The 65,509-nt window shown below is 41.4% G+C and overlaps 1 protein-coding gene across 4 annotated transcripts; it reads left to right on the top strand.

The window, feature by feature from the left end:
* Positions 1–5,934: 5,934 nt before the first annotated feature.
* On the top strand, positions 5,935–58,337 carry pcdh19 (protocadherin 19). Of its 4 annotated transcripts, none has more exons than XM_005722881.1 (5): positions 5,935–9,252; positions 11,758–12,088; positions 33,416–33,474; positions 35,257–35,429; positions 56,474–58,337. In XM_005722881.1, the coding sequence occupies exons 1-5, from the start codon at positions 7,106–7,108 to the stop codon at positions 57,031–57,033; spliced, it is 3,270 nt and encodes a 1,089-aa protein (XP_005722938.1). In that variant the 5' UTR covers positions 5,935–7,105; the 3' UTR covers positions 57,034–58,337. The 4 variants fall into 4 exon arrangements, with proteins under 4 accessions (XP_005722938.1, XP_013763741.1, XP_013763740.1 ...); XM_013908287.1 differs by having other exon boundaries at positions 35,245–35,429; XM_013908286.1 differs by having other exon boundaries at positions 11,740–12,088.
* Positions 58,338–65,509: the final 7,172 nt, after the last annotated feature.

Here is a 65,509-nt window from a genome sequence, read left to right as displayed (position 1 = left end):
GATAGATAGATAGATAGATAGATAGATAGATAGATAGATAGATAGATAGATAGATAGATAGATAGATAGATAGATAGATAGATAGATAGATAGATGTGTGTGTATTTTGCTCCTTGAAAAGGCCTAGACCTAACAAAGACAACTGATTTTGCACGCTGTGGTAATCAGATCAAAAGGAAATCTTTTGGTATTGTGCCCATGATTGCACCTATTGTGCTTCATGCTATGGAAACAGGAAAGAGATGCTAAATATCATGATTCAAATGATCAAGGATTCAAAAACATGAAGCTCTAGAATTTTTAATCAATAAGGCAGATTTGGTCCAAAGCACACTGACGAAAGAGTATTTCTTTACCGGCTCAGGTTGCCTAAAGCATTCATAGCTCTAAAATACTTGATTTCCTAATACAGAAATGTTTTAAAGAATAGGTAGAGGTCAATGCTTGTCAAGGGAAAAAGAAAAATGTTAAAAAGAAGCATTTTGTTGATTTTGGAGGAATGCTACTATAATGGCAGATATGACTGATGTAAGGCTAAAAATGGTCGGTAAAGTATATCCTGCTTTTTTCTAAATGGATTTCCATCAGGCAGAAATGAGAAAATCAATAGATGGGGAAAAAAATAACTATATGCCCTGTACTTTATATTTTTCAGATTTTATCCTTCATCTCATTAACTGTTCTAAAGTTTACACAAGCATATTCCTTTATTAACCAACCTGTTGGGCTACATTCAAAATTTTAAAAGAGGAAAAAATGATCAAGTAAACTAGAATGACAACAAATTGTTTATATTTCACTTGATCGGACTATACAGTAATTTTACAATAAGTACAGACTCAAACATAATTTAATACAACGATTTGCTGATGTTCTAAAACTGTAATTCCACTTGAACAAAAAAGCATTTAAACTGTTATTTATCATACAGACGTTCAAATAGAAACCACGAGAGCACATTTGGCTCCAAACATGAGAGGATTCTACACAAAGTCTGTTAATTGCCATCTAACAGCATAAATAGCTAAACCAATTATGCATAAATAGAATAAGCTTCTCTTAAATATGTTTCATTCAGAAGCAAATGGGTCATTGGGTTACAAATTATTAATTGTTTAAACATCAACAAACTGCATATTAAAATGATGCCGCTTTTGATGATCCGGAGCCCCACCAACCAACCCTACAACTTCAAACAGCCACATTCAACAATCCTTTCATTCATTTGCATCTGTATATAACAAGGACCGTATCCATTCTAATGCACGGCCATCTGAGTCCATTTTCTGCTTGTATTGAGCAAAGCAAGGAAACAGCTGTATTTCCATTAAACCTGATGGAGGCTATTCAAGGAAGCCTTGGACATTCACAGGAAGGCATAAGATCAGATCTGTGAACACCAGCTCTTAAAGAATGAGATAATGTTTGTGCCTGAAATGTTTGTCAGCGAAAGTCACAAATCCAAGGTTTTTTTTTTCAGCTATATGCCAACACTCCAGCAAATAAGAGAGGAAAGTATGATGCCATAGAAATACTTGCATTTTATATCCACTCACTGATTTGCAGAGAAGTGACTGGGAGGGAGGGAAATGGTATCGAGTGGTAACAGGATGAATGACATAAAGCAAAGCTGCAGCCACTGTAATCTGCCACTTTTGGGTCCCATACCAATGCTTTGGTAAACTCCGGATTCAAAATGCGATTCAATTAAAAGTCTCACATCAGCCACCAGCATTTCAGACAAAACAAAGTTGCTGAAAAGCAGAAAACACGTCAATTTTGCCGTTGCATTGTGCACGCAGCCATGTTGGTGTGCCCAAGGGACTGTGTGAACACTCAGATGGATGGGGAGAGTTGATACTAATTGATGTATCATGGACAGGCAGTGTGGAATGGAGTGGAGGGCGTATCGTCATTGACGCGAGGTCCATAGATTAAGCTTGTCAGTTCCCCTTCCTTTTTATGCCTCTGGCAAGGGGTGCTCAGGAGGAATCAATTTTTTTGAGAAGCTGTATGGGTGAGGACCATAATAATAACATCATCCTCAGCTCCAGCCAAAATAAGCACGGCCATCTTGCCCAGTCTGAATCGATGTACCACTGTCTCTGCTGTCCTATGGTCGCTCCTGTAAGTCCATTGCTGTGCATGGGCCAAGATCCAATGCTGGGCAGGACATCGAGGTGATAATGCCAGCATCTGTCAGAGAAGCTTAGATATTCCTTTCCCAGCAAGCAGCAGGGACAGACTATAGATCTGTGCCATTCCTTGGCAGCAGAGGAGAAAAAAAGGTTATGAAATAAAATCAGTCATTCTCTGTGTGGACTGGTTCAAGCTTCCCACCACAAATGCTTCAAATAAACTCAAAAGTGATGTGAGGTTGTGAAATTCCCTTGGATTTAAGACTGCTCTGCCTTCAGACTTCAGGTTAAAGAATTAATCTCCACCCAGCTTTAATTCACACACAACACGGCGCTACATACATGTGAGGAAATAAATGTATGTTACATTTAAAAAAAAGAAAATGATATTTTGGTTAAAAAGACTGAATTTTCTTCCGAATCACAAACCTATTAATAGCCAGTATAAAATGAAACACTCAGTGCAGCTCGTGGTGAAAAGTTTCTATCAAGAATAAATGCTGCGTGAGTTTAAACTGTGACACAGATGTGTCACGACTCAAATAAGGGCATCGTTTTCTATCTTTTCTGTTAGGTGTTGAAATGTACTGATTATCACTTTCCTATTTTGATGTATAATATATATTTTTATGGTAAATGTATCATATGTTGTTTCAGAGTTAAAAAGACTGTAACGTGGTGTAAAAGAGAACTGAGGCTGGAATATTATGTGTGGTCCTGAGCCTGACTGACAGTTTAATGAATCGGTGGACAAGTAAACACATTACTTTACTTTCTCGCAATAAGTTCTCCTCTTTTTCTTTTTTTTTTTTACAGAACAAGTAATTGTTGTGGTTAAAGAAAAACCAAACACTAATGTTAAAGCAGACAATGCATCATCACTCACCCACAACAGAAAATTTAAGGATTTTAATGTAGCTGTAAAATCAATAAAAGACACAAAGGTACGTCAACAGCAGGAAGTATATTGAGGTAGATTGTAGCTCATAAATGAAACATGCCATCGCTTTCTGAGAGAAAGAAATACATTGTGGCTAAATTACTGCTGTAGTTTATGATCTACCCTGCTGCTCCAGGCAGTGCTGTTGCGTTTATTCACACAGCACTCAACTGAAGGGTGAGAAACATCTCCAACATTTTTAACCTCTTAGCCCTCGCCACATACTGCAGCTCTTAAATCAGAAAATGTTCATACTTAAGGTTTTCTCTTTAACCTTACTGTACTGGGTTGATGGCAGAACTCAAGCCCTTTTGCAATTAGTAAGTCAATCTCTTAACACCTAAAAAACACACAAGAAACAATAAGTCCATCTTCACTTATTGCAAACTGTTGCTCACCCACTTTCCACCATATATGAGAACAATCAAAGCAGCAGTTTTAAGTTGCTCATTACTTTAATTGACAGTTTTTGTGAAGAACTTTTCTCTCTTTTTTACTTACAATCAAGCAAACAATACAAGCCTCTGCATCATAACCTCAGACTGACAGAAATACAAAGCGTCCTCTCCACTGTTTTGCACATACAGTGATCAGAAAGCCCGGAGGAGAAAAGAAGTCCCTTGCCATTGCCTAAGGTTGTTTAACTCAACATTAACAATGTATGAGCTTAAAGATTCTACTGGCACCGTCTTTGTACAATTGCAACACGTCTTAAAGGTGTTGCAGCAAAGCAAACAAGTTGGTCACACTTGATTTTTTTGTCAAAATGTGATTTCTTTGTGCAAGAGAAGTTCGAACGTCCATTAAGACATTAGGGCATCTGAATCGCTTAAACATCAAGTGGTTCTTTATTTATTTTTTCTTAATCTCAACATTTAAAGAGTATGGAGCTGATAGTAATTCTAAACTTCTAAGGACAAAAATTTGTTCTGTTCTGGTGCGGGAGTACAGTAATGTACTCTTTCATATCCATGTATTCTGAAGGGTTTTTGGTCAAGAGAGTACACAAAATCAGGCTCAGTGAAGCTGCAGTAGCTTGAGTTTTTATTAAACGGACACAGCTTAAGCTTTTGTTGTGAATAGAAACATAAATGAATTTGGTAAATTACATCTTTACATTGCAAAACAACGACCGCATCCCCCTTTCCACATACAGTTCAACAACCCTATATTGATAACAATGATTGGATATGGCTCAGAACTAATTCTCCTCCTGGTCAGAATATTAATTGTGGTCAAACTCTAGACTTCTGTTCCAATAAAGACAGGGAATTGATTTGCCGATGTGCTTCATTGTTATTCTTGTGGCACGCTATTTGTTTTTCGTGGGGGTGAAACAGTCTGGGGGTAAAATGGACAAGCTGGAATAACAGAATCGAGCGGAGGCTGCGGACGCTAGGTGTCACCCTTGTGACTTTGAAATCTGCCAGCCTTAGACAGGATGTGATGGCGGCTGAGCGCCGGTTAGAGTCAGGCAAGCAGCCTGGCTGCATGGGAGGAGGTGTGCGTGCGTGTCTGCGTGCAAAGGGCCGGCTGTAAGCGAGTGTCGCTTCCATCTGAATGAAAAGAGTGAGATTTCAAGGAGGGCGATGACAGTCTGCAATATGTGCAGAACGACTAAACTTCATATTCAATCCTTTTTTTCTTGCCATAGTTTCCTGCTTGTGTTGGCTGAGATTTAATGGTGGTAAACTGGTCACATTAGATGGAGCCATAATGTCAATTAGCCATTGTGGAGATAGCACAACGGGCGCCTTGAATGTGTTGTTCCATTATGACCATTAGCTGTAGGTAGGATGAAGGTCACGGTGAACCCAACTCATTACTGACCTTATTAACAAAAGGTTTAATATTTACAGCCATTAAATGGCGTAATAAAAATCATTATCTCTATAATTAAAAACACTCTGTTGTAGGCTTTCTATGGTTCTCGTGTTCATTACAAAGTATTTAACGAAAGAATGAACTAATAGCGATAAAATAAAATAAAAATACAACAACGCTAGCATCAAGGAGGTATGAAACAGACAACTGGCTGTGACCGTTCGTGGGGTAAAAGCTTGAGAATTTCTTTTTATTTTATATAAATCTGAGTTACTATTGATTTGGCCCGTGGCAAGATTTCCCCCCAGCTTGTTGTTACATGGAAGCCATCATCTAGGCCTATAATATTTGTTCATTATTGGAAATTGCCTCACCGTGGTGCCCGGTGTTGCTGAAGTTCAGAACATTAGATGCATGACAGCCACGTCTAGGGTCTAAATGATGCAACACGATGCGTGCACTTGCAACGGTTGTGGGCTATAGATCAGCGGGCCGTGGCTGACTCTAAAATATGCAGCATAAGCCAACAGTAAACACTGTCGAGTAGTTTCGATGTCTGCTCTGGCACGGAGGTGACCACACCTTGACGTATCACCTCTTGTCTCTAACAAAAGTCAAAAAGAAGAGCGAGTATTCTCCTGTTGGAGATCTGTAAAATATGACTTGTTACATTTAATGGAGCACAACAGTAGAAAGGAACGCAGGGGCAAATCTGTGAAAACTTATCCGTGGGTTCGCTTCTCCGCTTCTGCTGGAAGAAATTAGTCTGTTACTCTTGTCTGTGGCATTCGTGGGAGTCTTTTCAAAGACCCCCATGGGTCCCCAGACCCTACATTTGGAACCGCATTCTAACGATCATCTAATACTCAGCTTCGTGTTTCGGCGTGTACGACGTAATTGCCCGTCGAGTCGTCCATCTGCAGGAGAACAGGTAGTTGGCCGCGTTTCATTGCTGTACTTTGCCCCACCCACCAGCAGCTCCAGCCCTCCTGTGTAACCCCTGATTGGCTGAGGGGATTGCGGGTCCTCAGACCGAGCGCTCGCCTCGGAGCTGAGAGTTCGCCAGTGTGCACCAGTGAAGCGAGAGGAGCGCTTGTTGGAGTCAACTAGACAGCCTTCTGGCAACGAGTAGTGATTTCTTTTTTTCTGCCTCAGCCAGGCTGGATATAGGCGACTGTGCTTCAGTTTGCTGCAGCTAAACATGAGATGCGTTTTGAACATACAGTAGTGCCCTGACAAGGTTTCCTCCCACAGGCTTTTGACTACATTTTCATCGGATTTTTTTTTTCTTTTTTTCTGTGTTGCATGGACTAATAATCGGGATACGTGAAGCCTTTTCCAACTGACACAGAAGGAAATCAATTAGTAAGTAAAAGCTTGAAGACTTACGGAGGGGACGAAAGACTAAATCTGCTGGAAATAAAAAGGTAATCGGGACTTGAGTGATGTGATGAGACATTCCTGCAATTGCACCCTCTTTTTTTAAGCAAAGCTATCCGGACTTAGGCTGTTGAATAATTTTGCGACTGCTGATTCTTTATTTTATTTTTATTTTTTTCATCAATTGTGCAGTTTAAAAGCCTATAGCTGTCTATCGATAAGGAAATTAGATCACTGCCTGTATTAAATTGCACAAAACAAGATGTTTATTCCAAATGCGACTTAAATGTTGACTGGGATAAAGGCTGAAAATCTAACACGGACTTTTAAGCTCCTTTACTTTATCAGCAAAGAAGATTTTTTTTAAATTGTGGACTTACTCAAAGGAATTTTGTGTCTATGCAGTCCGAACATTTATTTCTAGTTCCAGCCCACTTGAAAATGGACGATTCATCGCACGAGTTCTGTGTAAGACCACTTTGCCGCTTGATAAGAGCAGCACGGATTTATTCGACTAAATCAGTACTGTGAGAAGATTCAGCATGTTTTCACAGATCTGTCGTCCCCAGTGTTTCGTCCGCTGCAGTAGACCAGAGGATGTTCCCTGCCTGTGGAGAGTGAAATAGGCTAAGGCACTTGTTAGAATTTTAGCTTTCACACCTAGATATAATTTTCATACATACGAGATTTTCATCACTCAGATACTTTTTGGACATTTTAATGAGATGGTTAATTTGCATAATTTTTCCAGTTGTCTCTGACGTGTACCTCTGTGCGTAATTATCAAGGTCTTTGTTAGGCACAGGAAAAGTCAACAGGTACAATGCAAACGAAGGAGATGGAATTAATACAATTAACTGCTGTGTTCCTCCTTTTTTGGGTCGGGACTGAAGCTGTTATCAATTTAAAGTATGGAATAAACGAGGAAATGAGGGCCGGGTCAGTGATAGGAAACGTGACAAACGACGCACTAAAGCAAGGATTTCAGATTTCACCGCAGCCCCCGTACTTGAGGGTCATATCCAATTCACATCCTGGATATGTTGAACTGAGTCCAGCAGGAATTCTTACAGCCCAACAGAAAATAGATCGGGACGTATTTTGTCGACAAAACCCAAAGTGCATTATATCCCTAGAAGTGATGTCAAACTCTATGGAGATCTGTGTCATCAAAGTTGAAATTGAGGATTTGAACGATAACGCACCCAGATTCCCTACGAGCCACATTGACATAGAAATTTCTGAGAATGCTTCCCCTGGTACCAGGTTTCCCCTAGAGGGGGCAAGCGATCCGGACTCGGGGATCTTTGGAGTGCAATCGTATTCTATCACTCCAAATGAGCTTTTCGGACTAGAAATAAAGACCAGAGGGGATGGGTCGAAAATTGCTGAGCTTGTTGTGCAAAAATCGTTAGACAGGGAAACTCAGTCCCACTATACATATGAAATCAGCGCAGAAGATGGAGGAGACCCACCAAAGATAGGTGCGGTCCAGTTAAATATTAAAGTAATTGATTCTAATGATAACAACCCCGTTTTTGACGAGCCAGTGTATACAGTTAATGTGATGGAGAATTCCCCCCGTAATTCATTAGTCATAGACTTGAATGCAACGGATCCCGACGAAGGCACTAATGGAGAGGTCTTGTACTCGTTCAACAGTTACGTCACCGAGAAAACGAGGGATGCTTTCAAAATTGACCCCAGAACCGGGGTTATCACTGTCATTGGCGATTTGGATTATGAAACGACGCAAATATATGAAATCGACGTCCAAGCCAAAGATCTAGGTCCAAACTCTATCCCAGCTCACTGCAAAGTCACCGTGAATGTGATGGATACTAACGATAACCCACCTGTCATCAGTTTACTCTCACTGAACACAGAGATGGTGGAAGTTAGTGAAAACGCGCAGCGTGGATATGTCATTGCGCTGGTGAGGGTGTCAGATAAGGATTCTGGGGCAAACGGCAAAGTGCAGTGCAGGCTGCAGGGTAATGTTCCGTTCAGACTACAAGAATATGAGAGCTTTTCCACTATACTTGTTGATGGCAGGCTGGACAGAGAGCAAAAGGACACATACAACCTGACCATCCAAGCAGAGGACAGTGGCATCCCCCCTTTACGCGCCACAAAGTCGTTGGTAGTAAAAGTCACAGATGAAAACGACAACCCTCCCCACTTTCTTAAGCCACACTATCAAGAGATGGTGATGGAAAACAACCTCCCTGGCTCATGCCTGCTAACAGTATCAGCTGAAGACCCTGATCTGGGGATGAATGGCACCGTTTCATACTCAATAGTCCCTGGTGAGATTAAGCACATGGATGTAAACACATATGTCAGCATAAACCCATCAGGCCGCATTTATTCAATGAGGTCGTTTGATCATGAATACACTAGGACTTTTGATTTCAAAGTGCTGGCCAGAGACAACGGCAATCCGTCTTTATCAAGTAACGCAACAGTGCGCATCGTCGTGTTGGATGTCAACGACAACACACCTGTTATGACAAACCCTCCACTGGTTAATGGCACAGCGGAAGTTTCTATCCCAAGAAACGCTGCGAAGGGTTACATGGTGACCCAAATTAAAGCCGACGACTATGATGAGGGGGAGAACGGGCGGCTGACCTACACTATCTCAGAGGGAGACAGGACTTTCTTTGAAATCGACCAGGTGAACGGAGAGATACGCTCCACCAAAATGTTTGGGGAAAACGCCAAATCCACCTACGAAATCACAGTTGTGGCGAGGGATCACGGCAAGCCCTCCCTGTCCTCTTCGGCCTATATAGTGGTGTACCTCTCTCCAGACCTCAGCGCGCAGGAGTCTATAGGACCTGTCAACTTGTCTCTCATCTTCATCATCGCCTTGGGCTCTATCGCAGCTATCCTGTTTATCACCATGATTTTTGTGGCGGTCAAGTGCAAGAGGGATAACAAGGAGATCCGGACGTACAACTGCAGGTACTGACTAAAGCCCGTGCGTGCTTGTGTGTATGGATGTATAGATTTGTGTATGCAAGAGGGAGAGACAGAGAGACATTTTGTGTGTTCGCAGTCACGCTTGAACCTGTCAGTTGTCAGTGCATTGCTTTTGTTATGCAGCATGTAAAGGCTTCTAATCTGAGGACAGCAGATTTCTTTCCACAGCTGAAATTGAGTTACATCTAAATAATCTCTACTGCATTAAATCAGAAACATTCGCTGAGGCCCACTGTTCCGTGTTAGCGGAACATGATTGATGGATTTAATTCTTTCATTGTAACCAATTGACTCATAAATATGACGGTTCAACTGTCATGTTCAATTTGCGGATGTGTTGCCGGACAATTAACGCCCCACTGGCTCAATAGCAGAACCAGACGTTTATTATTTAACCTCCACCGTGGCTGATTGGCTGTTATCAGCTTTAATCTAGTGTGATTATGGATAGTCCTCAAGGATCATTCAGGCTCCCCTCTGCCTTTCTCTACAAAAAGTATAATAATGTAAATATAAGTATAACATAAAAAGAAAAAGAGTTTAGATTCTATGAGAGTATGTAAGTCATATCCCACTCATTAACTATGAAGACTGCTTCATGGAAAGGAGCAGATTATTGTGTTCCTGAACTTGCATAGCGGATATTCTGTTGTGTTCATCAGTCTGAACATCAGTTCTGGCTTTGATTTCCCCGTGCCACATTACCACTAAATTTACATATAGATTGGATTTGAGAATTTAACCTGAAGCTATAATCATATTTTGCTCCAAACATTATTTTGTTGATTTAAAGTTACTTAATTTTTTTTAAGCAGTGGTGGTCATGAAAACGTGAGAACTGACTTAAGAATAATTGTTGTTGTTTTTTTCACCATTAATTACAAATGATGTACATATATGTATAAAAAATGTTCACAGGCGTGTTTCAACACTCTTAATTGCAAAGATTGGACTTGGACTAGAGAGTTCTAAGAGGAAAACATAATCACAAACTATGTCTCCATCACAGTCGACCCCTTTTTTTAATTGTTAACAAGAGACACTAATATCTCCTGGAAAAATGTTATAAACGTGTTTTTATTGGAGCCTGTTTGGAAATACAGGGAAATCTATTTATTGACATCTCGACAGAAACATTTCTCACATTTTTTTTAATGTCAGTTGTGCATTTTCTTCAGAGAAAAAAACCCCCAATGATAGACAACAACAAATTCAAAATTCAGAACTGCTCCCAGTACTTTGCTCTCCGAGTGTGCGACACTATCCCTGCTGGGTGCTTTAATCAGCACTGATGTGCTCTGCTTCTCAGTCGCCACCTCGAATATGAGGAGCAGTTGTCTCCAATTTATTGCTTGTCCTCTGTCAGTCTTTCTGACTCTGAAGATTTTCCCTCCCAGATTTCATTGTGGGCACAAAGTAGAAAGAAAACATGTTAAAATGATAAATGAAACAGCGATGAAGCATTTTCTACCCTTGCAGCTGCCCATTTTCTTTCCTCTGAATCAAGGAGGAGCAGAATGGGGGTTGTTTCAAGATGCAATCTGAAAGGAAAAAAGGAAAAAGACAAACTACAGTGGTGCACCTTCTTAGTCAGTGTGATTTTAGGAATGATAGAGGATAAGCGCTGCCTTTCAGAGAAGAACAGAGGTCAGTGAGGCCTAGTAAAGCAGAGACATGTTTGACATCAGAAAGGATCGGATACATTCAGGTAATTCAATTTCCTTGGCAGCTATAGTTTTGTTATCAAATTATTGTGGGAAACAAACCATATCCCCCATGCCATAAGGTTAAAAATGACCCTTTCCAGTCTTTGAGGTAATGCAGGTGGTAAAAAGGATCACATATTTTCTTGAATATGTCTAGTGAGGGTTGCACTGATCACTGCAGAGTATTTAGCATCTGTTCTCCTGTGGAAAACTGCAGGGCTGTGTGAAGAATGGATATTTCCCCCAGTCTGAGAATCCTTTGATAAAACATGGCTGTGTTGCTCATTTGCTCTCGTTAAAGTCAAAATACTCAGTTCAAGTTTGCAGCAGCCACTGAGAGCAGCTAAATGAATTTGAATCTGCAGTTCTCCTGCACTCCGTGTTGCTAGTGGGCTCCCTTGATAATGAAAGAAAAAATGGAATTAGTGTGGGATGTGTGCTTTGAATGTGATTGCATATACTGCCGATGCTGCTCGGTATCAGTGTGCTCTTTTTGCTGTGCTTCTGTGGTTTTGGCATGTTTGCATATTGTCTGCCTGTTTGTGACATGTCAATTGTTGAGCATGCAAATGCAAACAAACAAGGGATAACAGCTCCACTGCAAGCTTCGAGTGGAAGGTCACTTACGTGCGCTGCTCCACCTTTGGAAAAGGGCAATTATCCCATGGTTGAACAGTGTCCTAGCTGGCATGGTGGGGAAACTTTTTGACCATATGGGCAGGGGAGGGGGAAGGCAGAACACTGCTTTATTGAGTCTGTTCAGTTTCTTCTACTTGCGCAGGGTCGCGGAGTACTCATACGGCAACCAGAAGAAGTCCAGCAAAAAGAAGAAGCTGAGCAAGAACGACATCCGCCTGGTGCCCCGAGACGTTGAAGAGACAGACAAGATGAATGTGGTGAGTTGCTCATCTCTCACCTCCTCGCTCAACTACTTCGACTACCACCAGCAGACCCTGCCGCTGGGCTGCAGGCGCTCTGAGAGCACCTTCCTCAACGTGGAGAACCAGAACTCACGCAATGCAGCTCCCAACCATGGCTATCAGCACCCGTTCACAGGGCAGGGTCACCAGCAGCAGCCAGACCTCATCATCAACGGCATGCCACTGCCAGAGGTGAGATAAAATCCACTGTGCTCTGTCCTTGATCCTTGGCTGGGCTGCTTTGGCTTTAGAATACATTTTAAATTTGAAACTGATTCCTGTGATTAAATGCAATGGTTTAGGAGAAACAAAGAAATTGTTACTTTTGTAATTTTAGCATTTAGTTTGCTTGATAATAAATAACAGGTATATGTGGGCAAAAATATCTAAAAAAAAAAAAAAAGGGTCCAGGGATATGTAGCATTCCACTGTACCAAAGAACACAGTGCCAGTGAAATGTTGGTCTATTATTGATGGAAAAGCTGAGCCACTGAAATGGCAATATGTCAGTCGATCTGAGAGGAATCCTTCAAGGCATTTTAAGGTGCTGAGGCACTGAAGCTGTCCTTTGATGAGAGTGCTTTGCCAAGCAGAAGTTGGAGGCCTAACAAAGTGGATTATTTGGCATCTCTTACTCCACTTGTTTTTTTATTTCTATGTGCTGAGCAATTGCAAAAAAAAACAGGAGTTTGTCCACCTGCCAGATGTATTGACCTGGCTAATCACCTCTACCTCACAGCATTTCAGGTGCTAACAGAAAGAATAATCATTGCTTAAATCAGTATGTCGTCCATTTGGCTACAGCATTACCGCATGGCTGCTCTGCACAGCCAGCCATTGAATTACCCTGACACACCATGCATGGCTCCAGCAGAGCAGTGAAGGTCTGACTTGAAAGGCTATTCAAGCTGACAGGTGTATGCCGACCAGCTGATCCTTCGTTTATAGATCTTTTTGTATGTATGAACTCATCTATTGGATTCTTTCGTCAACCTTTCTTTTTTTCTCCATGACCCACTTCTCCTCAATCCCATGGGAGAGGGGGACATTTAGATTTGTATGTGTGTGTACTTGTATCAGAGTATTTACCACACCCACTCATATTAGTGGCAAGCTCCACACATACACACACACACCCTTGTAAAGGATGGTTACAGTCTCCATTTGACATTCCAGTGAGGAGAAGGTGGGGGTAGGGGGTCTTAAAACAAGGAACACAAGATGGATATTGATATATTGACTGGATGATCCTGAAAGATCCAGGCACCAATGGATTGTGAGAGGTCAATGAGACCTACTTCCAGGCATGCTGATTTACTGAGCCTGTCTGAGCTGGTTCCAAGTGACTGTGTGTGAATAACACAGGTGGAAAAAATGAAAAATGTAGTTGTGTCAGTGGAAGCAGAGGTGTGGGATTCAGCAGGTACATGAAGTGACCAGTTTTCTGTGATTGTGGCAGCTGGTAGGCAGTGCTATGCAGGTCAACACAACCCTCTCTCTCTCTCTCTCCAAAAAAAATCTACAACAAGATATCCACTAACCTGGTAAAAAAACAAAAACTTGAACAGCATCCTGTCTCTTTGGCTGAAGCATCCAATAAAAGCCCGTTTGCCGCAGGATCAGGACACCCTTTATTTGTTTCACCTAATGAAAAAGGGGGAGAGGGAGCAAGTAAGGAGAAAGATTGATTTTGATGATTCCATATGCAAAGCTTAGAGTTGTCTTGATAGAGCTGTGTGAGGCCAGATAAAGAGATAAGGAGTGAGCCAGGGTGAATATTGAGTCTTAGTGCCAGGTGTCTGAGCCTCGACCACGTTTTCTCATTTTCTTGGAGGCAGTTGGTTGGCCTAATAGAGGCTGGGGCTGTTTAGCATGCAGCTTCCCTCTCTCTCCTTCTTCCACTAGATGTTGACAAACATCTCTTTGACCCGACATTTGCACATTTTCTGGACCGAGAAAAGAGAGTGTGTGTGTGAGATTCACTAAGTAAAGAAAACAGTATCAAGAGCATGCCTTGTCCCCCAGCAGATAACCCAGCACAATGACAGTTGTCACTGTTTTCTTGGCTCCCCATTGTGACACTTTCAAGAGACAGAGGCTATACAGGATGTACAAATGTTACTCTTAAATTAAAAAAAGAATGTTTTGGTATAATTACAATGCCATTTATAGCACAAACAAACAGCAGTGGGATGACTGTTAATTGCTTTGTTACAATGAGAAAGCTTGGGCTTGAAACCACTTGACTCCACAAGTCCTCAACCCATATCCCATTGACTGGCTAGGACACACGAGTGGCTGCACTGTTGTGATTACTAAGGCTGCTTTGTCCCCAAAAATTGTTTTCATCCTGAGGGCAACCTCGTAATTATCCATGATTCATTTATCCTTGGCAGAAGAGCCTTTTGTTTTTACACCACGGCACAGTGATGTCGCTGCATTTGTTTATTTTCCAAACGTGTAGTTTAAAATTATCAGCCATCAGAACCTTGTCAGATTTGGTTTGTTAACGGAGGGAAACAGGATATGGGCTTGTATCTGTTTGTAATTTATGCTTTTGATCAATAGAAAGTTCTCATCTATTGTTAGTTCATGTGGGGCAGCGAGAATCCTGCTTATGTCAGAGCAGCTGGAGTCGAGCTTTTCCTGCGTTAGACAAAGCATGCTGGCACACACACACACACACACACACACCTACAGCAGACTTTGCCAAGATAACAGTGACAGGTCTCCCCAAAGGCCTCATACCTGTAGTTGCATTGTGTATATTGCATTCTCCCTCGTGAGAATGTGGACCAGTATATCATCCATATACATCCCTAAACATTACTGTCCATTGTTTGGAAAAGCATCAGCTGTGAGATGTTTGTTAGACCTGCCTGTAGTAGCACTAATATGAACGCTCACAGGAGAATAGAGCTGTCTTCCATGGCTTAATTATAGTGAATCACTTGGTGGGGGAGACAATTATACAGTAAAGAAATAGCCTTTGGCTAGAATGTGTTTTTGAATTTGTAATGTGTACTAAGGCTCCTCACACCTGTGATTCCAGATAATGAGTATAGCAGGAAAATGAGTTGTCTTACTTCATCGATTAGCCTTATTCAGGTAAGAGATCTTTTTTTTGTAGGGAGGATTTATCAGAACAAGGTGATGTGTAAAATTGAAGAAACAAGCGATTTGACATTGTGTTACACAGTGTAAAATGCATTCGGTCAAAAGTATGTTTTACAGGATAAATTGATTGATAACAGAAGCAGTCATCCAACAACCCAGCAATCCATATGCCCACCACACCCCTTCAAATACACTGTCCAAGTTTTAGTTATATAACAAGAAAAAAAAGTACCTTTTGTGTTTGCACTCAATCAAAGTATGCTAAATAAGAAAAAAAAAAAGAAAGAGATCTGCGTATCCGTCTTGCTGTTTTTCCCGTTAGTAACGAAGACATTTTGATATTGATGTAGGAAAGACAACAGGGAGTGGTTCCAGCGAGGATGCACATCCCTTGCTATCACTTCACATCGGGACAATATGCATGGGAGCATTCAGACGTGTCATATTGAGCATGCAAAATAGATGTCATGCTGTCAGTGCATACTACACATCTGTTGAAACTGCCAATCTCCCCCCACACATGTACTCGTGAATACACAGGCACACACAATATTTCTTATGGAGTGTCACATTTATTTGAAATATGGGCTGTGACATTATCATTTACATCATTATGACTGACTCAGAAATCTCAGAGAAGGAGGAGTGAGAAGCATATTTCATATTTTCAATAATCAAACAATGCTGTGAATTTTGCATTTAAAGTACACTTTTAGTGTCGTGTACTGCCGGCGCGTGGAAATGTTGCTAAAATGTTTTTATTTTAGTGTCATGTTTAGTGTTTGATCTCACAGGACAGTTCTGGTGTCACAAATTTACTGGTGTCTAGTTCTGGTCACAGATATACCTCTGCAACTCTGAATAGTTTGTCAAAGACTAATCGTGTTAGGAAAGAGAAAATGACAGTTATACAGATGTCGTGCAATAAGGGGAGGGATACATAACACCTTGATCTTGCCTTTTATTTCATTTATTTATTTATTTTTTGATGCGTTGGAAGACTTGGGTGGGGTATGTTACATTCTTTAACGTCTCCTATTTTCAGACCGTTTGAAAAAGAATCGTTTCATCTACAAAAGCCTCAGAAGCTCACTGATTGAGTGGCAGTTGAACCTGTTAATTATTTAGAGAGGTTATTTGTAAGGTAGAGACTTCAGAAATCTTGTGCTTTTCAAGTGTCAGTGTTTATAAAGTGAAATAAAGCAGCATCTGTCAAAGAAAATTAAAAGTGTGATGTGATGTGCTTAGTGGCCTCTTATGTCTGATTGTAATTAATTCGCCAAACTGGTCAAGCTGTAGCTGACAGAGCAGCGTTACTCAGCAAGATGGTTTTCAGTTCATGTACAACTAGTGCTAGTTTTACGCTTGGTTAGGTTTTTATAGCCTTGACCCTAACCTGCAACACCCCATCACCGCGTGTCATTCTCGATGTCGCAAAGCTACAATGAAATGACATAACAACCCCAGGCAGCCAGTCAGAAGCATCCAGCCCCGCCGGGTTGCCGCCCTATCGTCAGGATCAGAGCATCCAGCCAAAAGAGTTTAAGAGTCAAAACACACAAGTGACAGCATCTGATGTACACATGTCACTGCATGTATCCTTAACCACATGTGACTTGCAAAGATTGTACAGAGGGAGTTGTGCTGCAGAAAAATGGCAAGGCCTGAAAAATCGAGTCGAGACAGAGTGGGAGGGAAAAGGGGGGTGATATCTATTTATAGGATGTCAATGATTTTCTTCAACCTGTACTGCTGCAGCCTGAAACATGTTATTTTTCTGTCTAAAATACTGCATTAGGATGAGGAAGAGATTTTATTGCCCAAATCGTATTAACCGCGATACAGATAGCAATCATGTCGCTTCTTTATTGCATGTACAAGATGCTCTTCCCCCTTGAAAACACAAATATTATGATTACATTTGTGGACTCGTGAATGTGCTCCGTGGCACAGACGAACGACGGTGTTTTGAGTTTTGCACCACTCGATATCGTTCCTTTAAATCTCGACGGTCTTTTAAAATCAATCCTTTGAGGCGTGTCAGATTCGTTCAGCAGTTAAAAATCTCGAGTCAAATAACCGCGTACCGCAAGAGGCACGTGTCAGAAGATTGCACGCACACAGTTACTCTGAGCTAGAAAAGTAAAAGCATATCTACGTGATTGTTCCTCAATCTTTTGAGATGATTTTACTTAATTTGAGGAAGATACACTTTAATTTAGCTTTTTCCCCTAAATCCTTTAACCAAAGGGGTTTTTGTGAAACAAAAATATTTAGGTAATGGTTGTAGTCATATGCTAATTTCAGTCAGCTAAAAGAGGTATGACAGCACTGATGGGTCCACCCCTAAATGAGAAATGGCAAAGTGAAGAAAATGGACACGGCGATGACGTTTATCGCTGGGGAAGGGGACCCTCATTACGCACCTTGTTAAGTCCTGCAAGCGATGCTTCGTGGACGTAATTACCCATTTAAATGAGTTTCCTCTGGTGTTGTTGTTTTTTTGTATTTTTCAAATTATGCTCTCTGACACAAATATGCCACATTTTGTTTTCTCAAGTGGAAATCCTGCAACACGAGGAGGACAACAGAGGTGTGCAAATGTACCATCACCAGTGATTTACTGAGACGTTTAAAGTGGTCATTCCAGCAGGTCACACTTTAAAAATCTTTTTTTTAGCAAAGTTTATGTGCCAAGTCTGGCTGTTCTCGAGTGTGAAACAAAGCGGGGGTGAGGTTTTTCAGAAATAAACATGGAAATCAAGTAATACAAGTCTGAGGTAACTTTTCACACAGCTTCAGGAGCACAAGAATAATAAAAAAATATTATTAAAAAAAAAAAACTATCTCTCGTTAATTCAGATTTTGCTGCCTTTGGTGGAAATGTCTGTATTTACATTAATATAGGATAGGAAAGGTCAGCTTACATATTTAAAAAAATACAAACCCTAAGACTTGTTATGGCCAGAAGTGAAATCTATTTGCTCACAATATTATTTTCTTTGTTGCATTCAGTGTGTGTCAAGAGGAATGTGCCGACTGCCATCCCTGTAGCTTAAGAATATTAAAACAGAAGCATATTTACAATGTCTACTGGCATGCACTGGAAGAAAACATAGACACTGCTTCAATATATTTGTTCCCTCTTGCAGATAAGAATAGCAAAAGGGCTTGCCATCCATATTTGAAAAAATAATTGTTTTCTTTCCAGATGTGTTATTGAACAACAAAAGCACAATGTTTTTGGGAAAGTAAACGAAGTGAGAAAAAAGTAATTACAATTCTCCTGTAATGACCGTTACGTGTGCCAAAAACTAATTTTATCCAAATGCACAGAGAAAAGGTATTAATTAAAATTCATAGATATCGGGCTTCTAATTTTCCCCTTGTCCTGTTTTAGTTGAACTGTGGGTTGTCCGACTTGTTACCACATTGTTAAAAGAGTTCCCAGGGCTTTGTCTTGAGTGCTGATGTTGTGCCTTTTGAATGACAGGGAAATGGGGGAGGGATTCTGTGAAACATAACAATAGTCGCTGTGAACAGAAACTTTTCCAAGCAGCCAGCTCTGACACCAGGGAAGAATGACCTTTCCAAGTGTCCTGTTTTTTGCCTAAAACAAAGAGGGAGCAGGAGGATCTTATGTAGCATTTCCCCCATCAGATTAAATGTCAACTTCTGCATGCATAATTGTAGAGTGGAAAGGAGCGAGACTTGAAGTGAACCAATTTGCTGGTGGATAGATGAATCCTGGGCTCACTTATTCACTGCATTGCAGATATTGTCACAGCAGTTTCAGGGACTCTAGTTTTCTTACACTTGGATCTATATTTTCAGACTGCACCTGGATTCGCGATAAGTCTTACACTTTGTGAAACTTAATTCGGCAGAAAAGAAAAGAATTATCCATTTGTCGCTTGTCTGGCATTTAATACAATTTAAGGAAGGTGGATTAGACATTAGTCATTATATTACTCACACAAATGCTGCATTGTGCCATTGTTTTGTGCACACCGATGGTGAGTAGACCTTCCTGCTTCTCCCCTTTTTATTTTAGCACATTCAAACAGCACTTTTGTTTCTACACATAAACCTGAATTTGCGTTAGGGAGTCCATGTATGGGATGTTTGATGAGCACGGGGGCTGTTGGCAAGCGAGCCGCTGTAGCAGCAATATCAGCCGCCTCAGAGGCATGCAGCAGTATGGCTAGAGAAGCAGCAGGGTAGCGTAATTGTGCATTGTTCATCCACACAACAGAGGCAGAGCATGTAATGAGCTGTAGCATTTTCACCCAACCGGGCTAATGGGCTATGACCGAGTGTAGGCCTCTCAAAGCCCCCCATTCCCTCATGCCCTGTGTGGCCAGTGTCTTGGGCCTCCTCTTTTCTTTTCTCCCACTCTGCCCTTCTTCTCTGCCTGATCAACGTCAGCAATTCATTCACCCCTGTTATCCCCTTCCTTTATCTCGCCTCCCTTACCCATTGTACCTCTGTCTAAGGCGATGGTAGGACCCCTAATGTGTTCAGTGTGTGGGTCCTTTTCTCATTCATGATGTCTGCAGACCTCGAAGCAGTTAGTGTGATTCAGCCTGACGCAAATCAGAATAGCTCATTGATGGAGCCCCGAATGCACTGTGATTACATTAAAAACCCAAACACTGAATACAAATAAAAGTTCAGGAGGCGAATATGCTGATGTTGTTTGTAGGGGATTTGATGTTAGAACTTGGCTAATTTTTCTATCAAAGGCTGTTTTGCATTTTGATTATCTAGTTTTCCTGAACGCAAATCAGGTGGGCCTGCTTCAATCAGGTTTGTTTTCTTGGGATTAAGGCTTTTCAGAAAGTGTCCAGGCATATTATTTACACCCATATCCATTTTCTAGAGAAGATGGGAATCCATTTCTTTGCTTGAGTGAGATTAGGTCAAGTTATAAAGGCAAAAATGCTTGGGAATAAATTAGATATCTACTCTGGGCTGAGTGTGGAAGATGAAAACAGTACCACTGATATTTATTATTGTCTTCCATGGGAATTGGTAACAACTTTACCCCCATCTCGGGTCTCTCTTTTGGCATTATAAAACAATGTTCGGGGTTCAGCCGTCTGGCCGTGGAGCACAATAGGACAACAGATTTGACTTTCCCCTCACGTCCATGATTTGACATACCACAGCACAGGCAGCCAAGTAGATGAATGAAAAGCACTTGGCCTCTGTCAGACTGCTCCGAGAGCAGCGCGTTCCCCAGTAACCTCCTTAGTTCAAGATTAGCTGTTCCTAGTTCAGTTTTATGGGAAGCTAGTGAACGGAGAAGCCAGCATGTCTGCACTTGTTAAATTAAAGATTGTTTATAATTTCTGTGCTTTAATGACAGACTGACTCCTCCTTGGGGGAATAAAGCAGGAAGGTCACCGTGGAGGTAAATTCAAGTGCTCTTATCAAGTTTGGGGACTATTACATCAAAGCAGACTCTGATGTATCAACACAATGCATGTACGTGCATGCACAGAGATGAACACATGTTCCCTCTGTAAACAGAGGGAAGCATTTGTCCTCCCAGTTTGGTGAAATAGTCTCCTTAAAAGAATCAGTTTGCAAAATCTTTTGACAAAATTGACTGTTGGGTCTTTGAAAATAAAGAAAAACTACTCTAATATATATTTGCTCCATGTTAAGATTTAGCCCGACTGTCATTTTACCACTGCTTGCATTTTTTCCTTCAGTAAATGGACCTAACAAGATATAACACATTGCTTTCTGAGGTTTGTCATTGGTGGCATACACATTTTATTACATTTGCATAGAACTAGCCTCCCTGTTTCCAGGTAGCATATCAGTTGCTTGCTTTAACTTCATCTGGGAAGCACTAGCATGAGAATGGTATCGATGATCTTGAGTCCCAGTAAAAAAAACATATGAGCATATTTCCCAACATGTTAAAACATCCTATAAATTACTGCAGCATAAATTTGTATATCTGAGAAAAATCAATCCAAAAGAATGTCAGAGGGAGGCAGACATGGGAGTAGCGTTCTGACTTTTCATTTGTTTGCAACCCAGTAATGATTATTTTAGCCTCTAAGCCTCAGATTTGGCCTTGTTTTGCTGTGGGGAGCGGCATCAATGGGGACGTAACAGCCCTGCCCTGGTTGAGAAGCTTGTCTGTAGTTAAGCTGGCCGGCAACCAGAGTCAGGTACGAGTCAAATCACAGGAGGTCAGAGACAGAAAGGTGGAATAGTCACTTTAGTGGGGAATGGGTCAGGCTTTGTTGCTGTGCTACTTTTGTTAGTTTATCTGGTGGCTAAGTGAGAAAATGTTCTAATTATAGACCTTCATCATTTGCCATGTTTGTAGAGCTGGTAACAAGCCAGTTGCCAGCTTGCATGAGCAACTGCAGAAAGCTGACTTTTGGTTTAATTTGGAGGACTAGCTATAATCCAGACTAAGTCCCTTAAAGCTGAAGCCCCCCCCCCTCCTCCCACCGCTGATGGATTACGGGAGTGTCTTTAAAAGGATAAGGCCCCGCTTATCGCTGCTTTCCTCAACACTTTTTTTTTGGACTTCAGATGTGGGGGTGGACAGTTCATCGTCACCCAGTGGGGCCAGTGTGGATGTGAGTCATAGAGATTAGGCATCTGATGAATGAGATCAATGATAATCACAATTTACAGTTTTTAAATCCCTGCTGTCACAAAGACATATGGATCCTGGTGTATGCCTCTTCTTCCACTGCATGAATTCCATTAATTAAAAAAAATATAAAAAACTAAAAATAATAATAATAATAAATTCGACATCCACCAACAGTTGATGAGTGCAGTTTGTATTGCAGTCAAGTACTTTTACACACACATTTATTAACTATATGACACAATGGCTTCAGTCGCTGTTGCTGAAAAATGTGGATTCAAGACTGCCTCAGAAATCATCCGAACGTATATCAGGATAAAATGATCGAGGATTGTGTGAGTTTTCCTGTAGTTTCACTATTAATTTAAAATAGTACTTGATTGCAGAAAGCTTTAATTCTCCCACCTGATGTATAGTGTTTAATATTTGCTCCTGTAATAATATTTATTGATGGATTAGTTTTTTTCTGCATTTATTATTAATTAAATTATTTGTTTTGATATCACTATATATCTGATTGGCATACATAGAGGAAAGCTAGGAAGTAAGGCAATGTGTGAAGGAAAAATATGAGCTCACAACTTCCTGTAGAAGCAAACAGTAAGATGTTGATTTGTATGTTTTCGAAGCGTGTGTGGCTTCCCTTTGGACAGATCCTATTGTTTGCAGTCTTAATGGCCAGCTTAGCTACCTGTCTTCTACTTGAGCTTCATGCTTATCGAGCGAGTGTAGTTTTCAAATCATCTAATTTATCTAGAAAGCAAATTAGGGTAATTTTCAAAATTCTGAACTATTAGCTAAGTGCTGTGTGCAAATTAATGCAAATCACGAGCTCTTAAAAAGCTAGGTAAAGCATGCCAAAATTTAAAAACATCCCAGTTTTGTCGACAGTAATGTGAGGCACTTTGCTGTAATAAATCAACTTCAACATGCAAAACAGTGATAGTTCAGGTGACAGACAGTAGCTGCAGCAAAAGTCTTATACTACCACTTTAGGGCTGTTTTGCATCCCTCTTTGCTAAAGAAGTGTTGTTGAGACTTGTGGGAGTACGAGGAGGTGCGTGTTTTGCAGCAGGGGATGGAGACCAATCTAGCACACATAAGCATATGTGTTGTTTGAGATGCTATTTTTGAGTACGAGGCTGTTACTTATCTCATCGGGGTGTGATGGTGGCGAGGTGAGGGAGCAGAGTGAATTCCTGATGGATCAAGACTGAGAACCCTGAGCTCTCAGCTTAGGAGCAATCTGGGAATTGCAGAGAGAGCCAAGCCACATGGGGGGAGCATAGAAATAGAAGAACCTTCGGTGTGAGTACTTGTTTACCTCTGTGTCAACATTTTTGACTCAGCTCATTAACCTGTGCACTTGGGTAGATCAGAACATCTCTCGCCGTCTCCCTCTCTTCCACAATTAATAGTGATAACTAAGGGTAAGCATAAACACATTAAACTCAAACTAATGAACAGATGCAACAACAGTGCGATGGGGCGGCTATCACACCTCTAAGGCAGCGAATCGATTTCCGCTGATACCAGTTAACAGATACACCCTGTAGCACTTTCCTCGAATCTAATCATGGATCCATTTAAACTGTGTTAGCTGGAAGTCTACTTGCCATTAAAATGGGGTTTCAATTTTTATTATTTTGAGAGCATTGGTTAAAAACGGAGCAAATGCAGAGGTAAAGTAACAGCTATACGTTTTCGATCTCTGAAAGACAGAATAGGAGCTCCGCCTTCCTCCTCCCATTACACAAGCAGCCAGCATCCTCTCTAAATTGTTTTGCATGACCTTTGCTACAGTAGCTCTAATTATTACCATCACACAGGCCCTGTAAGGCACACAGCTAATTATACTGGATTTATCTGAAGGGGCATTGGTGCCATTCTTCATAGGCATGTCTTGGCTAGCGTCAGCGCGGGTGATCTAAACCCAGAATAAGGTTAATTTGGGTAATACAGTAATAGTAATTAGAGTCACGATAATTACAAGCATAGTTGTAATAACAATGAAGACCAGCCTATCAGTTATAGGGATACATATGGAATAACTTATGTAATTGAGAAGAACAGCACTGCCAAAAAAAAAGGGTAATGGTGAGAAGTGCTGTGCAATATGCATAATGACATTATTACAGAGCCAGATTGTTGCTGTTTCCCTCCCATTGCTCAGAATTGATGTTTGACAGTAGAAGTTGAAAGATATATTTTCAAAGGCATTGTGGGATTATTCGTTAATGTAGGTACCAGGACCTCTAGTCATTGCATCTCATAAAGAGTTGTTACTAGAGGAAGCAATATTTTTCAAAGCTCTAACATGAATGAAGAGGGGCAGTTGGAGCCGTCTTTTGGCTGGCGGGCAACTCTTGTAATGAGCCTAAGAGGGTTCCAATTATTCCACTTGCGATCAAAAAGGAGAAGGAGATTACTTCTCTTGCTTCTTTTTTCTTTGACATTTTACACAGTAACATCTTTTGATAGGAGCTGGGGGAGAGAGGAAAACGAGTGCCTGATAGTCTTGAACAGGCTCCAGCAGTACAGTCCTTTCTGTCTCACACAGACAAGGCGATATACTTTCTTTCTTTCTTTTGACGGTGTTTGTAATAAAATTTCTTCTCCCAGTGCATGGTACATTAGCTTTTTCTCTGACTACATCACCTGCGCAAGACTGAGAGGAAGCTTTTGCATGACCGCAGGCTTTGGCTACAGCAGACTTGATAGCTGATCGGTGCCATATTTTTCCACAGAGCTAGTGTAAATTGTAAGGAGGAATGTTGGGGACTCACTCACTTACTGGATTTGTTTTCCTCTTCTACTTTGCATTGTAAGTCATGTTGCACTGAATACAAAAGGGAGTTAAATTATTTGATTGTGCACAGATTTTCCCCCTCAGCCTTTCCCAGATTACAAGTAAAAGCACATTAGATGCCTGGGGGTAACTAAAAGGATTTCTCCACTATAGGACATCAAACTATATCAGCCTTGGAGAAATAAACGATGAAAAAACAAAAGACAAATAATATTATGTACCACTGCACTGAGACAAAGAGAACTCCTCCAATCTGCATCAGCACAGATAAACATCCACCCCTAAGATATGTTCTTGGTAGATAACAGCTTAGTGTTTGCAACACACACAAACACAAGCACAGAACTGCACAGAGCGGAGCTTTGATAAGCAACGAAAATTACTACATGTTGTTCATGGTGGCAGAACAAAAGGATTAAAGGCCTTCATTTCAAGAAATTGAGCTATGGAAAGGTTGATGCAAGGTTTAAGATGCATGTCAGTTTGAGAGATTTGACTTGATAATATAGTCATAATTTGAGGGAAACAAGTCATTTGCTCAGGTGTATTTATTTGTGCATGTGTGTGTAATCGTGTGTACGTGTGTGTGTCTGTACGTCTGAGAATACAGTGCGTCCCGTTCCCCTGTTGATGCACTGCGGGGGTAGGAGGCAGAGATCCACCGTCTGTTGCTGTTTTCCATGACCCCGTATGTCCCCTCGCAGTTAAAAACGATGTTTGCCCCCAAAGACGGCCCTAATACAAATTAAATTAAATGAAGTCACTGTGGCTAATCCCTGTGTGTTTCAGCTGCTGAAATACCCCCCATCCTAACTCTACCCCTCCCTTACAAATGAGTGGGTCAAGGCTGCTACATCTGGACTCCTATCCACTGGCCCTGCTCTCAAGCTGCTGCGCTCCCAGTCCCCGGTGGAGCAGACATCAGGCCCCGCTCAGACTTTCTGCCCCACTGCGGCTCTGTGTGCGTGTGAGTGTGTGTGTTTCTGCATGAAAAACAAAGTGTTTTAATGTAAATCCGTGTCGTGCAATTCTCTTTCTGACTCACATAGTATTTGTTCCCCTTTGCCTGCTTTCCCTGTGCGCCTGTGTGTTTCTTCAAAAAAAGGTTTATTTTAGTTACTAGCTTATGCGTTTCACACGCGCTCCTTGTTTACTCCTTTTTAAACTTTTTTTCATCAATTTATATTCAAATATAAAAGACAAAGAATTCACATTTAGACATTGTACTGAACATTAGTGGTGAAATGGAAAACAAGCACTGGTGTCGTCACAAAGCATTAGTTGTTGTTTTTGTTCCGTCTCCGTCCTGATGGCAGTCTGTCACAGTCCTGTTAACAAGCTGGATTTACAGATGCAGCGGAGATGTGCGTGCGGCTAATACTCTGCTGTCAATCCCAGCACCGATAGCTGTCTAGAAGGATTCATCCCAAATATTATCACCAGATGTGAGTCACACTGGAGCACCAGCAAATAGGATCAAAATGCTAACTAGGCCTCCGTGGCCGAATCGCTGATAGGAGTGGCCCATCTCTGACAAAAGCTAAAAGATCCGTTAAATAAAAGCCCCTTTTTGCTCTACATACTTTGGCATCAAGCCCAATCAGTAACCCCTGATCTGAGCGCCAGCTCTGATGTGCGAGACAAAGTGCATCAAGTGAGTTTTAGCAGCTGGTCTACACAGATAATGTGTTTGGGGGCTTGTGGGTTATGAGGGCGGGAACGTTTTTCATGAGCTTGAGGCTAGAGTACCTGTTTGTACGTGTGTTTGTGCACATGTGTACGTGTAGCAACAGTATGCGCATTTGTGTGTGCAGTTCTCAGCACCTGCACACATGCCCTTTGAAAAGCTCCATCACCCCTCCATCCAGCCAACATGCAGTGTAAACATGGTTTGTTTGAGCGAGTGGCCTGGGGTTGTTGGATTAATGAGCACTGATGAAGTTCCACTTGTATCCTAGGTGCTGCCTCCCTATTTGCTGGAGTGGCTGTGATGTGGTAGTGTGTCTGGAGGCGGTGACTCATTCCCTTTACCCAGTGTCAGATTAAGGCATGTCAATAAACAGACCCACTCAATCCATCTCCGAGTGACTGCATCCGCTCACAGAGCCTCCCAGTCTGTAATGAGCTGCTGCAAATCTCCATCCAACTAAAATGTCTGCAAAGATGCCTTGTCACAGTGAGCAAGACAAAAAAAAGAGAGAGCGAGAACACGAACAAGAGAGGCTACAGCAGCACCGATGTGACTGGCAGCCGCCTTTATGCCGCTAAGTGAGATTGTACAAGAGTTCAAGTTGATCCGCTCGCCACGCACATTGATAGACTTCTGTCGTCATGTGCATCAAGTTATTCAAAAATGAATTCCAAGTTTACTGATTTTGAAAGTGACTGAAAGTTATGCTGTTTATTCAGTCACTGCTCTCACGTAAGCATTTAAGCAGAATGTGTTTACATAATCTGCAGTGTTTCTGAGTGTTTATTTTTAAGGCCCAGCCCAGGGGAGGTGGGGAGAACCTTTGGGGATATCTTGTGCTCTAATTCAGCCGCCCCCTTCCACCCAAACTAACTCAACACTGGCTAATGTAGGCCACAACTGAGCAGTGAAATTGCTATCTAGTAATTCTCTCAGAGAAACTAAATGACTGCTTAAAACATGTGTTTGTAATGCTTATTCCTAGAGGGCCGGAAACCATAAAGTCTACCTGGATTAGATGTTCTCATTGATGTTCGCGGAGTCTATTCAGAAAATCACCACCTACCTTTCTCATGCGGCGCCATACACACATTAACGGATTTTGGGATGAGAGGAGTGAGAAAACTTTTCAGTCTGACATCCAAATTAAAGAAAATCCCTCAAGACTTGCCTAAAGGGGAAGTTCCTGCCATTTGAGTTTGATTGGGCTCCACAGGCTTTAAGAAAAGTAAGCCGATTTCTTTGAGGAAACAGCATTGATAGTCGAGGCTTTTTCTTTCCTCCCCCTTATTTACTATGTAAAACCATGGATCCTAATGTCATGGAGAAGCACAGGTTTTCTTTGTGACATGCACGTAGCTTGAACAGCCCTGAACGCTGAACAGGTGTTGAATGAAACCTTATCCACTTTTATGTGGCTGGTTGAGGCAGTAGACACCTATTCGCTCTAATTGGAAGCTATAATTCCATCGGAAAGCCTTAAAAGCAGCAGACAAAAGCAAAACAAAAACACCCCCCAGGAAACCAAACAGCCACCAACAGTTTGAAACATGTTGGGCCCAAGCAGTGATTCCCTGTAAGACAACAGCTCTGACTTAAGCCTCTTTAGCGTCAGCCGACTCCGCTGGAATGCAGACATCTGCAAATGGGGGCTATTATTTAAAATCTTTTCATCATGCTGAAAGGGAGGGAAATATCTTTGACGTTGAGCAGCTCATGAATAATGAATGCTGTTTCTATCAATGTATGTATAATTAATCACATCTCTACTAACTGGACTTGTGTGGAGCCTGTAGTCCTGAGTGACATGGAGACTGGTCTGGGCTATTGTCTCTGTTTCAGAATAGAAGACGGCCACGCGGTCTGCAGTTTTCTTTAGATGTTATATACACAGGTGGAGGAAGCAATAGAATTGGACTCTGGCCGTTTTCCCCGTCCTTTACGCGGACGGGTTGACGGGGATTGTGTTGTTTTGAATGGGCAAATATTTGCTCAGTTTCACACGGGAAGACGAGGAAACACAGGCAGGAAGGGCTGTCGTAGTTACGTATCTGTGTCATTGTTTTTCAGAAAAGCTGTTATTTAGTTTGCTGTGACAATAATGAACACTTAACAAATGTGTTGATGGATACAAGTGACCTCGCAACAGCATTTATTTCACCCTTTTTTTTCCAGTTACGGAGAGTGTAGACATGCACGGACTACAGCTTGGCGAGAGGAAGTCTTAAAAACCTTTCTCCACAGAATCACTCAGTTTCGTGACATGATTGATTTTCAAATGGGCTTCTGGGTTTGGGGTGAATTGATGGCTGATGAAGTGAAATGATGCAGACAATGTGGCAGGTTATTTGTCACACGTGCTCCCCTCTATCACAACTGATTGTGTATAATTTGAGTTTACAGGAGAGTCAGTTAATATTAAATAGTAACAGCTCTCTGTATTCATCACAGCAGACCCCTTTAAGCAGGCAGAAATAGAAAACGTAATCTCATCCAGGACCACGGCTGTGCCTCAGGCACTCTTTCACCCTTTTTACCGCTGATCCTCCCTCAGGGGCCGGGGCCTCTCTAAAGGAAGAGGGAAATCTATAATCTAGCAGATGGCAGAGGGTCTATGGGAAATTTTATAATCAGGAAGAAAGTGGTGATGGTGGTCACTGGGTTAGAGGGCAAAGGTTTGGAAGCTAGTGAGGGTTATTGCATCTCAGGAGCCGAAAAACTTTCCTTTTTTTTCTTACACGGTAAACAATATAAGAAGCAGACTGAGTCTGAGCTGCTTAGAGACGTTCCTGGGTGCAGACCTAAAGACGAGGACAGCGGGCGCCAGCACAGACCTGCAAGTCAGGGATTGCTGGAGCAGTGCTTTTGTAGGGAAGTGCAGATAGAGGGTGTGTATGTGCGAGAGGATGAAAGCTCATATTCGCAGTGTACATTTAGAAAAGAGTATTAAGAAATAAAAAAGGAATATGAAACTGTCGGTGTCAATATGAAATATATTGGGTTTTATAAATAAACTTAAAAAACCCCAAATTTATATATGTGTTAACAGTCACTTTCATAAACTTTTATTCTTTTCTTTAATTTCCTCGCTTTCTTACTTTTTTCAACTCTTTTAGTTGAACCTAGAGGGATAATGAACCCATTCTTTCTTCCCTAATTGCAGCTGGTTTTTCCTTTAACCTGCCCGGATTGCTTCCCTCTCATCCCTTGCTTTAGCAATGGGATATCAATAACAGGGAACATTATGTTTAACATTTCCTTGTGAGGCCAAAGGGAGTCCTTGATAAACAAAGACTGAGGCACAACCACAGACTGCTCAAACACAAAGTGGAGGTCTGCTCAAATGCAAAATTTAATCTGACAGTTGTAATAGATTCTCTCTGGTCTGTTTTTCTTTATCTTTAAACTGTGCATTTCAGTGTGGCAGTAAGAGCATTTTGTGTCCACGTGGAGTACGGCTGGATGTTTTTTGTCTGCTAAATTGATGACATTTTAGAGTTGCATCCATGACAGATGCGAATCGCTCATATCTGTAACCATGTTGTCTTACTTTTAGATGCGTAGCCTTTTTAAAGCCCCCGTCACCCAAATGTCTTCAAGGACATGTGTCATTCTTGCTGTATTTCAGAAAAAGGTTGATTGTTCTGGTATTAAAGTGAAACTTTAATCTTTTGCATTTTTAATTTTTAACACACACACATATATATATGATATGTATATATATATGATATATATCATGTTTCATTCCACTTGTTTTCTTTAGATTGTAATGGAAAACCAATTTAAGTATAAAGCAAATAGCTGTTAGCAGCATCTTTTTAAAATAGCATGTCATTAGTGCATGATGTTTTTTCCTTGTTTAAATGTTACTCTGTGCCATATCAGCCTCAATAATACATACAGTAGGGCAGCTGTGTGACATTTTTTTCTCTCTTTTTCTCTCCTATCTGTGTGACATCTGCTGAACTTGTCGGGTGTTTACTGGTGTAACAACTGGTGTCTTCACTCCCCCACTCCTCCTCTTCTCTCTGGTGCTTCCCATGCCCCCACACAATGAATACACTTGCATCCAGACTGCAGAACCAATTGTCACGCTGGGAGGAAGGCAAATCAAATCTTACGGCAGCAACTAGGCGAGGAGATTGCTTTTCCTCTCAGCTGCAGAGAAGCAAGTCCACCGTCCCTGTGCTTCGGGTTTTGCTGGAGAGAAAGAAGCAAGGGGTGAAAAGGGGAAAGCTATTGGGCTGCAGCAACTGGACAGCAAGTCTCCCAGAGGTCAAGTCTCACCCATTTCCTCCCATCTTCACCGTCTCTCGCTCCTCTCTACTCTCTTTTCACTCCGCGCCCCACTCATGCTGACACTACCTATCAGTCACCCGGCGACACCAGGGACTACATTCCTGCCTCCAGCCCTCCAGATGAAACGGAACAATAATTATGGGGATAGAGTGGCTCTGGCCGCCAAACTGGGGCCGCTCAAATCACAACAACACATTGTCCAACCTGATTAAGTAGCCATTTGTGGCATCCTCGCTGTAGTTAAGCAGTCCTCATCCTCTTGCCTGAAACCTGACCTCCCAGCAAGATATATTGACATGTCCTCCAATTTGAGGTTGGTTAGAAATGTGGGGGAAGACATTACATTTCTTTACAGGAAGTTCAAGCTATTATTCCTCAGAATAGGCACTACCGACTGACTCATCAGTGGACAAGAATAAGCCTTCACATGATAGGCGTTCGCCTAATTCCACTAACAATTTGATAAGTGGAGAAAATAAACCACATTCTTGGTTAATGGGGAGCTGTAAAGTGGACAAAGAGCTGATGTGGAAGAGATGGTGATGCAACACTATCGACTAGAATATTATGAGGAATCTCTTTGCGTTGTACACTCTTCGAAGATGTAAAATCATTATCTGATATTTGCATTATCAAAAATACAGTTCATTTTCAGTACAGGGACAGCTTGAGAGCAGCGGCATACACTCCTCTCTAAGGCATGCTCACATAGAACATGTTAACCACACCAATTACAGGCGGCAGCCAGGGTGACATTTACAAGAAAATTTTCTATCTTGTCGTTTAAATTAAGTTTTCTCCTTGTTACTCACGCCTTGCATTTTCATTTCTGTTTTCCTGGATGCACAGCCGCTATAGCAGATGAAGCAGTTTAATGCGTGTACACTGCGATCAAAATGCAGCGTAGGTAATAATGTAACGCAGTAGCAGATCAAGTATCTGCACTGGAATTGTTACAGCAATGCGCAGAGACAATCTGATAGAGCACTACGCAGGTATCCGTGAAAAATAGCATACTTTAAAATCTTTAATTAATAATTTATTTGGTTTACAGGTTACCTTTGATATTTAAAAGACTCAAGCTGATCGGGAACAAAAGGAGTCAGGGGTAATACAAAGGAACAAACACTGTGTGCTTCAAATTATGGGATAATAATAAAATGTTAATTAAATTCCTTTTTTAATGAATTATCTTCCCCATTTTAATGAGTTAAAGTTTAATTAGGGGTAAATGGTAAAAGGGAAAAGGAATGATGTTAACCTTCAGTGCATAAATATATTGCATCATAATTTAACAAACCCCAATCAGAAGCCCACGTTGCACTGTTGCTTATTATCATGCATTTTTCCTGCAAAAAAAAAATAATGAGGCATAAAGGAGGTGAGAAGGCAAGCAGGAGCTCTTGTGCTTATTTAAGACAGACGTAGTGCACGTCAGACTATTTAAAGATAAACAGGCTTGTGCTATAGAAAAGTTTTTCGCCACTGTAGGGACACGACGTGTGTCAGACTGACAAATAACGACGGCACACTTTGTGATTAAAGCCAGGTGAGAATGGCATCAATCTGAGCAAATTAACATAAACTGCAAACAGGTCACAGGAGCCGTTCGCCAGGGGTAAACGCTGTGATCTTCCAGCATCGCTTTTATTTACTTATTTTTATTTATTTATTGGGAGAAAAAAAAATCCAAGAATACTGGGACTGATGTTTGACATTTCCTCGGCCCCCCCCCCCAACCTCACCGCACAGACTCATCTGCATTGGGGTTTCACTTCCACTCAGACGTTGAAAAAGTTCAAAATGTTCAACCCCATTAACATCTAATAAGGAGAGTGTTCGCACAGTTGCACACTGAGTTTTAATCCAAATCTGTCTGGTCACCACGTATGACAGCTGCAGGGCCACTGCTACCTCAACAGCAGGCTTCTGTCAAATGTGCAGCTCACTTGATAATAAGCAACTGCGCTCCGGTGTCAGCATTAACCTTTCTTACCATCAGGGTGACTTTTTTCAACGGGGCTTTGATATCGGTACACTGTAGACTTTCCTCGGAAGCCAGCCATGGACTCAGCTGTTATCAGGATACAGTATCTGCACAATGGAATTTTAAGTGAAGGGCCTCGCTTTCTTTTAGGAGAAAATACCTGCATCTTATCAAACCTTGTCAAAAGGGTCACGTCCCGGCTTTTTGCAGGACTGAGCGTGTCCTTTGAGAGGATTTGATATCCTATGGCCTTCTGGCATCTTACCTTGTGTAAGTAGGAGGGTCTACTTGCTTAGTTTACACTAGTTTCTCTGCCCGTGTGCTCTTCTCGTCAGACATTATCCTTGCTAAATAAATGTTGGGAAGAAAAAAAATGAATGTAAGATCTCTTTGAACTGCGTTCTCTAATGTGGGTCAGAGATCTATCGCATGCATATTCTGAAAGCCTTTTCATCTGCAATTGCAAAGTTAAGATTCCCCTGGTACATTCTTAATTTCATCTACTTCTCTCGCAGTTATTTATTTAATATATCCACATTAATGTCTTCTCAAACATGGTAAAAGTGAAGAGTTCAGAGAAGAAAAAAGGGAAACTTTTCTTCTCCCTCTGTCTGCATGATAGTCTGTCCTCCCTTATGACTCCATTTTAAAGACAGTGGGCTGACCGGCAGTGGAGGGAGGGAGCAAGGGATCGAGAGCAGGGAGGGTGAACAGGAGAAGAGAGGCTGCGCTCACTGCAGCACTCTCCTCAGCTCTCAACTCCCAGTCAGCCCCTCTGTGTGTGTGCTTTGAAAGAGAATAGGATTCAGCCCTTTGAAAGCCGAGGCTGCTCACCAGGGCCTTTGTGTAAAATAACATCTCTACTGAAAGCCAATTACTGGTAACATTATTTTGGTTGCTTCCATTATTAAAAGTACCTCTCTCTGTTGCCCCCATCATCCCTCCACCACAACCCCCACCCCACCTGCTCCGCCATCACTCTCTTACAGACGGAGAATTATTCCATTGACTCCAGTTACGTGAACAGCAGAGCCCACCTCATTAAAAGGTATGTCTTGATTAGGAATTGTTACCAGCACCTCATTACCATTGTTATCTGTAATTGTTTTATCTAATGAGTGCACAGCTACTGTTGCAGTAGTTTTCATGTGTTCCTGCATGTTCTTCATTCTGTATAATTGCAAGGGGAGGATAAGATTTTAGGATAAATAGTATTACTCTAAAATAATGCGTTTAGTAGACACTTGTTGGGATGAGGCACAAAGTCATACTTTCGGATTATTAAATTACACAGGGCAACAGAATCTGCAAGTAATGATTTTCATATTTGCAGATAAGTGTGATACACTTATGCACTTTGCTTCATTAATTACACATAAACTTGAATTTGATCAGGTAAACGGAAAAAAGAAACAACTACCTAATCGTCATATTATGTTTAAAATATTTATTTTAAAGAAAACAGTCATGAATGGACCATAATTGCCTCCTTTTTTCCCGTTTGTCAGGGAAAGAAGGATACATGTTTTCATTGTGCATTGTTATTCAGCTCACCCAAACCAAGATCTTGGATAGGGTTTGAGGAATTCAGGACTGGAGACTGGGATGGGTTTCATTTAATAATTCCCTCAAGCCAAAGAGGGTTTTGTAAGCAGTCTCACTTTGTAAACTGTAGTTCTCCCTTCTTACCTGCAGCTATAGAACATTCCAGGCTTCCTTTTGTTTGAGGCCATCCCAGCCTTTTGAAAACCCATTATGGCAATTTCTCCCCAAAAGAATCCCTGCATTAATGTAAACAAAGAGCATTCAAGTGTGGGCCTCTGCAGCATACTACAAAGAAATCCCCTCAGGAGCCAGGGAGCCTCTGGTCTGGGACAGGTGCAATTACAGTGATAACATCAGAGAGCCAGCATTACCTCCACTGCAGTCCTCTCTCCCACACTGGAGAATGTGAGGCTCGCACTATGGAATGCAGCTACCTTGCACTGTCCTTTGCTTCCTTTACACTTTTTGTGCACATTAGTTTACTTTCGTTTTCTCCTCAGTCTGTCTTCTTCCTCGCCTCTAACCTCTAACACCCTCGTCTGTCTTTACATAAACCCATTCATGTTTTTTCCCCTCTGTCTCTCTCTCGTGCATGAACACGTGTTCATATATTCACCCCTATTTAGTGTTGTTTGTAAAGCAGAATTTGTTCCAGTGGGATGGAAATCAAGTGAAGGGAAATCACGCTGTTACTGTGCAGCTGTTGATTGTGCCCCCACACCCCACCCTCTTTATTGACTGTGAGCCCCAAACAAGGCAGATGCTCAGTTTGTATGCTTCCAGCATTTTCTACATCCATCTTCCTTCCAGGAATTCCTGATTACTGCAGTATTTGTTTGATTGTAGTGAGTGAGTGCCTCCTGTTTGTTCAATGCGATGTCCTTGAAGTCAGTGCATCCATCCAAAATGTCCCTGGCTGAAACATCCTGTGGCTGGTTTGCTATCTATGAAGTTGAAAAATGTCCACTTAATCCAAGAAGGCTGTCGGGAGATTTAAACGCCCTTCTTATTACATGGAAGTGCAAACAGAAGCTGGAAAGAGGTTTTGTTCTTTGAAAAGGTGTGGTGCTTAACTTAGACTTAGAGCCAGTGTAAATTAGTATTCATCCACTTTAAATTGATGGAAATGCACCAGGTTAAAGAAAGCAACAAAAAGGGACACGAAGCGAAAGATAGACAAGTCGTCACAAACCATCACATTAGAGATGGATGAAAAAGAGCATGTTTTTAGGTGAGGTGACAGTTAATCAACATTTCCCTTTCCTCCCTCCTGGCCCCCATGTAGCACATCGACATTCAAGGACCTGGAGGGGAACAGTCTGAAGGACAGCGGCCATGAGGAGAGCGACCAGACCGACAGCGAACATGATGTCCAGAGGGGACACTATGTTGACACGGCTGTCAATGACGTGCTGAACATGACTGTTCCTCCTAATGTTTGCCAGCTGCCAGACCAAGGTAAGAAAATCTGTGTCTGTTTGTGTTTATGTGTGTGCGCACTGTGTGTGTTTAGAGGATCGCTACATCGTTTGGGATGTGTTTCAAGTTTCAAGATAAGACCAATGTGTATTTTTGTGTGCCACTGAGACTGTTTTTATGCTACCGGAGCATCTTTTAAGATGCATTTACCCATTGGAAGTCCCAAATGTGCAAGTATATGAATAACATCACAGGTTTTTTTTGTCTTTGATGTTAGTACAGCTAATATGAGGGATCTGTGACGGCAAAGGCTACCCTTTGATACAGGCTTAGCCAACGTTATTGACTGATAGTAGCCATGTCTGCTGTTGAGGATGAGCTGACTTCAGATGTGCTTGAATGGCAGCAATTAGGCTCATAAAGGTAGAAGGTGGAAATCTACATATCTCCATGTGCCCTCATCCATTATTCAATTGGATCATTTAGCAGGGAATTAATGTTGATGTTTCATTTCTGACTCCCCATTTAAAAAGACATCCGCTTGGTTGGCAGAAGTCAGTGTAAGGGTCATGTTCATTCTTAACTACTGCCAGTCAGACTGAAGTAGAGAGTGGGTCAGTTAGAGGGAGATAGAGGGGAAAAAAGCAGGATATAGCTGTCTGGGAGTCCAGGATGTTACTATATGCACCTGAGGGTATTTAAGTCCTAAAGGAAGCACTACACGCACAGGTGCAATGGCAGCGCAAGAGTCAGTGTGTGAAACGCTGCAGATATTTTAGGATAGCCCCATTAGGAATTTCATTCATAGTGAGGAGGAAAGAGTGGACGTTTGAGGACACTCTTATGGATATCCTTTGCATTGGAACTTTACGTTTGCCCCAATTTGGAAACTGATGCCAAATTTAGGTTTTCCTTCCTCATTTAACGTTGACATATTTTTAGTTCCTTTTTTTCTAACACTGTCCTACTAAGGCTCACTACTCTACTTTCTTCTTTCGTAGCTTCATATAGTGAAAAAATTTTAATGAGCAAGAGATAACGAAAAGGAATATAAAAAAAAAAAAGCGCAAAGAAATGAAGATTATGTGATTTTTTTAATAAATTATTTATCTATTCTGTCTATTTTTGTCAGTGGACTGTGAAGTGTGTGGGTGTGGTTGAAAAGGCGGCAATGGATATCTGTAGGCTCTTTCCTGTCGCTTCCTGGCATATCTAACTAACGAGTTTCACTGTTGATATTGTTCGACTGGGTAATGATAACATTAGTCAGCCCACATTTTACGTTGTTCAAGAATGGAGTCGTGCACGTGGATATGCCTTCCTGGCTGGTAGTTCACACCTTGTAATGACTTAGCTGAGAAATACATAGGGTCAGGAAGTCTGACGACCAGAGAATCAGCTTGTGCTGGGTGTTACCCTGGTGGCATCAGACGATAATGAACAGTGAAAAGCGAATCTGCTGACTAGTGGTTGTCAGCTGTAATTACTTCAGAACCTGCAGAAAATTCCTGGGTCTCTAAAAAATGCTTCTAGTAGTGGGATCTCATTATTGGAGACAATTAGAAGTAATGTACATGAAGAATATTACGAGTGGGGAGAGCTCTCTGAGGCAGATCTTTTTTCATTAACACCACCAATGATTGTATCTGTTTCAGCCAAATGGATGCATGCCTCCTGAATTTGTAATGCGGCACCACATAGCCGGTAAACAGAACAACAGGCTATTTCACAGTGTCTGTCCTTTCCTTTGACCAGAACAAATAGATGATAATGAGGTTGCTGTTTGGAATTACAATTTGATGGTTTGGTTTTTCTTTATTTTATTATTAATTTAATCGCTTTTAGCTCCAGACTCACGTTTGGCCTCTGATTTTTCTTTAGCGACAACAAAATACCTCAGTGGAATCTATTTTCCCATTGCTTTTGGTAGTCATTCTGCAGCAGTGGTCACACCACAAAGTAATGAGAGGGCGGTTATAACTATTAAATAAATTGGGCAAAGATCGCATGCGGAAATGTAATGACATTCCAAATGAAATCATCTTTCTATTGCAATCTCAACGGTCTAATTACACGGGTAAAGGGCATGGTAGGATGACATTATGGTTCGCCATGATGCATGGTCCTGTCTCTCCTGGTGTATCAGGATTTGACAATATCCTCTTCTTTTTTGTTGTTGTTGTTTCTCAGGAGAAGGCCAGCTTTTTCGTTTTCACGCTTTTTTTCTCCCCTTCTGCTTAAAGTGTCTTGAGTACAAAGGCAGAAAGGTTTCTACAATATAGAAGTAGTTGAGCTCATCTGTTTTAATTGACAAAAATGGACACTATCTGCCAGTTCTGGTGAGTGAGTGGAGGGAATTTTCAGAAAACAAATAGGCATGTTCACTAAACACCCCGCTGTTTAGATGTCTTCTGGGAGTAACTGTGTTGTATAGTGCACCTCTCCTGCCAGCAAAAGCACAAAACAAGTTGAGAGACTACAATTGCCAAAGGACAACAACACGCACAAGCTGAGGAGAGAAGAAGCTTGTTTTTTGTGTGTTTTTTATTGTTCTGTTTTCTTGTGTTGATAAGCGCTGAGAACAAAGGGAAGCCGAAACGGGAAGGGAGGTAGGGTTAAACTCTCGGGCTTTTACAGTGCAAATGTTTACTATTCCCAGTGTCATGTAAAGATGTTGTTTGCCCAGGAGACAATCTGTTACGGTTACACAACGGCCCTGCATCCATGTCATCTTGTTGACTTTCATGCGGGAATCCATTCGCGTGATGAGATTCAGCTGCTAACTAGCCCGGCACCATATCAACGCGGGCATTTTCCCCACCTAAAGCAATTTAGGAGTTTCATATTTGGCTTTTGTCCATCTGTTGTATGCCTTTTTTGTCAGTAATGCCTTTTCAACAACATTATTCATTGTTCCTGCACGAGCCAGTATCAAGGTAACTTTGAGCGAAGTGCTTGTGAAGAGACTTTCGACTTAAATCTGAGTGAATTTGCTGAATCGCTGCCAAGAATCTAAAAAGACGTGTGTATGTACTCTTTTTGAAAACCTGACCTTAACTATCCTCACCCAGTGGATTAGATTAAGGAAGTATCTGAAGAACAAATTACATTAAATCTCTTAAAATCTATAAAGGAAGAGATATCTTTAACATGTAATGGCTCCCCTCGTATCTGCCAACAGAATAGAAATGAATGATATCGCTGCAACTATAAATTGAGAAGAGCAGCTATATAAAATGACTTCTTCGTTATCTTTATAGGCATGTCTGTGAAGTTGGGGGGATTTGGTTGAAATGTGCGACATGCTAGCTTTAGCTCTGTAGAGCTATTAGTGTCAAGGGAGAAGCAAAGGAGACGACTCTAAAGGAGCTGTGACAAAGGGGGCTTAATCTATTTTTTTGACATCCTTTGATTGTCATAGCTCACATTTTAATTCACATGGATATGGATGAGCCGTGGATTTCAAGGATTAAGATTCATGTAACGCTAAATCGCTCGAGTTATCTCTGCGGGGGGGAATGGTGGGGGCACGATGTCATTTTCCAGTGTCCGATCTGTGGCTTTAGATTTTTGTGATCTCACTTTTGGAATTGTATCCAGGTCAACGTGGAAGTGTTCTTCAAATAAAATCACTTTCTCTTGGCTTATTAGACTCAAAGGGATCTAAGACTGCTCAATTAGCCAGAGCAGGGAACAGGCCTCTTTTATTTCTGACATATTCCTTGGCCTCCACCTCCAGAGAATATCTCTCATCTATCTGTTAGCTCCCTGTGGGGGTGTGCCTGAAGCTGGAACCCAGGAATGGAAGCCCCCTCCGTGGGCTGCAAAATTCTCCGTATTCCCTTCTTCCATCAGCAGATCCACAGGGTTTCACTGTTCCTAATTGATTTTCTTTCGCTTTTTCTCTCTCCCTCCATATGTCTCTCCATCTTTATTTTCTCTTCTGTTTCCATCTACTGACTGCAAACATCTCCAGCCCACATCTCCCAACTTTGTGCCAGTCAAGCAGTTCCCTTTCCCTGTTGAATTAAAGAAAGAGTAAAGGCATCTCACATGTTCCTGCTGCAAACTTGCCCTAAATTCACCACGGGAACATTTCTAGTTTGCAGTTCTCTGATCTACTAACGAAAATGCTGACAGGTGTCAGAATCAGGAAGGCAACAGGAACAGGGCTGTGCTGACAACACGAGAAGGGGAGAGCGAGCCAGAGTCTGTGTGTGAGGGAGACAGAGATTGAGAGATGAGCTGAGAGTCTAGTAAGCAGTCTGAGCGAGAGAAAATAAAAAGAGGAAAAGAAGAAACAATCTCTGTGACAGGTGGGAATGATTTTCTTCCCTTGCTCTCACTCAGAGGTAACGTGCTGGAGGATTTGACTGATTCTCAAACAACATTTGATTGAATTAAGCATCAAAATCCTTGTTGTAATTCAGGCTGGCAATGACACGTGTTGCGTTATGATACTTTAGGATCAGATTAACATATAAACTCTATACTGGGACCATCCATTTTGATTTGGATTTGTCTAATCTAATGTGGAACCAGTGGAGGTAAAATGGCTGACAGTGACAAAGAGCTCAGAGCATTACAAGCATTAAGGAAGATAGAGTGCAAACACACTGCATGCTCAAGCACACCAGAGAGTGCTTGCAAGCAGGTGTAGTGAACTCTGTAATGAACAACCTGGATGTAGATTTTTGCCTCCGAGCTGCGGAGAATTAAAGAAAAAAGATGTCATTTCATGCTGTGTCCGTCTGGGCTTAAATTTCTTTCTAGTTTTTTTTATCTTGTTTACGTCGCTGAATAAAATTCGGTGACTGTGAAGTCTTGGCTCTGTCGCATCGAAATTACACCTAATAATGTAAAACAGCTGCCTAATTTTTGTGTGTTGTTCAAAAAAGCTCTGAGGATTTACACTGTGAAGAAGAGTCTAAATCTGTACTGAAAACACTGCTCTTATTTGTGCTCTAATATAAAAGAAATCCTGAGGCCTAAACCACTCCAACAATTTATATACAAACAGCAAAGACACCCAAAGAGGAATTTAAGAAAACGTGGTGCTTTTTGTTAAATTTCTGCGAGCAACATTACCTCTAGCTGCTCTTTCTCAGCTACTGCAGACACACACAAAGGGCATGCCAATGATCTTAATTTCCACCATCAACTGCAAACATATAGTAATGTTATAATTCTATAATGGCATCCCCTGAACCTACACTCTGCCAAAGCTCTGCTGAATATACCCAGTGTATTTAATCAGCTCAAGAGGGGACTGCTTATCTCTTTGCACTTGTCATGGATAGCGTATTGAACATATCAGAGAGAGAAATGGGAATAGTTCATTATTTTCTAGGGCTCACAATGAGCCTGATGTATCTCATTGCAGGCCCTCCACTGACAGCTCATTTTCTAGACAATCCTGGCATTCAGTTCACAACGCGGCAGGGCAAGAGAGAGAGGGGGGAGAGAGAGGGAGGAAACACAGAGGCAGAGAGAAAATAGGGCTCCGGATCTCCATTGCTTATTCATGATGCTGTGGCATGCTAGGTGTGTTAATAATCTCCGCAGAAACCAAGTGAATCACCGTTGTTTGTTGAACACCTAGCAAAGCTGGGCCCCGATCGACAGCAGATGGGAAAACAGGGGGATCAGGATGATCCCAGACAGAGGGAGGGAGATTAAGAACAGGTAATGTGCAGAAGTTGATGGGGGCCGAGTGTGTAATAAAGAGAGAGGAGAGAGTACCTGAATTTTAAACCTGTTCGAGAGTGTGTGCACAGCGTGTTCAGTGTGTGTGAGGCTGCAAGTGTGTGTCTTGAAAGGTTAATCAGGGAAAGAATGGGAACGAGAGAGAGGGAGAGGAGGGAGAAAGATAAAGAGATGGCACAAGAGTGAAATACTAGAAGTTTGGGGGAAATAGAGTGAATTGCAAGATGCCGAGCTGTGGTGTGTGTGTCTCCAGTCTACCTGCTTTTTTGTGGCTCTGACTGATTCTGGTCCTCGTTTGAGGAACCGAGGCAGCAGCCATTTTTACAGCCGCGATATTGTCCTTGTAATTCTCTGAGATCACCACATGCCATAACCTCTCCCTCACTGCAAGCGGTGTTAAAACAGGGGCTGTATGACTAAACAACTGCAGTCTCATTTGTGCTAAAATGAAATTGTAAAAAATCAATTGCCAATTGATCGATTTGATGTTATTAAGTACGATGAATCATTTTGTAATTATGTAACTAGAATTAAAACATTTTACACCTTCGATCTTTCTGGAGGGTGACATCAGCACGCCGCTCATTACTTCACTTTTTGTTGTTTCTACGATGTAATAATGATATTCAAAATTAAGATAACACCCTTTTTTTCATTTATCTTTTTCAGTATCTTCAGAATTGAATTGAATCCTTCCTGGATTTAAAAACATCCATTTGTGGTGCTGTTTGTAAGAGGCACATGAGCTAAAATAAAAAACCCTCTAAGGCCTTGAGAATAAAGGCATTTAATTTGCTTTGGAGCTTTTTTGATGTTTTATCTTATTGTTGTATCTTTATTTTGACACGTTTTTGTGATTTTCTCCCGAGGGGTTGGGAGATCACTATCTCACCTTATTTTCATGTAAAGTCGACTCAGCAAAACAAAGAGCCCTATTTGCACGTTTCACCCACAACCCCCGCCACAGTATAATGCAGCAAATGCAAAATGTAATTTCTCCTTGAAATGCACTCATTTACATCTCCTTTAAATGTACTCAGTTTCCAATTTCCATGGTTGCTGCGTGTTTTTGTTACCTGCAAAGTAAAAGTTATTGTCACTTCTTCACAAGGGCGACGGTGACATTTCAACAACTGACCGCTGACAAAGCTCTCGAGATGTTATGGAAATTTGTCAGGAAAATAAGCGATTTTACTTTAGAGCAGCAAATTCTGTAGAGAGTAGAGCTGTTAATATCAATATTTAACAAAGAGGCCTTTTTTTTTTTTAATTTCCAAGTGATTGTTGTGGTAGACGTAAAGACATTACGACAAAGTGCCCCCCAGGGATTTGATGACTAAACCTCCCCTAGTAAAGTAAAGTAAAAGTTTATTTCTACCTTTCAAGACAAAGATCACAAAGAAATACCAAGGCATTTGTCACAAGTCACATTTTTGATTAACCAAGTCTTAATCAGGGCGCTGTCATGTCATAAAATAGAAGTGGACCTCTGTTTACACCACTCATAGTATTACAGAGTATGTTTTATACTTAAGGGACTTTAAGCATTTTTAGTCTTTTGTTGTGATCACTGATGTTTTTTTCATTTACTTAAATGTAAGGACCTGTTGCGCCGTGCTGTCCCACCTGCAACGATAAATTAATGGGTCTAGCATACCATGTTTTAACACTTGATGCCCAGCACTGCGGTAAATATCCTGATTGTGAAATTTAGTGGAAATAAGGGCGGGGGATTACTGTGTTAACCCTACTGGCTGCTGGTCAGCTGAAAGGTTTATGTTGGGGGTGGTGCATTCCCAGCTGATTAGCCATTGTTGTGTGTTGTGTCGGGAATGCAGTTTGTTTGAGTAAGTTCGCCACCAGAAGCATTCTACACTTTGTTTAGAAAACAGCTGATACTATAATTCTGCAGCAGAGCCTGATCCTCTGTTGACAACATGAGGTCCTATCATGAGCCCACAAAAGTCCTTTGAAAGCATGACTTACCACAGCTTTGCTGCTGAAATTGTACGACTCCAGTCTGATACTTTGTTGAGTAAACAGCCTGATGAGGACATACTATACACATAGACAAACTCAAAGGAGCCTTGATGTGTGGCTGGAAGTGGGCAGGATAGTCACAGAGTGACTGCCAAAGCAAGGCTTGTATTACAGGGATCCCAGGATATCAGACACCAGGCGGCCTGTGCTCCCTCCAGGCAGGGCAGAGTCTGGCAGCTGGCCCACAGCCCAGATAGCTATAATCAGCTCCATTACCTGTAGCACTGACTTCCATTTAGGAGGCCTCATAGTGGAACTATGGCTTCACTGCGGGGATTAAGGATGCTGAGAAATTTAGGAAAAGTACAAACAGCATGCAGTTGCACATGCTATATCTACACCTGCTGCTGCAAACACGTACAGTGGGGCAAAAAAGTATTTAGTCAGCCACCGATTGTGCAAGTTCCCCCACCTAAAATGATGACAGAGGTCAGTAATTTGCACCAGAGGTACACTTCAACTGTGAGAGACAGAATGTGAAAAAAAAATCCATGAATCCACATGGTAGGATTTGTAATGAATTTATTCGTAAATTAGGGTGGAAAATAAGTATTTGGTCACCTCAAACAAGGAAAATCTCTGGCTCTCACAGACCTGTAACGTCTCCTGTAAGAAGCTTTTCTGTCCCCCACTCGTTACCTGTATGAATGGCACCTGTTTGAACTCATCATCTGTATAAAAGACACCTGTCCACAGCCTCAAACAGTCAGACTCCAAACTCCGCCATGGCCAAGACCAAAGAGCTTTGGAAGGACACCAGGAAAAGTATTGTAGACCTGCACCAGACTGGGAAGAGTGAATCTACAATAGGCAAGCAGCTTGGTGTGAAAAAATCAACTGTGGGAGCAATCATCAGAAAATGGAAGACATACAAGACCACTGATAATCTCCCTCGATCTGGGGCTCCACGCAAGATCTCATCCCGTGGGGTCAAAATGATCATGAGAACGGTGAGCAAAGATCCCAGAACCACACGGGGGGACCTGGTGAATGACCTGCAGAGAGCTGGGACCAAAGTAACAAAGGTCACCATCAGTAACACACTACAACGGCAGGGAATCAAATCCCGCAGTGCCAGACGTGTTCCGCTGCTGAAGCCAGTGCATGTCCAGGCCCGTCTGAAGTTTGCCAGAGAGCACATGGATGATACAGCAGAGGATTGGGAGAATGTCATGTGGTCAGATGAAACCAAAGTAGAACTTTTTGGTATAAACTCAACTCGTCGTGTTTGGAGGAAGAAGAATACTGAGTTGCATCCCAAGAACACCATACCTACTGTGAAGCATGGGGGTGGAAACATCATGCTATGGGGCTGTTTTTCTGCCAAGGGGACAGGACGACTGATCCGTGTTAAGGACAGAATGAATGGGGCCATGTATCGTGAGATTTTGAGCCAAAACCTCCTTCCATCAGTGAGAACTTTGAAGATGAAACGAGGCTGGGTCTTCCAACATGACAATGATCCAAAACACACCGCCCGGGCAACAAAGGAGTGGCTCCGTAAGAAGCATTTGAAAGTCCTGGAGTGGCCTAGCCAGTCTCCAGACCTCAACCCCATAGAAAATCTGTGGCGGGAGTTGAAAGTCCGTGTTGCTCGGCGACAGCCCCAAAACATCACTGCTCTCGAGAAGATCTGCATGGAGGAATGGGCCAAAATACCAGCTACTGTGTGTGCAAACCTGGTAAAGACCTAGTAAACGTTTGACCTCTGTTATTGCCAACAAAGGTTATGTTACAAAGTATTGAGTTGTATTTTTGTTATTGACCAAATACTTATTTTCCACCCTGATTTACGAATAAATTCTTTACAAATCCTACCATGTGGATTCATGGATTTTTTTTACACATTCTGTCTCTCACAGTTGAAGTGTACCTCTGGTGCAAATTACTGACCTCTGTCATCATTTTAGGTGGGGGAACTTGCACAATCGGTGGCTGACTAAATACTTTTTTGCCCCACTGTATATTGTACACACAGGAACACATTCATAACTGCGCGCCACACAAACGTGTAGTGAATGGAGGGAGATTTCCTGGGCTTTAAGTGTCTTGGCACGAGGCCTTTCTTTTATCTTCTCCCTGTGTGAAAGGAAAGATTAAGAATATATTCTGCTCTGTTTAAGGGGAAAATCAGCTGTCTTTTGACAAGTACATTGTAGCCTGCAGTTTTCTGTCCAGAATACAAAGAGACATTTATCACTGCAGCTGGGGTAAGGGAGGAAGAGAGAGAGGGGGGGGTCTCCTGTGCTGCAGCGATGTGCATTTCTTTTTTTAACCCCTATTACTTCCTTTCTGTGGGAAAAAAACACAGCACTCCCATCCTCCTTAATCCATTTGAGATTTCATCTGTTTTATTTTTCCTTTCATTTCACTGTCTACCCCCGATGCCTTTGTCTTCTCCATCCTGATTTTTATCTTAGTTCTCATCACCTTCTTTCTCCTGACAACATTATAGCTCAGATGGAATATGTAGCGGTAATATGTAAAGTTATGTCGTCCTTCTCCGTCGTGGCAACAAAAAGGTTACTACCTCAGGCAGAGTGCCATAATATTTCCATAGTTTGCTCTCCTCATGTATATTCAGCGAGAATGATTTATTCTGTAACATTTTACTTTTAGAAATGCAGGATTTCTCTTCACGAGACTTTGCATGTGCTGTAAAACAACACGGAAGATTGTGCGCACTGGATTTGTACTCTAAAAGTAGTTAAGCAGAGGTTAAAGGGAAGTCATAGAAAACCAGCACTATCATTACTATCTTTCATTTACCAATTAGTGTCAGTGTTCCCCTCTCTGTCCCCGAGATGACCTTGCAGAGATGAGCTCAGTGTGTTGTAATTGAACATTTTGAGTCAGCCTCAACAGTGGTAGGTACTGTGCGGCTGCTAGTAGCCCAGAATATAAACTATTGATGAAAGAGGGAGATCAGAGTAATGGAGAGGGGGAAGCTGCTGAGATATGTGTGGATGCAGATAGCATCCCCCAGCCCCTTCTTGGCCACCAGGTTCCACAATGCCTTGCAGGCATTTTGTCTTTCGACACGTCTTCATAATCCTCTGTGCTCTGTTTATTTCTGACTTAGTGAATTAACGCGCACCTTAGTAATTTTAGTCGTTCAGATTAAAAAAGCATATATTACTGCTTATCTTAAAGGGGTCTTCTGCGCTGAGTGAGGATCAGATTTTAGAGCGCATAACCTGAACATCACATTGAATTTAATCTGAGCTACTCTGGCATGCACACCCTGGATTCACTCTGCTTGGACTTAGTTCACTGGTGAGAAAGGTCAAGAACTGAACTGACTCAGGGCGGTGCTTCTCCGTTGTGGTGTATCTGGCGGTGGTGGATGATCAAATTAAGTAAATTTATCAGCATTAAAAAAATAATATTCACAAAGGCCCTCTATTTTTGTATTGTGCCGCTAATAAGATATTTGCTTAAGGCTACCACATATCTTTCTGGGCATTAACCTAATTATCATTTCACATTAGTATATTATGTAAAATCAGGTTAGCGCGAAACATGTAAATACTGGAGTAACTGTTAACATTAATCTGCTTAGTTTCAGAGATAGGGTTTATAATATAAAGAAAAATGCTTGTGATAAATTCCAGGAGGTTTTTTTGTGTTGTTCCTTTTATGTATAATTGAACGAGAGAGAGAGAATTCGCTGCATCTTGGCAGCCAAATCTGAGTTTTTATACCACTCTGTACCCCACCTCTTTAAAGGGGAGGATAAAAGGTAATGAGAGAGGTCGGTTGTTACGTTTAATGGCGGACAGGAATGTCCCAGAATGGCTTTTTTTTAATGATGTGCTTCTTCTCGTGCAGTCCTCGTTAAGGATGAGTTCCAAATGCACGGAGAGGACAGCGAGGGGACCGCGGCCGTATCCTGCACGACCCCCCGAGATGCAGCGGGGGGTCTCAGGCTCCTTTGTGTGTTCTCCAGCTCATCTTAGAAATCCAGTGCTCGTCTGTATTCAGCTCACATCAGCATCAGAAAATAAATAAAGCAAGCAATCAGGCCATGACCTCTTATACCCACAGTGCTTAGAGACCCCCCACTAATACCACCCTTCCTCCCCCTCCTCCCCCTCTGTTCCACTTTACATAGGTTTAACTACCTTGGATTTGCAACTGAATGTCAAGCTTGTGTTTGGCTTCACCACAGGGCAAGTTGTTCCTCAGCCGTCTCTGGAGAAAAGGAACTCAAAGATGGAGAGGAGCAGGGGAATTGGATCTTTGACACCTGTCACTTCCACTCTGCTGCACCTTGCTCTCTTGCCACACATAAGGACTTTTCATGTCACAGCTCAGCATGTTATCACGAGTGGGCACAGGGGCTGAGAAATCCAATTACTAGCACTGTGTCAGGCCCCTGCTATCATCCTTATGTATGCTATAGTCATGTTCCTTAAATCAGAAAAGATGTGCTTATTAGCTCTTTCTCTTTTCTTCAGGCCAGTCTTCCACCTCCATTTCGATCTGTGTCTTAGATACAAGCTGTAGCCTCACCAGTGTCACTCCTCTATACAGTGTAGCACTGGGTGGGTGGCTAATGCTACAGACATTGGTTCTGACTGTCTTATATTAAGTGGTATCGTGGTGCAAAGCTCACTGCGGTGGATAATGGAGAACCTGGGAGAGGATCAGAATGCCTCCCAGATGCCAAACAGATTGGCCTTTGTGACAGAGAAATGGACGAGCATTAGAAAGTGTTGGAAGGCCTCCTTCGTGCGTTTCCTCTGCCCAGTAGGTGGAAATCTAATGCATCTCAACACAGTGGAGACCTTGCTGTGTTTGTCTGATTTCTTTTATTTGCTGCTAAGTGATGTTGACTATTCAGGTGGAGAAAACTGTGTAATTATTTTTTTCATTTGTTTTTTTTCCCAAGCCGTGACCCGCTTTTCTCCGTGGTGACCCACCTCCTCTTACTGTATTAATAACCTGCCCATAACACTACATACTGTCCTATTTTACAAAATGTGTTTCTTTTCTTTCTTCCTTTTTTTTTTAAGGAAGGAAAAATTTGAAAACACAAGAACACGAGAGAGCAGGAGTCATGCTGGTACTTCTATGACAAGATAAAATGGAATATAAAACAGTCCTGGCTAGCATAATGTGGCTTCACATTCAGTCAAGTTCACTTTATATTAATTATGTAAGGCCAGTCTTTTGAGGCAAAGCAGAAGCTCACAGAGGGAGAGGAAATCCAAGATATTGGTTTTCTGCCCGGTGTGCCATCCCCAGTTGTTTGGATACAAGTGTTGAAGGATAGTGGGCATTTCAGATGGCTAAAAGAAATAACACTTAAGAGGTGAAAAAGTAATCTTTTCTCACTGTGAGAAATGTTTGCACCAAGAATAAGAATAATAAATAAATAAAAATAGAGTTAGAATCCTTGATATTTGTGAATAAAGCAATGAATTGGACTTCCTATTCACTAAAAGCCCCATAGCACACAAAGCAATGTTTTCTGTGTTGCAGTGTGCTATTACCTTGACATTAGCGCTTCATCTTTTCTCTTATGTGGAACCATTACTTTTTTATTAGACTTATATTTTGGTTTCCTTGAAGAATATTTAATTGTCAGCCATAGATCGCAGTGACATCTGTTTTTACCTTACAGATTGGACAAAATATAACAATAGTCCATAGTGCTTCTATCCTTAAGCCGACTCTCCGGTTCTTTTTCTCTCCATCCCCGCTCACCACGTACAGTAGCTTTCATCTATGCTCCAACCCCATTCATTGATGTAATTTAAGAGTGTGCCCCTTTGCTTCTCCCAGACTCAAGGGTTTAGGAGCAAATTAGCTCGCTAGCTCGGTCAAGCTTAAACACAGAAATGCCGCATTTGTTCCAGTGTATTTAAAGATGTCCTCTGCAGATGCATTGTAGGGGAAACGAGCCAAGCAGACAGAGGCAGGCAGGCAGGCGGTCTGGCTGGCTGGCATTGTGGAGTGGGCAGTTTGCAACAGGGACGCCGGCAGCCTGCTGTGCTGAGTTTGAGGGGCGTATTATATTGTTGTTGGGGGCATTCAGCGCCTGAGTACAGGTTAATTTGAAGCTCGTCATTAGAAGGGCAATTTAGCTGCTCAGACTTTGCAAGGCCAAAATTCACCGTGTGATTTTTGCAAAGTGCATCACGTCATGGTAAAACACTCTATTTAAATGCATACACTTGCCGATGCAGTCGCTTTACAAAGAGATCTTTAAATCACTCATTGGGATTGTGTTGCTTCTTGTTTGTAGGTTAAAAAAACCAAACGTAAATATTTTAATTCTGAAACATGCTACCTGCTTTTTGAAAGTCGGGATCCAAGAGAACTGAGAATAGTACACACTAACAATTCTTACAATTTGTCTTGGTAATAGAAAAACATGGTAATAATAAAGCTAAGCTTTTTAAATGCTTTACAGTGCTTTTCCAATTAGGAAAACTGCAGTTTTGTTGCTGGCACCTTTGAAAGATTCCTTCATGCATGAGCTCCCCCTGCCACCAAATGCTTTTTCAATTGGAAATACATCAAATTATGTGAATGAGATGAGCCCAAGTTTAAGATTAATTTCGACTTTAATTGCATATTATATATTTTAAAATAATCATCCATTTAAAACACTTCCAATCCAGAGATGAAATTTATCTGATGAAATTCATCACCAAATTATATCCCTGATTAGTTTTTCTGTTTTTTTTCCTCGGGAAAGTGTCCACAAAATTATCCAATTTAGTTCAGTAAAGTTATTAAGCTGATTTCTTTTTTCCTATGACAGTGTTACGGTTGGCATCATTATCTCGCAGAAGAAGAACCACGTGTACAGTACAGATTTTTTTTATCATCTATTCACTGTACAGAATTAGGGAAATATTTAAAATCCAATCTGCTTTCAGTAACCTTTCAGTATCTGAAATGCAACTGGAATTTTAAAGTCCAAGTGCTGTATTTATTTATTTATTTATTTATATAGTTCTTTAACAATAATGCCAATTAGCCCTAAGGATGGTGGTTTGATTTCAACAGCAAAACCTGAACAGAATAATTGTGGGATATGGATATCATAATGATATGAATTTTAGTGTCCACTTAGTGTCATCACATGTTGTATGAATTGGCACTGTGGCTGAAGCGTGGGGTACTTTTCTGCCAGACACGATCCTGGCCTTATTTTCATGGAATTCTGTGAACATGTAAGTGTATTGTTCTGGTGATGGAGCCTGTGTTAAGAACCTTTTTACTGCCTCTTTAACACAGTACAGCTGTGTACAACTGGGCTTAGCTCTTTATGCCCTTCTGTCTGGGTTAAATCTAGTCCAGAGTGCCTGTGGAGAGAGTTAAATGGTCACTGGCTGATGTACTATATGAAAACCAGGGCATAAATTCTGATGTCTGTTCAAACAAGACCTGAACACTGTAAATCATGCCCCTTCAAATGTTCTTTATGTCATGACCCGAGCCGAGGGCAATACTTCTAGAGCCTTTAAAACTGTTCCTGAGACACTGCAACCTCTAGGAGCCAGCTATGGTAGGAGTAGGCCACAATAAGGTGAGACAATTCTCTCTGCAAGACAGTATGTGTTGCCAGGGCATGGAAACCAGCCCACCCACGTATGTCATAATGACAACCAGTTCACATCGTTTCCACTACATCAAGCAGTCCATTGGCTAGTGGTCCTGCTTTTGAACAAAACACTGCTCTGCGATGACATAGTGATTTATAAAACAGCGGAGCGATCACTTTTTTCATCCCGCTGCTGTTACACAGCTGTTAAACAGATGCCGTTTGTACCAATTTAGAGGCAAGTGCATTGTTTGTCAACACCACTTTGGAAATTCATTCTTTATACCCAGACCCATTATAGAAAGCTCTAGCTTTGCTGGATGGGCCAGCAGCAAGGGAAGCGAGCATACGGTGGAAGTCAAAATTTGCAGAATTTGGCACGTACTGTTGCTAGCATTTAGAACAATTATTGACAAGCATTTCCAAAGAACAGAAAGCGTAAGACTGGCTCAAAATGAAGTTAACTTGCCATCTTACATCAGGTTTTCGGGAAGACATAAGTAGGCCTGGTAGTAGTGACAAGCTGTCAGACACTCAGTGCAGCGCGGGATGTATTAGGCAGTGAATGTGTTCTTGATAAATTGACTGCTACTAATGCTCAGAAATAGAACGACGGCCCTATGAACCCCCGGCTTCAACAGTCATAAGACAGTACTAACAAGGCCACACAGTGTGTCTAATTTTCTTGACAATTAATATTTGACCGGCAGAACTGAAGGAATTCTGAACAGATAGGCAGAAATTAGAGAAGGTTTTTGGGTGAAGGATTCATTTAATTACATCAACGTATATGAGACAGTAGAACTGATTAGATGAAAGAGCAAGACAAAAGGAGGGGACGCATAAAGGATGGCCTTGTGCAGGGAGCTGTGAGGGATGAATTAGACGTTTCGGGGGGTGGGGGGGATAGCTTGATGTGACTGAACCAGATGCTGTAGGGAGAAGGAGAGGACTCGATGCTGTGCAGAGAATGATGGCTTACGTGGCGCAGTAAGGGTGCCCCTCTACTGTTTGTAAAAACAAGACCATCACACTCCATCTTGCTGCTCCCGCAGGAGCCAAGCCTCAAGGCTGATTTATGGCCCACAGACTGAATTGGCTGGCTGGGATGACAGCAGTGCTTGGACTCTCCCTTGTGAGTAGTGTAGGAGGCTGCTTGGCCAAGCCTCAGCCTCAGCTGGCCGTAGAACTGTCCTTTGCTGTAGTTAGGACAGACTAGATGTTAAGCTCTATTTGTTGTGTTAGGATCGGAGAGGACCAAACCTGTTAGTTCTTGAGCATATTTTGAACTCTAACCAACCACAGACAGGCACCGTCTTTTCTGTTCGTGCAGTATTTTTTCTCTCCCTTGTGACGCTTTCATCAGCTTTTGCATTACAGGCTCCATCAAGACTCTGTAGTAACAATTTAGATTTAATCATGCTTTGCCATGTGACTGCCAGGATGGAAAATTAATATGGAGTAGCAATTAGAAAACAGCCCTCTCATTGTTAAAGATACTGTGGCATACCAAGATGAGACCAGAAAAGTGGACATTTTAGCTGCAAATGAAAAGCTTTAAATGAAAACACACACGACAAGATATTTTGACTCCTTAGGCCTTCGATCGTGTTTATAACTTATGAGTCGATTTTTGGATTTTACACCTGTACTCCCAACCAATGAAAAGGGGCACGTAGCATAATGGCAGTGTTGTTGTGTGCTGTTTGATCTTTTCAGACTATTTGGTAGCGTTGTTACTGAATATTTAATGGGGATTAATATCAAAGACAATAAGGTAACAACAGAAAAACAAGCAAAAGAAATCAAAGGGAATTGGTAAAGTCTGTGGAGGCCATAAGTAAAGCATAGCGAGGTTTAAATTAGTCTACATTATTTCCTTTCATAACAGTTCCATCGCAGGAAGCTGTGATACTGTCTGGATGTCTGTTGAGTAGCATCTGTTTTCATAAGACCATCAGTTGAAATGCATTGTTTCTTCTGCATCAAAAATGTCACGTATAGAGGAAGTACAAACAAAAGTCGTTTAAGCCACAAGTGGCACTCTTAGTAAGATGATTTATCATACCGTACTGCTGTTCCTGCACTGCTGTTCATAATTCTTTTTAGGGTTTATCATCCTGTAAAACCAAACTGACTGCATCGTGTCATACTGCAGTTCCCAGTTGTCTTGTGGTAGTCAAACTAAGACATACAGAATTATGATTTTGTCACCTGAATCTGGTTCATATCTACTCAACCCTGTCTCTGCCCCTCCAAACTGGTATTCTCTGTTTTGCCGCTGCTTACGCTGATTTTACAGGATTACATCATCATTTTCTACCTTCAGGCTGTGTGCGCTACTTTTGGAGGGATAAGCGTTTGCGTTTTCCGAGTCAGGCAAACAGGACGCAGAATAGCTGGCGAAAGCTCAGGGAATTATACGGGGAGGCGTCTCGCTCAGTGAACGCATCCCTTCCCTTTTGTGTCAGTGGATTTTAGTCTTTTTGCTGATTCTTCTTTTCTTGCTACATTAGCAACAAACAAATAGCACCTGCAGCTGCATAACATGAAGGGATCATTATACGCAGTGCACAAGGGTAAACTGAGCAACGAGCTTGTCGGGATGTGGGATTCCCTCGCTGAAACTGAAGATCTGTCTGCTGTAAGCTGAAGTTCAGACACCTTCATCTGATTGAGTCAAATAGACAGGACAGAATCGGCTGCCGGCAGGTAACAGATGCAAGATGAGATGGAAGGAAGCATGGGTTTTTCACCCTGTGTTGATGCAAATTGGTGCTATAACTACAAACAGAAAAAACATGGAGCCCTATCAGGAGACTTTAGCTTTTGCACATGTTTTATTTTTTTAATTTCATATTTTCAATCCTATATATAAAGTCCTTTCTGCTACCTTGGAGTCAACATTAGAGTGCAGCATGTTTGATATAATAGTAGTGTTGTGATCTCGATACATGATTAGATTTGTACTTTATTACCATTATATTGCACAATATTTTAAATGAACAAATCAGACACACACTCACACAAAAGATGCAGCCCAGCCTGTACCTCCTGGTGGAGCTCCCTTCGTAATTAATTTTGTGGATCGGAAATGCTCCCAATGACATCCTTCTCTGTTCCGTACTCTAAATCTGTTCCTGGAGCTGATTGGCAAGCTTATTTTCCTGATAACTTTGAATACACATGCACAGCAGGAGGGCCTTTACTGTCTTCTATTCTGTACTTGTTGACTTGTAAATCTAAGCAGTGCTGTAAAAGCCTTTAATTCATCTCCTACCATACACAAGCTTGTTTTTTTCTTATCTTTTAATGGGAGGAGATTACGTTTTGTTAAAGGTCGATGGCCTGTCACTTTTTTCATTTAAATTTTGTCTCCTCCAGTTTTTGGGGCCTTTTAGAGCAACATCTGCGTTTTATGAAGCTGCAAGGAAAGGCAGGATGTGTGAGTGTTAATAGCACTTGGCTTTCATAACAATGTCATTTACAACCCAGTTGCTCGCTCATAGACCCCTAAAGGAAAGGAGAGAAATGGCATTCACTGCATTTGCACGCACGGCGCAGCAGAGAGCATACAACTTGTGTATGTTTCTTTGTGCCTCAAGGCTTTTCACGCCTTAGAAAGTGCTTTAGGCTATAGAAATAAGCCAAAGTGTTTAGAGGAAATTGAATTCATTACCGAGATACTTGTAAATTTTTAATCAGTGCAGCAAAAGATCTACTTTGTCAAACATGCCAAACAAGAATTTTGGTGAGATTTCAGATTGCTAAATATAGAGCTCAACTTTTGAATGAATGTAAAACAAACGTTTTCAATAAGAGCACTAAATGCTCATGTGAACAATTATCTTTACATTGCCTCTTCGAGTTTAAATATTTATATATTTAAAAAAATGCGTTTTAAAGTGCCGTTACAGGTAAAGCAGTTACGCGGGGTTAAAAAGGCTTTGAAATGGTGCTTTTTCATGTTTATTTATTTTTCTATTCATCATCCTCTATTATGTTCTTGGTACCTGGGAAAAAATACCTTTCTGTTGTGATTGCATTATTACATCCTGATTGGAAATGTTTAAACAAAACCCCCAACTCAATGCCTTTTGTCTCCCTGATTGCTGCCATTGCAGTTTCGTGGACCAATCAGCATTCATTGTCATTTCCATAGATGCAGGACTATAACTAGTGGGAAATATTCAGTTTTCACACATTATTGCTTCTTGGCCTCATCAAATGAGCTTAAATGTATGGTAATTAAATAAAGCAGCCTCGTTATGCCTGTTACGTATAATTTGGATAGTATTGGGTGATAATAATTCAAAAATGCATTTTACATATTATTAAATTGTGTGTACTTAAATTGTTACTGTGAAGTATAGTTCAGATGCTTCAAAGACAACGGGATTTCTTCATCCACATTCATTTGAGAGAATGTCATGTCAGTGCATGTCAGCCTGTGCACAATTAGACAGACATGATGAGAGAAATCCTCTTCTGTCATATGGACATTGGTAACTCATGGCTTGCGATTTCGGTGCCCATAGGCGATGATTCCTTCACAATTTTAAGACAGCTCATGATATCCCTAACATACTCATTCAGTTATTCCATGACATGGTAACCGGTCATATCTGTCAGTCTCATCAGATTATACTTTATGAGAGACAACTCTGGCATATCTGCTCCTGAAAAGCCTGTCTCCAGTCTTTAAATATCGATCCCTGGGGCTTTAGCAGAGGTGCCTCTCATGAGTACAGAAAAGAAGAGAGAAAAACAGATCATTAGTGATTTTAATTAGGTGATCTGTCAAGCTGCGATTGCCAGATGTAAGTGTATGCATTTGGGTCGATCGCAATCCCTCTCACGATCCCTTCTTGTCACCTTGGGCCTCTGAAAAGTAGGATGGCTCTTGCTTAGAGTAAAACAAGCAGTAGGGGAGAAAAGAAATATGTCACTGTGCATGTGTGTGGCAGGTTTCTTCCTAAGAAGCAGGTGGGGGGTTCGGTTTCATATCGAGGTTTAGGAAAAATGAGTTTTGTTTGAAATTTTCCAAAAATTATCAACGTTCTGTTGCTAAAGCTAGAAATGTGACACCGTGAACATTTTCTAAATGAAATTGACAGAGGACAAACAAAATTATGTGTACATGCGATTTCTGAGTACTGCTCTTTGGACTGTTAAAGAACAAACAAGAATTAAAGCATTTGAGTTTGAGAGACTTCGGCTCCTTTTGTTGTTATAATGATGCAGAAATGTTTTTGCATCAACACAACAAAATGCAGAAGACGCAGTTATACAGACTCAGACAAGTCTTTTTTTCACTTCAGCGTTAAACATCATTACATATTTATAACCCGGCGCCAGATGACAGAAACAAAGAGGGAGAGAGATATGAACCGTGCAGCGGCACCGCAACTCGTCTGGTGTCTTTGTGAGATATCTGATTGCAATGTTTAAACCTGCCTTTTATCTAATGTTGCTACAGAAAACTCAATTATACAAGAGCTGCAAATGGACTTTTGATTTAACAATTCATAATTTAATTGGCATATTAGACGTGCCCCTAACATCCAGCCCTAGTTATCATGGAGTAGTGTTAAAGGGAGTGCAATATTGCGCTCATGTAGATTGCAAAAAAATCATTTAGTAATGCTTAACTGAGTTTTCATGTGTGTCAATTCTGACATTCTTAAATCGTGAGGGGATTATCAGAATAAAGACGAAAATCAATTAACTTTAAGAACAAATATAACAATTAGGTTGTCTCTTTATTTCCCCACAGATCCCAGTGAGGGCTTTCACTGCCAGGATGAGTGTCGGATCCTAGGCCACTCTGACCGCTGCTGGATGCCTCGCGTTACAGTCCCAGCACGCGCCAAGTCACCCGAGCACGCTCGCAACGTCATCGCTTTGTCTATCGAGGCGACCACGGTGGACGTGCCACACTATGAGGATGGCACAACAAAGAGGACTTTTGCCACCTTTGGCAAGGATGGGTCTGAAGATGTGGAACGAGGAGACATAAAGGGAAAGCGGACTCAGGAGTCTCAGGTGTGTAGCCCCAAGGCCAATGGAGGGGCTGTTCGTGAAGCTGGCAATGGGCGGGAGGCGGCCAGTCCCATCACTTCCCCTGTGCACCTGAAGAGCCCAATGTGCAAGCCGTCATCTGCCTACAACACGCTTAAATGCCGTGACGCAGAGCGAATCGCCAACCACAGCCTGCTGCGGCAGCCGGAGGGGAAGGACAGTGAGCCGGCTGTAAGGGAGATCAACACGCTTCTCCACGACGGCCGAGACAAGGAATCCCCCAGCAGCAAGCGCCTGAAGGACATTGTGCTTTAGCAAGCTTCTCTGTGACACACACCAACATGTATGCACACATCCAGTGTAAACTCACATATATATACCCCGCAATAGCTGTGTATACACAGAAGAAAATCTGGCTGTGGCAGTAGAGAGACACACCCATTTGCAGTATACAAAATTGAAAAACCAGCCTGGGCTGAAGATAAACTGACGTATGCTGCAGCTAGTTGTGTGCTCAGGCCCAGGTAGTGGATGTGGCTTCGTTGTAGTCGCAGTACTTTTTCCTTCTTTGCTTTTTGTTCAGATTTCTTTCTATCAGCCTGCGATGAGTGGACAGGCAGGTTACTGCCGACTGCATGGACACGGCCAGTGGAGCTCTCCAGCCCTCGACCCAAAGCAGGACTTTACATGTTTGGACACCTGAGGTGCCAGTTCATACGTACAGTTATGCCTTTTGAACTACTTTTGTATCACGAACTGATATTTGCCTTCTTTGGTTTTGCAGTCTGTTTTAGCTGCCAAAATCGCTCTTTGTTCCTTTGTATAGAGTTCTGTCACTGTAATAAACAAAAACAAATACACACAGGATTCATCCAAAAATATCATCAATTTACTCCTTCAGAAGTTTGCAGTGCATTCAGGAGAAGGAAGGTGAGGCTCCCGGTCTCATGTCTTCCTGTCCCTGACAAATAAGAGAAACTTTCTCTGCATATCCCTGAGGACATCCTCGTGTCATCAGACTGTGAGGTCCTTACAGTATTTATATTTTATCACGGATGGAGCTGATTGAACTCTCGTTGTCTGCCAAGCCGCTTTGACTGCAGGAGGTGGGACAGACAGATACTTGTGATCAAATTGCGTTGTATGAAACAAAAAAAAGACTTTCTGCTTTTGAAATCTCCTGTGCCCAACCTTGATTGTAGCCAGTGGAGCACAAATTAGAACTTTGTGCTTTGGTCTTGTACTTTTTTTGACTTTTGACTATGGGGCTAGGATAGAAGGGATCGTCACTCATGTCTTGCTATGTGAAACTCTGTATAGGGTTTACTATTATCATTTTTAATAACCTGTTGTTATGTGACAATCCCTTTAATGTTTTGTTTCAAGAGAAAAAAAAGGAATAAACATTGGTGTTCAACTGAAGCTACGGTAGCGTTTGTTACACAAACACAAAAATAAAAAAAAACATATATGCCAAAATATATTTTATAAATAATTTAAAATGTATAATGAGAATATTTAATGCTGTGTAGTTATTTTATCAGTAAGTTATACTTGAAATTAACTTGCTTTTCGTTCATTTGTCTTTTGCTTTTATATTGAACCGGATTTGTTTTGGGTTTTTTTGTTTATGTTCAAAACTTGGATAATTTTTTTGTTTACTGTGTGATCCCTGGCAACTGTTGACTTGCAGTCTACCTTGTTGTAAAGAGTTTCTTATTGGTCAGTTCTTGTGCCATCCAGTTTCTGTGTGGGCTACCAGAAAATGTAAAAAGACAAAAAAAATTACATAAAACAACAATGACAAAAAAAAAAAAGCGATTTCAGCACCAACATTAGTGTGTCAGTTCAATGAGCTTAGAGTGAGATAGCAAAAGAAACCAAAAAAGATGCAAACACAACCTTAATGATTGCAGGATGTTGCTTCATCTCAGTATCAAAGGAGGAAGAACAGCTTCCAGTGTTCTCCAGGCTGCAACGAGGTTCCACCTATTTTATCTGTGTAATAGGTTGGCTTTCCTATATGGCCCAATCACGTGGGGAAAAAAAGACTTTTCCAACTTCAGATGAGGGCATTGTGATGTGCAGATTAGCTTTACTCAGCACTGCTGTCACCCTGTACCATCTGTGTTCTCCTGATCTCAAAGCTAAGGTTGAGACCACAGTGGCATAAGCAGGGCTCTCCCTTACTATGAGCACCACACAACAGACTGGGTGGAATCATGCGAGAGGGAACTAAGGTCTTGGAAGAACCGTGTTGCACATCAGCAATGTGGTTTTATGTTGCTTTGCAGTGAACTATGTACAATGTGGAAAAATATGAATGAAAATGGACAAATTGCATACAACAAACTAGATCTCTGTAGCTGAATGTTTTGCTGGTCTCACCCATGGCTTCTGGCAACATGAAAATCGGAATAATCACTGAATGTATACAGCAGCTTATAATTAAACTATTAAATGTTCTCTGCTTTGTTTTCTTGTTTTTACTCGACACCGGTGAAATTTCGGGTTGAACTGAAATTTGAATCCACTGCTTCTTAACAACCATTGTGTCTTTGTGTACTGAAAGAAGTTCTCAGCTGAACTTTATCCATCACAGTGCTGCCTAAATAAGTATAGTACTGTGCAAAAGGATTGAGCCACTTCCCCTTTTTGATTTTGCTGAGCTTTCTCATTACTTCTTTAGGTCGTCTTTGGGAATAGTTTTTTCTTTTGTTTCCTTCTGTGTCAAGATTACACCATACTGCTTCAATAATGTTGAGGTCTAGGCTCTGAGGCCAGGCCGTGACTGATAGTGTTCCATTGTGTGTTTTTCTATCCAGGTATACATTCACTGCACTGGCAGCAGTGTGTTCAGTATCATTGTCATGCTGAAAAATGAAGCCACTGTCAATCAGAAACTTTCCAGGTGGTATTGCATGGTGGATCCAAATTTGACAGTACTTCTTTATGTTCAGAATTCCATCAATTTTGACAAGATCCCCAATACCATGACAGAGCTTCCACTGTACGTGTAGCGCGCCCTGGTCTCCTGTTTCCCTTTCTTAAGAACGGCTTCTTGACAGCCGCGCTTCCACTGAGACCATTTCCGAGACCATCTGGCCCTTCTCGACTGAAGAGCCAGATGCATTTCTCAGGGCCTGTGTCACTCTCTCAGATACTGCTGTAGATACTTTTTAGCCCTGCTACTTCTTCTTTTGTCACCCACTTGCCCTGTTTCCTCAGTTGGTTTAAGGACACACTGGACATGCCCACATGTGCCAAGTTTTCAGCTAATAGCTTTTTGTAAAACTGTGATATTTTTGGCATTTTTCATAGATTCAGCTGAAGAAATGAGAAGAAATTCTGTTTTTGCAGTAGTTTTTGATAGAAACAAATGACCTAAAGAATCTATTTAAAATAGGTTCTTTGCTAGTTAGTCTGAAATGTGTGGACATACCACTGGTCGTCTTTTCTATTTAGGTTTCTTTTTTATGCTTGAATGATTCATATGTCAAACTGGTCAGTGTCCACAGAAAAACAAAATTCTTTTGGAAAGCCTGGAAAACTATTGCTCAAGATGACTTAAAAATTTCAAAGGAAGTCTGTGTCCTTGGAATCAAAATACAAACAAATGAGTGGTGGCGCAACACTTTTCTCACATTCAGACTGAAACAAAAAACGGAGACATGTGAAGATATTTCTCAGCCAGGAATTGTTGTAATTTCAGTTCATCCTTGACGCTGATGTTCAACATGCAGTAATATATCAGTAATAAGTAAGCCGGTGTAGGAGGTGAGTGGAGAATGCAACAGGCTCTTTATTATGAGACAATTCAGTCTTTCCACAATACATTAACATTTTGTATTACAAAGTGAATTTCAGCACGCTGTTCTTGAAAACAGCACGATAACACATCAGCACATGTCCTTTCTGCTTGATATGTGATATCTGTTTGATATTAAGAGTTTTTGCTGAGGCTGGCTTAAAGCCTTCATTAATATTCCATGCATTCACTGTTGTTCTTTCCCATTATTTCCAAAGCAGACCTTTGGGAATCTTTCAGAAAGTGAGGCTAGTGTGTGTGTGTGTGTGTGTGTGCTAGTGTCTCTTTCAGACAGAGCGCCTTCATCCGCAACAGTGGGTCAAACATGCCACTTTTAGGAGATTTAACACTGTAAATGTCTCTCAAAAAAAACTACAACGTAGACACTGATCAGGAGCACGGAGGCTGTCATCGAGACTCACATTCCACTGGTGGGTAATGTGCTTTCACAGCCAACAGTATGATGTCACTGAAACACTAGATCCCACTTGAAACATTGATTTATTAGTCGACTTTGAGTGGAAGGTTGTAAAAGCTATGAAATAAGTTGAAAAGCAAGACAAAGCTGGATTCTTTCTCAGCAAGTCTGAAACACTTTGTATGAAATTTTCACTCAATAAAGGCTCCACTCTTCACCTCCCTCGCAGACAGCAGGTCTTTCTCACGAGTAAGGCGGTATGGATTGATAAAGGGAAGCAGAGATTAGATACAGAGCAGGACACTTTTTGCCACTGTAGCGACTGAACGAAGCAAACAAGCAAGAGGAAACACACATGCCACACAGCTGCCCTCTATGATAAGAAAAGAGGTTGGCTTCATTTCTATAATTAATTTGCCATTCCCTCTATACCCCCTGGTGGAGCCAACATGAAAGCTGGTCTGAAAGCACACTTGCTAACACATCCATTAGTCTATAAGGAGGATCTTGTTTCTTCCAGCTAAAGTCTCTCCTCATGGGCAAAACCACTATTCTAGCCCTGCCTCACTCATATGAATTACTCATGCCCTTTCAGCAGTGTTTAGACCCTTGGGTCCCCATAACAAACTTGCCTGAACCAAAGGTACAGTCCTGCCTCCAACTGAAGGGCAAAGTATGCATTTTAAAATCCATATTAGAGAACCCAGTCTCATTAGCATTAACCTGAAAAACAGACTCGGTGCCACAATACTGCAGTAATCCTTTTTTCTTTTCTAACAAATACATGTAGCACGTTTGTCTCCTGCATCAATCCATTATCCCACTCAGTCAAACCTTATTTGCAATGCAGGAAATTCCCAAACTAGTGTTTTTCCATGCATATTTAATTACTCTTGATTCATGGTGGTCATGGAGAATATTCTCCATTAGGGTGAGATTTATATAAAAGGTTACTAGGACACACATCCTATTAACATCCTATTAATGTTTCAATTATCATTTAGCAAAATGGTGAGAGGGGGAATCTGAGATCAATTAAAATTATTTATTTTGAACACAGGCATCCGTTGAAAAAGAGCAGAAGGAGTGCCTGCAGCCTCACATTCCTTCAATACAAAATAGTTTGTCGCCGGTTCTTTTGAGTGAGACCCACCCCTGACCAACCCCCATTCAAGCTCACTGATAGCTCACGCTCTAGTGACCTCATTCTATCAAAAGGGCTCGCAGCTGCTCTTGCCTCATTACGACCATCTATTCCATTCACTAACCTCTGGTGGAGGTTCACCATTGAAGTAGGTGACAGCCGACAACATGTCTGAGGTAACGTGCTAAATCTCATATTGAAACCTGTTGCAATCTTTAAACACCAGAAAATTGATGAAAAAAATATATATAGAAAGAAAACATTAATCAAATGTGATGTTTAATGCCTTAAAATGTAAACACTGGTGCCATTTGTTAGTTAGTTCAGTAACTTCATCCACAAATATTGTGTCTGCATATTATCCACTCATTTTTGTCCACTGCAGTGTGCCAAGAGATTTCTAAATCAGGCATGTAACTAAAATTCACATCACAAGGTTAACATCTTTTCTCTAATGTTTCTACCACTGAAAAGCAGGTGAGCTGGTTAAGACTTTTTAGTCACAAGATAGGAAAAAAGCTTTTTCACCTTAATTTATGTAAAACTATTAATGGATAATAAGGAAAGTGCTACTTTTTTTATTAGTATTTAGGCATTTTCTCAATTGGGTATTTTTATATCCTCTCTAGGCCATTTGCCAAACAGATGATGGTTTGTTTCCCAGATCCACACCTGAGCAAATTCATATCAGCACAGAGTCGAGTTCATCTAGCCTCATATGTGTCATCACACCAAGTCTGCACAACTTCCAACCTAGGCCTGGATGTAGATAAGAGGTCCTTGATGGATTCTGGCTTGCACTGCACTGTGGATCTAAAGTTCAGCCTTTGCCACCGTTAAGGATTGCTGCAGTCACAGTCATTTGAAAGTGGCAAGCTCCAAGAATGGGATATCAGCTCAGAGGCTATAGTGTGAGGCCAGAAAGTTTTTAGAAATTATAAGTAGTCTCAGAGACGTATTTTTCTAGTCAGAAGGTACTGCTATCTGCACAAAAAGAACAACCTCTTGCTATAGCTTCATATTGTATAGGAGAGGTTAGCCTTTGTCGTAATGAGAAGCCGGCTGGTCATGGTATCAATAAGAAGACTGATTACCCTCTCCATCTCCCCACCACAACCACATCTAACAGGGTTGGCCAGTGGCCATTTCCTTTTGTGGTAGTCACAACAAAACTCTGATCACCACTGAAATGAGCGGCTCAAACAATAGTCTACAGTCAGAGAGCGCTACTGAGCCCTCACTGACATGGGAAGCAGTGTCTGCCACATTCCCCCAGCAAGCTTTAATTGGAAGTGATGCTAGACAGATCATATCATAACCATTAGTGATGCCCTGATAAGACTGACCAAGGAGCTGCTCTATAAAGCTTCTTTGTCCCAAAAAAAAGGGTCCAATGAGCCCCTGGACCTGACAGCATGCCATCTCCAGCAGCAATCACAGCCTGACCTTAGTCACCTCTCTCAGCCCTTAATGCCCAGGATGTCGGCTCTAGGGCTGTGGAACTGGGGCAGTTGACCTCCCCCTCTCTAGAGGGTAAAATCCCTGATAGCAGGGACTAGAAATTAAAGACTGTGGCCTTTGAAAGCCTCTATTATTGTCAGAGGGAGCACAGCAATGAATCTCGCCAGCCTCTCCATGGACATGCATTATCAGAGGGGTGATTGTTTGACCTAAACTCTCTGCTTGGCAATGATTTATTTTACCCTGGCACAGGTACATTCTCTGACCTCTCTGTCCTCTTGGAGTGACAGAAAATGTCAGGTTTTTTGAATATTGGCTCATAAGCGGTATAAACACCGTACGCATTTTAAAAGAAGAACTGAGAATCCATTTCTTTAGTCCATCTCAATCTGTTTTCTGTCTCTGTGGAATGATGCTTTTTACAGGAATATACTGGGAACTAAAAAGACTGGATCAATTGTTCCGGTGCTGTAATTCAGAAAGATGGATTGCAGTCCAGCGTGAGACCAAAATGTGCTGTGAAAAGCTAAAACCAAAGGAGCATGTCACTTCAAATGTCAGCTCCCCTGGTTAAAACTATTCTCTTGTCTGCTTGCTTGCAGACAAGAGATTAGTTTTCAAATATATGCAATATCTTCAAAAACCTCTGCAGGAGTGAAAAGGTCTTTGTTATTTTACGTGCTGTGTTTGTGTTTCTTGTGATCTTTTGACAACAAACTACACAAAATATAAAATGAGTGTTTTCAGCACTTTCTTTTTATCTTGTTGTGACTCATATTGCAATGCTGTTCGAATTGTTTTATTGATAATTTACTAAATAGCTGATGGCATATTGATTTTATACTTTTTTTTTTCCCTGAGCAAATGCACAACACAGCATATTAGACAAACAATGCATGGTTTTATCACTGGGGGAAACAGTGCATCCATTGTGTGCACATAAATCTTTGCGTCGGGCATGCCTGAAAAACTCTGTATTCTTTATCAGTCACCAAGCTAAAGGGGAATGACTATGAGAACGCACATTAGGTTTTGCAGTATACCCAACACTTTGAGTTGGAGCTCTTCTGACACCTTTGGGTTGGTTACAAAATGCAAACTAAAGTGTCAGGTGATGAGAAAGAGAGCTGAAAAGATCTTGAACATTCATTCAGTGTCATTTCTCTGTGTTTGTCCTTCTGCCTTTTCTTTTGTGTCGGTACAAGGAAAGAATTATTTTCTGAAAACCAGCCCAGTGGGAATTTCTTGACCATTTAGCTGACAGTTATTTCTTGAGCACAAGGCAAGAACGAACAGCTCCGCTTTTTCGAAGCGGAGCTGTTCGTTCATTTCTGTCTTTGACACTGTGAGTTTTTAATTGTGATTTACTCATTAGAGAGATTTCTTTTTATCAGCCAGGAGATAAACATGTTGTATATGCACATGTTGTGTACTAGACACTGTGCATCTTTGGGGATTAAATAAAGCTCTTAAAATTGGCCATTATCAAAATACATCAGTGCCCCAAGTTGAATAACTTTGGTCAAAGAAGTTTAATTTTGGAAGGTCTAGAAATTAACATAACATATATTTCAAGGCCTCCTCGGCGGTATAATGAAAATCACTCTAAATGAATGGACACTGCATGGAATGCACTCTTATTTCTTTCATAACAAAACACTGGAGCTGCTTAATGGGGAATAAAATCTTTCAAGGATAAAGACAAATATTATATTTTATAATGCAGAACCTTTATTGTTTGTTGCTGTTGTTTCCTCTACTATAACCTTGTTTATCTCTTTTGTGAGCTACTATTCCTTTTGTACCAATTATATGCTTTTGAGAATTATAACAATTTTTGAATGGACGGATAGAAATGAAATTTCTCAGAATCAATCTGTACTTATTAACAATGTAACAAAAACCTTTTCAAACCTCAGTACCATTGGCTGAAATGCAGTCTCAAACCATGTCGCTATTG

Source organism: Pundamilia nyererei, unplaced genomic scaffold (genome assembly GCF_000239375.1).
Source record: "Pundamilia nyererei isolate P.nyererei 1_Seehausen unplaced genomic scaffold, PunNye1.0 scaffold00008, whole genome shotgun sequence".
Taxonomy (NCBI): Eukaryota; Metazoa; Chordata; class Actinopteri; order Cichliformes; family Cichlidae; genus Pundamilia; species Pundamilia nyererei.
This window is presented reverse-complemented; position numbering and strand designations above follow the sequence as displayed.

Coding starts and splice junctions, on each gene's coding strand:
- pcdh19 (XM_013908285.1), top strand. CDS start 7,106: ATGCAAACGAAGGAGATGGAATTAATACAATTAACTGCTGTGTTCCTC. Junction 12,089..33,415: donor ACGGCATGCCACTGCCAGAG/GTGAGATAAAAT, acceptor ACTCTCTTACAG/ACGGAGAATTATTCCATTGA. Junction 35,430..56,473: donor TTGCCAGCTGCCAGACCAAG/GTAAGAAAATCT, acceptor ATTTCCCCACAG/ATCCCAGTGAGGGCTTTCAC.